This window comes from Bactrocera tryoni, unplaced genomic scaffold (assembly GCF_016617805.1).
Source record: "Bactrocera tryoni isolate S06 unplaced genomic scaffold, CSIRO_BtryS06_freeze2 scaffold_7, whole genome shotgun sequence".
NCBI classification, from domain to species: domain Eukaryota; kingdom Metazoa; phylum Arthropoda; class Insecta; order Diptera; family Tephritidae; genus Bactrocera; species Bactrocera tryoni.
In genome coordinates this window covers 1,358,569-1,430,657 of record NW_024396366.1, presented here as the reverse complement: position 1 = coordinate 1,430,657, position 72,089 = coordinate 1,358,569, and the positions used below count along the sequence as shown (strand labels likewise).

The window sequence follows — 72,089 nt, the reverse complement described above, 5'->3', positions numbered from 1 at the left end:
CTTATTTAGAAATAAGTTTAATAAAGTTAAGAATCAGTGTCACTGTTTTATATTTATTTTTTTTTACTATTGGGCGGACATATTTATATTTTGCCACTATGATGCAGTATTGTACTAAACATAATATAAACATAAGTATATACAAGAATTCTTGGAAAATAAATTAACAACTTTTTTCGAAATGCTTATAATTGTGATTTTAGTAAAATTTTGTAAAAAGTGAATTGTAATACTATACTTTTTTGAGGAACATATGTTTGAGTTTTATTCATCCTTGGTTAAATGCCTTGTAAGTTGCCAACAACGTTTCTTTGTCCTTTCCCCATGTTATGCCGGCTTGTGACGTAAGGATTTTGTTACGGCTCTGTACTTTGGCGATAATCGCGGTCGTATTACGAGTGAAGGAGCACAGACTCAAAAGTCACCTAAAATTATAGGATTGGCTATGTTCGTAAGTGCATCATGACTTGCAGCATAAGCAACAGTAGCAACACTGCAAGTTTGACGTTTGATACTTCTTATACAATTTTTGACAATTTGCAGATACATTTGTTTGCATTTTTGAACGCGTATAATACTAAAATGGAAATTTTGTTGAATCTAACACTAGACGAAATTTGTGAGCAAAGAAATTATAGATTTTCTTTAAATTTAAGAAAAAGAAGAGTATTGAAGTCAAAAAGAAAAATTTTTAGGTACAAATGTTTGCCTCTTAAAAGACAAAGTATTTATAGAACAAACTTTCGGGATTTTTAAGAAACAGTTTAAAATTTTAAATTATATTGAAGCTTCGAGCAGTAAAGCCATATCTAATATAATACTCGCTTGCGCTATCTTACACAAATTTATCATAAATAAGGGAGGTTATTCTGAACATATTAACGATACAATAACACAAGCCGATATGGAAACCAACAATCGAAGGAATTCAAGATGCTCCCATTCGCTGTGTTGATTCAGATGATATCAATGGAATCGATAGAAGAAACTATTTTACCACTCTGTTTTCATCATAAAAAATTTACTTTACCTCACCTTCCTTTATTTGAATAATTTTTTTATTACTTTTTTTATTGTTTTCATTTACACTTTTAACTTCGGTCACAACTTTCTTCCACAATACATTTTTTTTCCTTCTACCCGATTTAAAGTCGTCCTCCATATTCAACCGTACTCTCAGCAATAACTGTGTCTCCGCATTACTGAGATTTTCACTAAAAATTTAAAAATAATAATTTATACAATTTGTAACGTGGCTTTTACCACCTTACAATAATTTACGTCAACTTCGCTCCACAGTACATCATGTACCCTCACCATACCACCATACGTACTAAACTTCACCGCACTGACTACGCACACAATTTACCTCAGTACGATGATGAAAGCTGCTAGAGCTTTCCACCATACGTACTAACACACCATACGCATACAACTTACCTCGCTACGGTGACAAAAGCTGCGCGATGCTGCTATAAAAGCAAGCACTTTACACCAAATGCGATCATTTGCTCCAGTTCGCCGAACCGGACGGTCGCCCAGCATCGCGCAGGAAAATAGCAGTAAGCAGGGGTAAGTGCCTACCGTAGAAGTAGATATTTCGCAGGCATTGCGCAGAAAAGGCATCACACTTCGGTGTGATACCAGTGCTCGCAATGACTGCCATAGAATGGGGTACTTCGCAGGCATTGCGCAGAAAAGGCATCACGCTTTGGTGATGCCAGTGCTCGCAATGACTCTGCCGTAGAATGGGGTACTTCGCAGGCATTGCGTAGAAAAGGCATCACGCTTCGGTGATGCCAGTGCTCGCAATGACTGCCGTATACCATAGAATGAGGCACTTCGCAGGCATTGCGTAGAAAAGGCATCACGCTTTGGTGATGCCAGTGCTCTCAATGACTCTGCCGTTTTGTTAGGTCGGTATCGGTTCGCGCAAAGGCTCGACCGTTACTATGAGGGGCACAGCTGCTCTGCTTCGAACAGCGTCAGTACCACTGCTTACGTACCGTAGGGCACCGTTATTAAAAACTAACGTGACTAACAGGCGACACGTAAGTGGAGTACAGTGAGAGTTGATAGCTGGAGGCCAACGAAGACGGTTGGCTATTAATAAAATCTCTCCTACACAGAGGAGTCCGTCGTATACATCACCGTGCCAGCTTCAACAAGCGTCAACGCCTGGCTCATCAATTCCGTTCGTTTTCATCACCGTGCCAGCTTCAACAAGCGTCAACGCCTGGCTCATCAATTCCGTTCCGTATTGGCATTTCTGAACGTTCTGTTTGTTATGCAATCGTCATGATGCGCGCCATGATGCATTTACGAACATAGCCATTATTGACAGCAATCTTGACGCCATCGACTCCAATATTATGGTCAAGTCTCAAATACCCGATGTGTGGAAATGCGGAAGAGTGGTCTCACTACTGAAACCTGGGAAACCCGCTAACAAAGGGGAGTCCTATCGTCCGATAACTCTCACCAGGAGCCCTATTCTGTATCTCGATTCGTAAATGTTATCGTATGTCATAATTATGCGAAAGTTGTAGCCCCTGTGCCAGAATAAATACGTACAATTTTCGGCAGTTCCTGCAGTCACCTGTTTGGAGCGGAATTGCCTCCTAGGAACAACAAGAGATCATTAAAGACAATACACCGACCTGACTTCGGACGCAACTCGCTCCTATATAGACCTCGACATATCCAATATACACAAGAATGATAGAAACAAGATTGCGCAATGCGCATGTTTGCTTTCAGTCAGCTGTTCTTGCTGACTTCAAGGTTGACTTATTATTCGCCCGTGCTTTTGTAAGTGAATTCGAATTGTGTTTTCAAGTGTTGTACTAATTGATAAATTTTATATTTTTTAAAATGTGTTGCGCAGTGTTGGGTGCAAAAATAATAATGGTAAAAATTGTGCTACGAAATGGAGATTTTTTCATTTCCCTAAAGATAAAACAGTGGTAAAACAATGGATAATTTTTGTCGTCGTACAGACAAAATTAATGCAACTTGCAGTTTGAAATGGGTAATTATAGCATTTTGATTACAATAATTTTACTTTTATAACCAAACACTCTTGCAGGTTTAAGTTCGCGGAATCCAACTAAGTTACTGCCTAGCGCTTTTCCCACGTTAACCACTGCTCCTGCAGAGGCTACTGAACAGCAGAAAAGGATGGAGTCTCGTTCCAAAAAAGAGATGTTAACAACAATGTTGAAGAATACTGCCCCTGTTGAAGTAATTCAAGAAGACGAGGGTGGAGAGGCACCTCAAACTACAGGAGAGGAGGTCATCGATGAGAAAGACGAGAAAATACTGCATTTGGAAACAGAAATGTTAGTCTTACATACATAAGTATGTGTATTTCTTATTCTTTTTAGACAAAGGCTGAATAGTGTTGTTAGAACTTTGAATAAGTGCAAAAACGAGCAATCAGCAGAAATTAAACGCCTTAGGATTTCCATTAAAACCTCGGAATTCCACAGAAATAATTTGGAGCAAAAACTTAGCTGCATTTTCATCAACGGCCAGGTAAGTGCCGCAATTCTAAAAAAGTATTATAAACATATTATAAACCTAAAACTACCGAAGACATTCTTATATACATAAAAATGTATTGATGTTAACAAATGCAAATATGTACTAACATACATACTAAGTTTTTGCACTGTTTCTTATTCTAATTATAATAATAATCTTAACTAACAATTTATTCCATTTATTTATACGCATGTATGTATCTTTATTATATTTTTACAGGTAATATTTTTCAACGTGTGTCAGTTGATCTAAATTCCACTGACCCAATTGAAAAAAATGATGACTTGGAGATTCTCAACAACGACGGACTTTAGAATTTGGCAGGGTACATCTGCCACAAACTCGGTAAAGACAACCTCGAAATTTGTGAAAATTCAGAAAATTGTTCGTCTTATACTTGGGTGGATCACCTTTCTGAAGGAGGACTCTCAAAACCAACAGATGTGTTAATGGAGCATATGAGAGCCTTGCAAGCAGTATTTGACGATGTAAATGGTACTGATTTACATATATGTACAAATTACGCCCAGAAGCACTTAGATTTACGTAATTTTGTAAATTGTAGCTCGAAAGTAAAATAATTGTTTTTCAGAGCTAGAATGTAGATTAGGATTCGTTCCTTAAGGGGCTATACCAGTGTGACACCTTCAAAAATTTTTTTTTTTTTTTTTTTGCTTTTTCTATAGTTTATATATATAAAAATATCCTGTGAAATCGGCAAGGTCGTATCTTGAATAGTTTTTGAATGGCAGCGTTTTAAACAGCGACCGCTCAGAGGAGCAAGCATATACTTACATATAAGTGAAACTTTAAACGCGTTATTCTCGAAACAAAATTTTTCAAAATTGCTGACATCATAACTCAACGAGAAATTGGCCGATTAACTTCAAATTAAAACTGGGTATAGTTGAATACATTTGCCATACAACGGACTACGATCTTTTTGATTGGTTGAAAATTGTCAATTTGGCATTAAAAAACCGACCATTGTTTTCGTAAAAAAAACGATTTTTTTTTTCAAAATTACGACATTTTCTTGCCAACAGTCTTTGAATCATGCCAACAGTTGAGGCATCTTTTTTTCGGCACTTCCGCAGACAGCACATAATTCCGTTATTTTTCAATATATTTGTAAAAAAAAAATTTTAATATAGCTCAAAAATATTTTTTTTCGTTCATAGAACGTCGAAACATTCAATCTAGTACTTTCTTTTAAAAAAATTCACGAAAATCGCCTAATTTTTCATGCGTCACACTGGTATGGCCCCTTAAATAAAAACTTAATTGAACATATGTATAGCAAAAAAAGAAAATTAAATAAGACAATAAATTGATACTTGGTCGCAAAATATTCAATCTTTTTATTTGCATAAATGTATATGGTTGAAACAAACACAGCAAAGAGACAAAATTAAATAATAGAATGGAAATACAATTAAATGAATATGTAGGTAAATGTTCACTATAAAATATTCACTTATATTGATATCTTTTATTAATATTCACTTATATTGATGTTAACTTTTATTTATATTCATGTTTTTGTATGCCCTCAATACAAAATTGCTTCTTATTGCAAAGGAAAACAAACAACTGAAAATCAGCTGATTGTACGTTGGTCAACCGTGACGTAGATGCGCAGAACGAAACAAAATTTGAACTTGTCTTATTTCTATCATTCTTGCAATATACATATGTTCTGAGCGCGATGAGTTTCCGCATTACAAAATTGCTCAGCTGTCAGAATTCCAAACCAATTCTGATTTTCTTTGGTGTCACGGAATCTTTTTGAATTTTCGTCTTTCCGCTCATACGTAAAACCAATACTCGAATCAGCTGTTGACTGATATAACAAAACTTGTAAATGAATACATTTGGAAACAATTCTGAATTAAAAGAGGATTTTAAGAGAAAACATTTATCGAATGAATAAAGACGCATTTGAGAGCCTGCTTTAGAAGCTTCAAAAAATCTATTTTTTTTCGCTTAAATCTCTTTACAAATTATCTAAGAATATGTCCCCAAAGTTATAGATGGGAATTCGAAATATTGTCGAAGCTAGAAGGGAAATAGTGACTGAGCGTCTAGCATATATGTATATGAGCGCTTGGGCAGAAAGCGAAAAGTTTGACGCGCAATTTCTTGGTTTTTAATTTTAACGATTTTTCTTAATTGGCGTGCGGGATAGAAAAAAAGAATAAACGTCGTATGGAATTGGGGCATAGTTGATTACATTTGGCATTAAATTATCTTCTATTTAAACTAAAAAAAACTATGTTTGAACATATGCTAAAACCACTTTTTTTTAATTTTAAAATTTTTTGGAATTTTACACTTCTTTTTAAATTTTCTTAGTTTTACTAGAACATAAGTTGTAAAATATGTATCTCTTTGAATTTTTTTGTTTCCGATAGAATTTGCGACAAGTTTTGCGAATCGTTACATCCGTGCACGGATCGGGAGACATACGAAAGAAAATTACGTGATACGTCAATCGTATGCGGTGATTGTCATTATGACATACGACAGCAAACGGATCGTAATGTATTTTCAGTTCACAATAGTTTTTAAATTGCACTTTGCTTTGGATCGTAGACTTACTGTAGCAGCGATTTCTCCCTACCTTAATGTCGTATGGTTAATTTACCAGGAAGAAAATAAAGCCTTGGCTAGATGCCGCCTGTACGCATCGCCGAGACCTGTTCTAAGAACTAGCTCAGTTGAAAAGCCGAGACAGTGCTGACAGCGACGTCCATTGCCCAGATATACATACTATATATGTACATATATCTAAAATATACTTAATTTTACTAAAACATCAGCACATTTCGTTGCGACGATAGATTGATGTTGGTATTATCACTGGCGAAGCGAATGCATTTGGCGAGTCGAACGTTTTGGCGAAAATTCGACATGACTGGCGAATGAACACATTCGCTTAACTTTTTTGCTGCCATACTAAAATAATTAAGAAATGTCACACGAATTCATCCGAAATTGACATTTTTAACGTCTTAAACTGAATATTTGGGATAAAAAAATTTTTTTTGAATTACATACAAAAACGAGTTTACACATTTACAATTGTCAATGCTATGTTTTCGAATCGTTATAACTTATAACTTTATGAGACTATGTAAAGCCCCTAATTGTTTGTTTTCAAATTATACGGTGTTATTTTAAAAAATTCAATTAAAATGTTTAGAAACGTGGATTTATATTTTGAAGATGGCTATGTTGAAAGGACACAAATTACTTAAGCAGCGACGGTTCATCAGGGATCACTTCAATCCCATGGAACTTTCTTCTATATTGTAAGTATTTATTGGTATAAAAGTGTATACGCACATATCACATAAGTTTTTATAATTAGATTTAAGGAAAACTATCAGCAACAGTGGGAAATGATTTTCAAATAGGTATTACGCAGCCCACTGTTTCGTTGATTTTAAAGGAAATGATTGGTTGCGTTGATATAACGCATGTTTCGATCATTGCTTAGTGCGAAAACAAACATTTGTATCTAAATAGAAAAGGATTTTACAGCATAAATGCGATGATTGTAAGTAGCAACTAAACAAATAAATTATAACTTATTATTATTAACAGGCCTGCGGTCTTTAAAAACATATTTGGAGTAAACATACCAAAGAGGAGATCACAATTCGGTTTACTTAGGTAACTACAATACGAGTAATAAATTTTTGTTATAATTGAGTATTGATCCGTTACTCTGTCTGATTCTGTCAGTTCGATACATGCACACGAATCGAACCGTTTGTCTTCAAATCAGCGATAGAGAACAACTTTGTACCACTAGCGATCAGCTTATACCTGATTTTTTATGAACGTTCGTATCAGCAGAAAATACCCGAAATGATGTAAACTTATGTTTCAATGATTGAAATGATCAACAGCGTTTGGTTTGTATAAATTAATCCTTACCGCTGTTGTTCAGGAAATTAAAGTTGTCATTCCTCCAGTCCTTACGGCTGTTTTACGTTGAATAAAATATGTTTCTCCAGTTTTATAATTCAATAATCTTTATTAACTAAATTGCTTCTTCACTTTAAACTTTAATATTTTTCAATTTCATTTTATAAAGCACTATGTGCTTCTCTTAAAGTCTGGCTTAAGACTAAAACTTAAAAAACGTGAGCCCTGCCTGATTCCCAAAGCTTTGGCACTATTTCGGCAATTCTGCTATTACTGCACCTGATACTGTTGCTGTTGTTGTCGTTTAGACAACAGTTGAATCGCTGCTACCGCGCTGATATTGGAGTAGCGAAGAATTTGCCAGTTGATGTGAAAATGCTGACGCGGACTATTCCAACGCTTACTGGCTGGTGTTGAGTAGCTCTAAGAACGCTACAGTGGGCAAACTAGCAGACTAATGTGTTAACTGCCCCCCTTCTAAATCGAGGCCGTCCGCGGCCGCTTGCATGATCTTGGCTACCGCTTCCTTCTTGTCATTTGCGTCCTTTATGCGTTTACTCGTCCTGCGTATCCAAAATACTAATGTTCCACCTATAATGATAGCAACGGCCAGTATGACTAACATGCAGAGAGTAGTGCGGTTATGGACCATTTCATTTAGCTTTTAAATGTGTCCAAGGTTCTTCAAATTAATTTTGCGCAAATAAGGTACGCTTAAAATTTCCAAATGGTCGGTCAAGTTAACAAACTGTGTTGAAGGAATCCCAGGTCGGAGCGTTGCCTTCACTTTTTCATTGAAAAACGTTGTATCATTTATGCAGACTTCTTCTTCGAATGTCACCAAATAAGTGCCGGATATCGTAACCGATGATGTTTCTCTTTCCCGAACTTCGACTGTTTGATCGTTTATGATGATTAAGCCACTGTCAACCTCGATGATCTGATCAAGGTTATTGTAGGTAGTTTTGCATGTCGCCTTGTTATTATTAAATAGTTGCCTCACACATGTACAGGGGTGTTGTGGAATCCAAGACAGAATTGCTTAGCTGTCAGAATTGCAAACCAATTCTGATTTTCATTGGTGTCACAGAATGGCAAATGAATACATTTGGTAGCAATCCTATTAAAGTTTTTAATGAGTTCTGAATTAAAGAAAGAGTTTAAGAGATAACATTTATCGAATGAATAAGGACGCATTTGGGTGTTAAATTACATTTATTACGTTTTGTAAATCTAATATCTTTAAATATCCGGATTTTTTTCCAAAAACTCAATAATTAAGACATTTCGTGTTTTATACTTATGTTTCCCCTATAAAAATAAAGATAAATCAATTCGAAATAATAAAATGACTTGATTTCTTAGCTTACATTTCAAATCTGTGAGCGACTATCTTCTTGCTTTGTTTCTGATAGCAAAACCGATAAAATTGGTTTCCGTGACACCCAAATCTGATACAAATTCTGTTTCGAATATCAAACCAATGATATCTGAATTCATGACACCTACTACGTTTTTTGATCGGTTTCAATTCTGATTCCGACAACTATCAGATTCCACAACACCCCTGGTAGAATCCGTTTTTATTTTACAGAAACTTGCAGATAGTGCTGTCGTGCAGTTTTTAACTGGAATTGTGGAATTGCCGCAATCTGCAACAGTATCGGTCTCCAAAAGAATTATTTTGTCGTCGTGTGCCACCGGAAAAACCCTAACTAAGCTGCATACTTTTTGTATTCTAGGAAACTTAACAATAAAGTATATTACATTATCATTTTGAAAAATTTTTAACTTAGAATTACTTACAATATCGCTTATGCTTACATTTAAAGTGTACTCAGTGATCAATATTTTCGAAATTTCATTTGTATCCAAAATTATGGGACTTACAACATTTAATTTACCTAAAACTATGGAATAAATTATATTGACCAAATCTGTTATAACTGCCCTATTTCTGGCCATTAGTAATTCGAAAATATGACCAGTGTCAATATCGGCTTTTTTTGTATTAGAAATAATTTTGTTCACAGTCTCAGTCAATTTGTCGATCTGCTGTTGTATCTGAGTGTTTATGAAGAAATGACGGTCATTGGAATCTATAAGTTCTTGTGTTTTAAATTTTAGTTCGTTAAAATCGTCGAAATCGAGTTCCCGCTATGTATTTTAGCGCAGTGCCAATCATTTTTATGCTTCGCGCTTGTCTATGGTGAATTTTCACCGTGTCAATCAATCGATAAATTTGGTTAATGTCCTCTTGAAGAACTTTAGTCATATGTGATTGGGGAAAACATGAAATATGTTTTCTGTTTCCCGCAAGACGGTGAGGTAATTTGTCAAATTCGTTCGATGCGTTAAGTAGTCGTATTTATCCCAAACTGCTATATTTCCGTCAATAACTGGTATGTAGTTAGATTTTGTAAAATTAATAATTTTGCTGTCGGATTACTAAATACGCAAAAGTGGTAAAATAACTCTGTAAAGGTGAAAGAAATAAAAAAAAATGTATTACCTAAGGTTACTCTTATGAACCTTCCTCTTATCTATTAAAACTGTGGATCCTAGATCCTTTTTAATCGTTTTTTCCGTAAAAACTTTTGTAAATTTATTGCCAATTCTTTTATTGGTCCTAACGTAAACTTTATCCCTTGGTAAACTCGTAAGTTTACCGCTATTGTTCCTTGCCAACTCATTTTCCTGGGCTTTAATTAATTTGCCTTTTATTTCGGTTTCAAGGTCCAAAGGCATGGAAAAATTCAGCTCGATAGGTTTCCATCCAGTTACTGAATGAATTGATCTATTGTATTTTGCAGTAGCAAGAAGTATTAGTTCATTGGTATCATTTATAGCTTGTTCTAGCTTAGTGCATCTAGAGATTTCAGTTAAGGTGCTATGAAATCTCTCTATTTGCCCATTTGTTGTACTATGGAAAGGAGGGGTTGTAAAAATGTCTGCTCCAAAATGATCCTTAAGAAGGGACTTTATTGTTTGTGAGTTCAGTGACTTTTCGTTATCAACCGTCACATTCCTCGTATTTTCAAAAGAATTAAGGATTTGTAATAAAGCTTGTTTTACGTCAACAATTGGCCTTGATGCAATTGGGATAACTGTGGCAAAATAAATATTTATATGTGACATTTCCACAGGACGGGATGGTATCGGAGTTTTTCCTAACTCTGGTTTAGGCGGATGCCGTTCGTACTTGGCTTCTTTATAAATTTTGCAGTTGACAGTAATTTCCTTTAATTTCTTCCGCATATTTGGAAAATAGTAGTCGTTCAATATCTGTTTAATGTTCTCTCGGACAGAGCGATGTGCCCTACTATGTTCCATTGCCAGTATTTCATTCTGATCGTCTTCATTAAAAATATCATTAACTAGTCTCATTGTATAACGAAATTTTATTGAGGGGAATTTCTTTACAATCTCGTCCTGAATTTCGCCCAAAATAAGAAAACTGCATAGAATAGCGTTAACTACATCAGGATTAACGCAATAACCAATCAATTCTAGTAGATCCTGAAGATTTTTAAATGTAATTTGATGCCTTATCCTTGACTTGATAATAATTCTTGTTTTCTTGGTTGTGACATTTCCTTCTTCCAGAATTATCTGATTTCGAAATGAATTAACCGGGTTTTCCTCTTTTGGAATAACTTCTGTTAGAGATTCTTCACTATGCATAGTAACAGATGAGGATTCCTGCTCTATTGCACTAATGTGTTGTCGTGACAAAGCATCGGCAACATGATTATCCTTACCAGGTTTATAATGAAATTGAGGTGAAAACTCCTCCACAAATGCTCGCCAGCGTTTTATTTTCGTGTTTGGATTCTTATCCGAGACAGCGAAGGTCAAAGGCTGATGATCGGTAAAAATATTCAGCTGGTTTACTCCGTACAAATAGTTTCGCAGCTTCTGAAGTGCCCACACTATCGCTAGAAGCTCTCTTTCATTGGTAGCATAATTCTCTACTGCTGTCGATAACGTTCTAGAAATCATGGTTATAGGCTTATTGCCTTGAGATAATACCGCCCCAATAGCGTGTGCTGAAGCATCAGTTGTTAAGTGAAATGGTTTATTGTGATCAGGATATAGTAGAAGTACGTCCTCAGAAGATAAAATTCTCTTAACTTTTTCGAAATCCATCAACGGGCGTTGTCCAACTCAATTTTAACATTTTTTCATTGATTCGTTCGCATTTTCACCCCTTAAGTATCTTGTCAGAGGCTTTACTATGGAGGCATAGTCTTTAATAAACTTTCTATAGTAACCAGATAGCCCCAAAAATGCTCGTAAACCACGAAGAGTGTTAGGCGTTTTATAATTCAGAATGTCGTTGACTTTATCAGGGCATGTTTTTATCCCTTCCTTCGAAACAATAAATCCAAGGAATTCCACTTGTTCCCTAAGAAATTTCGATTTCTCCATTGAAACTCGCATGTTGGCTTGGTAAAGTTTCGTTAAAATTCTTTCGATGTCTCTGTAATGATCCTCTTCATTGCTTGAGAAGATGATTACATCATCGATGTAAACATGACAGCATTTCCCTATTACATCTCTGAGAACGTCATCAATTGCCCTTTGGAAAATTGCGGGCGCATTTTTCAGCCCGAAAGGAAGTCTAGAGAATTCATATTTTCCATTATTTAATTTGGTGGAACCCTGACTTTAAGTCAAGTGTCGTGAAAAATGCTGATTTTCCCATATTTGTTAAAATGACTGAAGTATCTGGAATGGGATACCTGTCCGAAACTGTTTTGACGTTCAGTTTCCTAAAATTAACTATCATCCTCATCTTCTTCCTCCCGTTCTCATCTATCCCTTGTTTTTTATCGACAACCCATATAGGATTATTATATGGAGATCGAGAAGAACGAATTATTCCGTCTTGTAGTAAATTTTTAATTTCTTGATTAATAAATTCTGAAGCGGCCATCGGGTAAGGGAATGATTTTGAATAAATCAGTTCGTTATCGACTGTTCTAATGGTGGCTACCACATTAGTGTTAAACGGCAAAGCCTCATCTGGATTTGCGAAGACTTTTGCATGTTTTTCCAATATAAAAGATATCTTTCCCGTATTTCCTTAGTGGAATTCCCGTTTCCGACTATTTTGTTGACACTTTTACAATCATTATAAGATAATTTTTGCTCACCACCTTTATAGTGAATGGTCCCCTTTTGTAAGTCTATTTTTGCGCCAACCTCTTTTAAGAAGTTGAACCCAATAATACCGTCAAAGGTTTTAAGTTCGGAAAGAAGGTAAAATTGGGCCGTCTTTCCGAGCACGTTAATTAAGCACCTTTCCTTAATCACGGCAGTACCGTGGATGGACCTAAGTTTAAATGAGTTTTCCACGTTCTTTACCCCTTTTAAATTTTCATTCGGTTTAACAAAATTTTTTCCCGCTTCGGTATCGATCAACAATTTCATTGGTCACCCTGCCAGTGTCGTATCTACATAGGGCAGGATCGACCTACGTTTAAAAAATTTATTTCTTCCAAAAATTCACATTGTGACTCCTTTTCATTAAAATCTTCGACTGAATCTTGGGTTAAGTGATTAACCCTTTGTATTTTCGAAATATTTTGCCTATCGCTCTCGCGAGGCCTTTTCATAGTTTCCCTTTCTTGAGAGTGTAGGTTATTATTATAGGCTGTCGGCCTTTGATTAAAGTTTTGGGATGCCATTCGGGTTCTCTGAGAATCCCGCTCAGCTCTCCAATTTGGATTATAATTCCCTCCTTGCCTGTAGTGCGATAGAGTCAGATCAACCTCCATAGGGGTTGCCGCATCTACATGTTTTTTTCCACTTGTTTGTAATGAGGAGAGTGGTGTGGAGCAAATGTCCTTCCACCATTGTTTCCTCCCTGAGCTGAATTCATTTTACTGTACTGTATTTGCAAACGAATATCGGGCAAAACATGATGTCGTTCATTGGTTTCCGCAAGCTAGAAACAAAAACCCTCAAGGCATCTTGCCTACATATATTTTTTGACAAAGTGACTCTATCAGTTCTTTTTTGCCCTCATTTAACATAATAGTTTTATTTATTATCAAGGTCAATTTCTTTTCGACCTCGTCGTAAAACTCAGCAATTGAAAGTTTCCCTGCCTAAGAGTTGACATTTCCTGTTCAATCCAATACACTGGTCACTTTTCAGCATAAGTAAAGTCTAACCGCGTGATGATCGCCTTAAAATTAAGCATGGTATTGAATGACGATAACACTTGGTCGGCCGAACCGACAATTTTATTTCTCATTATTGCTACCGCTTGGTAGTGTTTTGAACTGTTTTCGTAATTTTCAAATAACTTATAGGCAGCAAATGCAGCTTGCCGCCAACTAACATATCGTGACCTTTCGCCACTGAATTCCGGCAGAGATTTAATAATCTCTAAAGATTCTTCACACCGAAAAGTCGGGTCTATCGTCACCGCTTCATATTCCTCCACTTCCAATGGAGTTTCTAAAGCCTTTAGCCTGTCCGTCAGCTGTCCCATTGTTCTCTCGAAGGAGGCCCTAGTCCTTTCTGTAGCTGCTGTGACGGCAGCTGTCACTATTACCCTCAAAGTCTCTTCATTCATTCTGATATCCTTTTTTTAAACTGACAACTTTTTTAATCCTTTACTATTTATTTTATTTTACTTAATTCTTTAGCGCACTTTTCCTTTATGGTTACTTAAACACACTAAAACAATTTAGCCTTATGGGCCACTTTAAAAATTTTGTTTACACTTTAGAAAATTTAATTTATTATTTATTTTAAATTGTGGAGTAGCTCTAAGAACGCTACAGTGGGCAAACTAGCAGACTAATGTGTTAACTTATATCATCCCTTAAACACTGATTTACTAGTGCACTTTTGTTCTATTTCAAATACATTTGTTTGTATGTTCATATGTATGTTCTATGTATAATGGACATTCCATAGAGTACATACAGACAACAAATGTATGTATATAAAAGGTTGTCAAAAAAGTCTTGCGGTATTTTTATTGATTTTTTTTTTTATTGAAATTGAAATGAATTTTTGACTTGATTTGGCTGCTACTATGCCGGTCTCTTTCGACCAATTCAGCGATTTTATCGCAATTTTCGATGACATGTACGTTCTCGATGTGGTTTCCATTTTTTACTCATCGAAAATTTGTAACATGCGCAATTGTTCAAAGCTGATACATTTTTTCCACACATGATTCAAATCAATCCAGCAGAAAATTTGCTGTACTCGTACTGTACTCGTCGCAACGCTATGATTTGACATGAAACGATTTGATCCGAAGTTAGCCATACCGTTTACCCGATCGTGATTACCGAAGAACAGATTGTTTATGTGGCATCAAATCATTTGACCTGGCGGGTACTCGAATTGATCAACAATGTTGTCTATGATGGACTGAATTGATTTGAATGTGTTTTTGGCATGAGTGTTTGTTCTGATTTAATCATACTCGTTGCAGCTCTCTGGTATGTACATACATAATTATCTACTACACGAGTATCTACAGCATCAGCGGAATCAAATTGTAATAAAATACATACAAAGGCAAGGAGCGCAGTTGAAAGGACAATTGGAGTGCTAAAATGTCGTTATCATTGTATAATAGTTGAACGTAAACTACAATATCCTCCTAGTAAAGCAACTGTGATTATTAATGTACGTTGTGCTTTACACAATTGAGGTACTCACAACGTGTCATAAAGCATCGAAATTTCATAAAATCATAAATTTTTATACTAGTTTAAAAGATTTGTTGCTGGATTGCATACTAAAATAAGTTAACGCAAATACAATTCTGAACGCTATGGTTTCGGATCGTTATAACTTATAACTTTAAATGAATAATGTTTTCTTGATATAGTGGTACCACTGGAACCAGTTGAAGGAAACTTCAGTGGAACAGCAGCAGATCGTCGCCGAGGACCACTTGCGAATGCATTGTCATAGTGTAGTTTTCCTTCTTTCTTTACTGGCGTAGAAACCATTTGCGCGGTTATTGCCGAGTTAACAACAGCGTACCAGCCGTTTCTTCCTTTCGCAAGGTGGCGCCAATTGAAGATTCCAAGCGAAGCCAGGTTCTTGTCCACCTGAGGTATTCCTATTCCTCTGCTTCCCCCGGCGGGTACTGCGTCGAATACTTTCAGAGCTGGAGTGTTTTCGTCCATTTGGACGTCATGATCTAGCCAGCGTTACCGCTGTGTTTTTATTTGCTGAACTATGTCAATGTTGTTGCATATTTCATACAGCTCATCGTTCCATTGAATGCGATATTCGAAGTGGCCAACGCGCAAAGGACCATAAATATTTCGCAGAACCTTTCTCTCGAAAACTTGTAACGTCGACTCAAGATGTTGTCATCGTCCATACCTCTGCAGCATATAGCAGGACGGGAATGATGAGTTTGGTTTTTGTTCGTCGAGAGGGGAGTTTACTTTTCAATTGCCTACTTAGTCCGAAGTAGCACCTGTTGGCAAGAGTCATTCTGCGATGGATTTCCAGTCTGACATTGTTGTTGGTGTTTACGCTGGTTCCAAGACAGACGAAGTTATCTATGACTTCAAAGTTATGACCGTCAACAGTGACGAATGAGCCTAGTCGCGAGTGCGACGACTGTTTGTTTGATGACAAGTAGCCCAACTGATAAAATTATAGACCTCATAGAGCAGGCAATTGAAAAAAGATCGGAAAGAATTCGATCTACAATTGCAGAGGCAAAAAAAAATATAAATACTGGAGACGAAACTGAAATCGAATTTTACGAAGACCGTCTGAAGAATTTATGGAGCAACATGGAAAGAAATATCCATAAATTGACAATCTATTACAACAATACATATTTTAATGTTGAGATAGCAGATCTATCTTAGGATGTAACTCACACTTTGAAAATATTAAAAAAGAAAGAAAAAAGCATTTTAAAAAATAGAAAAGATGAGCTACGTGTAGAAGACATTACCTTTGGTAAGATGCGCGTAGAAGATATATGTGCGTTTCGAAAAGCATTTCATTGATGACATATTAGAAGATATACTTTTGGAAAAGCATTGCGTTGAAGACATATTGAAGGAATGCAAGCTGCTCGTAGAAGGTATACGTTTTGAGAAGCATTGCGTTGAAGACACAACGGAAGAGCACGACCCAATGGTAGCTGATGATAAGTCAACAACTAAATGCGATCAAAAACCATGCATCCTGGCAGAAACGAAGAAAACTAAAGAGGAGGTTCAAGCAAGCACCTCTTTAATGAACGAAAATAAAATCAATGTAGAAGCAGTTAAATTTTTGGATAATGACTTTAAATAAGGGATTTTATCACCTACGGGAAGAGAAGACTTTAAGAAGTTTTTTATTCCCCGGGAGAGTCCTCACTTCGGAGGAAGTAGGAAGGCTGGTTATATTGTTACAGATGCAATAATGGATTTTGACCCGCATGATGAAGAGACAAATGAAGACATGACAATTAAAGTCGCTGACGATGGAGGTAGGACAGCGGAAGATGCAGTACTGAAACCAAAAGCCAAGAAGAAGAAACGGATGAGATGTCTACCAACCAAACACATATAACAATTACCGAAAGACGAAAGAAGTGAAGTGGAGAATATTAAAGTGCAAAAAAAGAAACGTCACATCAAAGGTACACCGTCGTCCGATATGAAAGAAGGAAAGTCCACAAGATACCTTTGTAACGAATTTGAAGAAATAGTTATGACCAAACTATCATTAATTCAACACAGAAAGACACATAGTCATCGTGAACGTCACTTAGTTGACGAACATGACACGGCCACAAACTGTAGTCACTTTTGCCGCACAGGAGAATGTTCAAAATTGAACATGTTCAATGCTTCAAAAAGGCGGAATGTATTAATATACTTACATATATTTAGACATTTTTATATTCTTTACAAATGATAAATAAGATAAGAAATAGTCCAGCTATTGTAATAAGTTATACAGTCCACATAAATTAGATAAGGCAGAGGCAAACACATAAAAATATATGCATTTATATGCAACATACATGCATATATGAGGCACGTATGCATTAATATGTAATACTCATGCACTCAAGAAATATAATATTTATAATTTCCTTAGGTTTGGGCAATTGATTACAAATGCACATGTGCACTTGAAAAAACCCAAACCATGCAACATAAATTATATGACAACACACACCCATACATGTATTGCATTGTATAGTTGAAAACAACCATTAGATAATTAGATTACTAAGACTGAAAAATAATAATAATAAATAATCGTATACATATATGTTTTAACGTTTGATCTTACAATTCAAACAGTTTGATATTAAAAGTCAAACACAGGAGATCAGGATTTTTTTCCATCAACCTCACCATCACCTAAATTTCTTCTGGCTAGTTCTTTTTATTCTGAAAATAAGTAACTTTTTAATAAATTAAATACAATAAATAACTTTCTAAAACGATACTAACGTTTTTTCCATTTGCAATTTCAATTGTGAATCAAATAAGGGTGCGCCAAATTTTGATAGTTGTGCAAGTTGATGCAAAAGGCAATACCAAATATTCATTTTCGCTAGTTCTTTCGTTACTTCACAGCTAATTTGCTATGCCCTCGCTACTCGCAATTCGAAATAGCGAAATTTGCCTAAAACTTCATTCGCATCGCTAGTGACAATACTAGTATGAGTTGAACCAACCAGCAGGGATAATGGGATGCCCAACTTATTCCAGTGTGAGAGCGCCTCAAAATAAGCTTTTTTATATAATTTTCCATTGTAGCTAGATCGCACAAAATAAGAATTTTGGGCATTTAAATTAAAATATTTATTACAATTAAAAATTATTTTATATTGGACGACTTCTAATATACAGCGAAACTATTTAAATATATTTTTATGATTTTACGGTATATTGAAACAACTAACTTTTGAACTTTGAATATTTAATAAAGTGAATTAAGCCTGTTAGTTCTCAATTAATAAATGTTTTTAATCACTGGTAATTGAAAATTAATACTATTATACAAAACGTTTCATGAAATATATTTAAATTCGCACTTTCTGTAATTTTAATTGTTTTACATGTTTTATTAGCGATCTTGAATGACGGCACATATATTTTTGGTATAATTGCGATCTGCCGCTCCAGTCATTCCGATTGCAAAACATCAAAACCTACCAGATCCAGTCAAAGTTCGGTAAGTGAGCGGTTCTCACATTTCCAGTGACAGGAGATTTGGGCGTCTCTTTATCTCTAGAACCAAAGTAATATACGAGTATGTATGATTGATTCAAATCATGTGAGGCATACTCCAGTAAAAATGTACGAACATTGGGTATAAGCACTAATAAGTTTGGATGCATAAAAAACATAAAATGTGAAATTGACAAAAAACTGTAACAAATCTTTATAATTTAAGCAGAAATTATAAAATCTATTTAAAACTAACCTTCCTCAACAATTTAACGGCGAATTATGTCTTTATGAAAATGACAGGTGACATAGGGTTGCAATTATATTTTTACGAGCCATTGCATGAATATAAACATGGGTTTTGGTCTGACATATTTTACAGCCATTGTAAATAATTTTCTGCGTGTGTTTGTTGTTGTGTCGTTGCACCAAGAGGAAAATTCTGCAATTCGTGCACCGTGCAAGGGTTTTGCAAGAGCAAGATAATCAAAGATAATACTCTTGTTTTGAATTTGAATTGTAATTACATACGTACATTAGTACTTATGTGCTTGTTAATGTTTAATAGCGTTCGCGGAAGATAAATTATATAAACGCGGATTGAAATGAAAAGCCGGCTATGCGGTCGAATTCCTTTATTGAAGAGAGAGATAAAACGGAAGCTGGTTTGACAGCAAGCACATAAGTGCTGCCCATGAAGCTTCAAACATATGTTTAGAAAGATGATGCCAGATAGACGCGAACATACCGGCCGCCTTGAACAACAGTACAAAAAAGTACAATTTTAGTTAAAATCTAAGAATATCATATAGAAAATGTGTGGACAGTATGTCTTCAAATTTACAACCCGTACTTGACATCCGTTCCTGGGGAAGTGCCAATAACACGGCCAAGCTTCCATTTAGTTGGGGGCGCGTTGCCTTCATGTATGATAACGATATCATCTTTCTGCAAATTCGGCGTTGAACGTGTCCATTTCGAACGACGTTGAAGACTGACAAGATACTCGTCTCGCCATCGATTCCAGAAGTGCTGTCTAATTGACACAATGATTTGCCAACGTTGAAATATAGTTCCCTTGAAGACCTCAACGTCAGGGTCGGGAAGTCCCTTTAGCGGTTCGTCAATCATGAAGTGTCCAGGAGTGAGGACATCAAAGTCATTTACATTTGTAGGAATAATAGGACGATAGTTTACACAGGCTTCAACTTCAGTCAGTACTTTTGCAAATTCTTCGTAAGTTAGGAGCGAAGTACCTAAGGCCCGCTTAAGATGATATTAGATACTTTTTATACCAGCCTCCCAGAAGCCACCCATGTGAGGGGCATTTGGAGGATTGAAATGCCAAAATATTTGGGCGTTTGCAAAATATGCTGACACTCTTTCATCGCGAATGCAGCGTTCATAGGCTAATCGTAATTTCTTTTCAGCACCCACGAAGTTAGTGCCGTTGTCAGAGTAAATGTGCTGACAGTGCCCTCTCCGGTTAATAAAACATTTGTAAGCAGCGATGAAAGCGATTGAAGAAAGGTCTCCAGCAAGCTCATGATGCATACCACCAGTACTCATGCAAATAAATGAGCATATATATGCCTTTGTAGATTTTGCACCTCTTCCATGCGTAAACTCCACGGCGTAAGGGCCAGCGTAATCCACTGCACTATGTAAGAAACATCTGGTTGAAGTAACGTGACTTGGAGGCAGATCACCCATGAGTTGTTGTAATGCCTGACAACTCAGTCGTCTACAATGAATGCATTTTCGATATATACCACGGACGAGGTTAGAAATGCCTGGCACCCAAAATATTCGTTGAAGCGCGGCTTGCATTATCTGAGGTCCACCATGTAATGTTAAAAGATGTACTTCTGCGATTAACTTAGCGAGCAGTGATTTTTTCGGCACTATTATAGGATGTTAACTATAGTCCGAAAGAGGCGCGTTTTTTATGCGGCCTCCTTCTCGTAAGATACCATTTGCGTCTAGAAAAGGTTGTAGTCTTGCTAGACTGCTTCGTGTATGTATTGGCTTATTTTTCCTTTTTAAAAACAATAAATTGAGTGTACTTTACGAATGCTATTTCAGCGTTTTGTATTTCAGAGCAAGACAAGCTGCCGAATTTTCGTATCCCGGCGCAAGCCCTTGCGTTATTGATGAAGCGTAATAAATAAGCGGTGATGCGTTTAAGTTTGTTGAATGAATGATACTTCGTCAAAAAATCCCAATCGTCGGTAGTTTGCGTCAGCAATGTTACTGCCTTGCTAGATTTTAGCTCGAGATCTGTAGTGTGTGATTCTGCAGAAATCGGTCAGCTACTGTTGTTCTCATGTAGCCATTGCGGATCATGCCACCAAAGTTGATTTGTGAGAAGCTGCGATGGTAATATGCCCCTTGAAGCGCAATCAGCGGGATTGTGCTCTGACGCAACGTGCCTCCAGTGCGTTGCTGGTAGAACATCTTGTACTGCAGCGACGCGATTAGCTACGAATACTGACCAACGGCTAGGGTTGCCTTGTAACCACGCTAAAGTAATCATTGAGTCCGTCCATGCGTATAATTTTGAGAAGGTGTGGTTTAGATTTGATTGAACTTGCTTCACTAGCTTTGCTCCCAAATGAGCTGCACAAAGCTCGAGTCGTGGTAACGAAATAGTTTTCAGAAGTGCTACTCTTGTTTTCGCTGCTACTAGTACGACCTTAATCATACCGTCCGAAAAATGTGTGCGACAATAAAGTGCGGCTGCGCTGTTGAGGTAATTCACGACGATGTGCCAACCAGTCCCTCGCAATTTCTGAGGGAACTGGTTCATCCCAATACACATTTGAGCGCAAAAGTTTCTGTAACCAAATCTTAGAGTACAGGGCGCGATCAAACCCAGTGGATCGAATACCTTACTTGAGTCGGAGAAAAACGTTCGTTTTGTAAATTTAAGAGGCAGGTCGTTAAAACTCACTGCTATAGAAAGCCAATCGTTGTTTTTGTGCCATATGGTACCAAGAGTGCGGATTTGGTCTCCATCGGCTAAAAGATGCGAAATTTGTTTAGATGCGTGTGGTATCATATCTCTAAGCATTCGAGAATTAGTTCCCCATTTGCGTAGTTCGAACCGACTTTCAGAGAGCGCGTGGGAGACGTTTTTTTGAAGTAAAGCGAGTTCATCAAATGTATCAGCACCAGATAGTAAGTCATCCAAATAAAAGTCTGATCTTATAGTAGAGTTTATCTGTTGTCGTCTCAGCTGGTTTCATGTGTCCCATAGAGGTGAGTATACATAGTATACTCTTTACGAAGGTGTTCGTTAGCTGCAAATCTTCTTTCCATGCGAAGTAATGCTCGAATAGCTGCTTCTCGCGATTCACCTATCAATACGTTTTTCTTCAAAGGTAAACGCACGATGAAGCGACCATCCGATGCACGCTCGGTCGTATCGTCGTATAGTTTCTCATACATAGATTCTTCAGGTGAAAAGAATTTGCAGGCGGGTAGTTCTTCGAGTTCCCAAAACTTATGGATGAGTTGAGTTAAATGAAGGTCGGAATGTAAAATCGAAATGTTCACCGTGGGGCTTTGTAAATTGGCAGCGTTGCCAAACAGTACCTATCCGAATACAGTATTTTGTGCCATTGTTAGTGGCAAATCCGTAAGATGCGGCCAAGAAGTCGTCGGTAAAGCGGAGGTTGGAAGATTGTTAGTAATTTTCGGTAAGATGAGCGTACTTACTTGAAATTTAGTATCCAGCGTTCGCGTTGATATGGAGAATGTAACTTCTCCCTTTGCACGGCCTCCTTGTAGTGACCCAATCGCAGTGACGTGAACGGATGATAGCGTTCTGGGAAGGCGAAGATGTGCGCGAGCAGGTTGCCAACGACCGGTATAATCTTGTACCATAATTTCGGCGGTTGCTAGTAGTATGACGCGATCAGCGTCGGCGCAGTTTGCGGTTACATTTAAACGTTGTTCATTTGAAAGAGTATTGAGCTTTGCCGGTTGATTGGTAAAGTTTTCGTGAATAAGGTATGATGACGTCGTTGGCATATGCGACACGACGATGTCCTATGACAGTTAGCGAGGATATGCCCTTTGCTAAGACAATTTATACACGGACCTAACCTCTTAATAGCAGTTAGTTTACCCTTGGAGTCGAGTTGGCTGAACTGTGAGCAAACGTAGATTTTATGATCACCATTGCAATAAGAACAATGCGGCCCCTTCGTAGTGGTTGATGTAGCGATATTTACTTCTGGCTCTGTGAATGTGAGCGTGCGCGGTTTTCAAGAAATTCTCGAAGAACGGAGAAAGATGGTAGATCATCCATGACGAGCGATAACTCCCATTGCTTGCGGGTTTCGTGTGCTAACTTTGAAACGGTTAGGTGAACGAGCCAGTCGTCCCAGAATTCGACTGGTCGTTCGAGTGCACGTAGAGCACCAACGTGTTGAAATATATAATTTAGCACTTGCTTTATTCCCTTAGCAGTATCCTTGGCTGCACTCTCAATTGCCATGAGTGCTTTGATGTGGCTGTCCACCATGACACGTATGACCTTGTACCTCGCGGTCAATAAGTCCCAAGCTTCAGCGTAATTGCTATCACATACTACTACTCACCAAATCGAATGCTTCCCCATTCAAACAGTTTCGTAAATAGTGTAATTTTTGTCGAAGGACGAAAATATGTTAATGTTTAATAGCGTTCGCGGAAGATGAATTATATAAACGCGGATTGAAATGAAAAAAGTGCTATGCGGTCGAATTCCTTTATTGAAGAGAGAGATAAAACGGAAGCTGGTTTGACAGCAAGCACATAAGTGCTGCCCATGAAGCTTCAAACATAAGTATGTTTGGAAAGATGATGCCAGATAGGCGCGAACAGTGCTGATATAATATCTAATACCATGTTCAGGCCGAAAATTTAAAAGATTAGATTACATTTAAGCATTTCATAACCCAACAGTGTTCTTACTGCCGTTGAAAAGATTAAAAACAGTTGTTTTTGCCATTCAAGAATTTACATCGCTCAATATTTATCAAAAGAAAACATTGTCATATAGTCTTTTGTAATAAAAGCCGTATTCTTTTAAATATTTTCCATATAATGGAAATAATGGACGCGTTTTTTCATTTGCGAATACGATTTTCAGCCGAAATTAGATTCATTGCTCTAATAAAAATTTGTTAGTTTAAATTTTTTCCTTTTTGTAGTGTCAAAATCGGCTGTGATAATGGAATAGATTTCTAATGCTGCCAAGTAGATAGCGCTAAATCAGAGTCGCACAGAGAGATTTAGCGTGCGATTTTGAACTGTCATTTTTGTATGCCGAAATCTTGATAAATTTATAAGATTAGTGGGATAAACCACTCAACAGCCGAAATCGTGTGATTAAGTGTCGGTCTGAACATATAATATAAAAAATTCCATGTCACATTGTTAGTTACCGTACTCCTCCGATTTTTACCAAATCTTATATGCGCATTCAGTAGGTCTGAGAATCGGCCACTATCTCCATACCCCTAAGCGATAAGGGTTGATCACACTTAACATTTTTTTTTAATTTTTGGACGACATTTTTTGTTATTATTTTTTTTATAATTTGGCATTATAAAAATACATACCATCCTAAAGTTTTACTTGTTTATCACCAACCCTTCTTTTTTATAGCTATTTTAGTAATTTAATAAGTTTTCATCCCGCTCGATAACTGATCAATTATAGTGTTTTTAACTGTACTTCGATTAAAAATATAAAAAAAAAAATTTAAGAAAATAAACATTTGTTTTTATTTTTAAAGCTTAATCCTGATATATGCTTAGCGTTATCAATCTTAGATTCTTAAAATTTGCCGCGCCTTTATTGGTGAGTGAAATGCCACACTATACCTTAGACTGAAGCCAGTCTCCTGTTTCACCCACACAATAAAACTTCTCTCACTCCCTACACAGTTTCGGCCATCATTATTGTTTATGTATCAAGTGTAGTAGTAACGTTTACAATTATCATATTGCTATCTCAGTGTAACTCTCATATTAATTATTGTACTACTTTATTCATAATAATAAAATTATTAATTATTAAGTGTGTTTGGCACGATTAGTTCAGTTAATCAAATTTTAGTTAAATAAGTGATTTACATAACCTTAAAAGTACTCAATACGTGTCATGAGCTCCAACCAACAACGGATTTTGTGTTGAAAGTACATATAATTATAAAATTATTTTTGACAATATTGTTTCCAATTTTTTTGTGATTTTTTTTTCATAAAACTAATATTTTCGCTATATCCTGGCCGTAATTATAACTATTACGTTTTCTATCATTAAGTAATTTCATTAATTCTCTTTGTATGTTTTTGGTACAGTGAACAATGCCAAGAAAACGCAAAGGGGCTGATTTGAGCCGTAATACAAGTAGGTCCAGAAGTATGAGAGATAAAGGATCCCAAAGAACCGAAGAACAAATCCAGCAACAAAATGCTGATGCACGTTTCGTTTAAGGCAACGACAATCACGCGATTCGCGATTAATAGACGCAGAACAAATGACCAACAACGCCAACAGGTACATCGTGCATTTACATCAGATTAATTTTTGCGTCTAGCATTCCAGTATGAGCCCGATATTGAATATTATGCTAATTTAAAAGTGGTAATTGGTGCTATGGACAAGGAATGTCCGCATTGTCATGCTCTCAAATTCAAAAATGAGGTGGGTTCTTCTTTTTGGATACACCGGGTGGAACTGGCAAAATATTCCTTATTTCACTAATTATTGCTGAAATACGATCAAATAATGGCATCGCATTAGCCGTTGCAAAATCGGGCAATGCGGTAACTTTATTGGATGGAGGCAGAACACCTGATTCAGTAGTGTTGGTGCTTTCAGGTGATTTCAGACAAACGCTTCCCGTCATTCCACGTTCAACATACGCTGATGAAATCAACGCTTGCTTGAAATCATCTCCATTGTGGGGTAATGTTGAAAAAGTACAGCTGAATGCAAATTTGCGCGTTCAAATGTTTCAAGATCCATCCGCTGAAATGTTCTCAAAACAACTTTTAGATATCGGATAAGTTGCTACAGATGAAACTGGATACGTAAAATTACCGACCGATTTCTGCACAATTGCTGATTCGCAAGATACTCTCATCGAACAAATATTTCCCGTTTTACACATACAGTACATAAATCATGAGTGGCTTGCAGAAAGAGTTACTTTAGCAGCAAAAAATGCAGACGTTGACAATTTAAATTTGAAGATTCAATAGTTGCTGCTAGGCAACTTGGTATCATAAAAATTTATTGATACAGTTTGTGATGCCAGCAAAGGTGTCAATTTTCCCACAGAATTTTTGAATTCACTGGATTTTCCATGCATGTCACCGCATAATTTACAATTGAAGGTTGTATCTCCAATTATCTTGCTTCGTAATTTAAACTAGCCACAGTTGTGCAACGGTACACGATTAGTCATTCGAAAATTGATGAAAAACGTTATCGAAGCCAGCATTTTAAGTGGCTAGTTCAAAGGTGAAAACATATTAATACCTCGGATTCCTATCATACCTACAGATATGCCAATTGAATTCAAACGAATTTAGTTTCCGATTAGATGGGCATTTGCAACGACAATCAACAAATCCCTAGGCCAAACGATGTCTATTTGTGGCTTAGATTTGAGTACACCATAGGGGTATTCGCTTGCTCTTGCAAGATTGCAGTTTGCAAAAATACTATACCGAAATATACAAGGGCACGAGAGCACCCATTGCAGAATCTAGTGATATATGAACGGCTGATTCGGTCAATTTATTGTGAATGACTATTATGCGTGGCTATTGTGAATTGGCGCACCTTCTGAATAAATTTTTAACAAAAAAAAACTGTAACAAATCTTTATAACTTAAATAGAAATCATAAAATCTATTTAAAACTTACCTCCTCAACAATTTAACGACGTAATATGTCTTTATGTAAAATGACAGCTAAAACAGGGTTGCAATTATATTTTTGGGTGACATTGCACGCAAATATACATGGGTTTTGGTTTGACCTATTTTACAGCCATTGTAAATAATTTTCTGCGTGTGTTTGTTGTTGTGCCGGTGCACCAAGAGGAAATATATGCAATTCTTGCACCGTGCAAGGGTTTTGCAAGAGCAAGCGAATACCCCCCATGTTTTTCACACGGGCATTTGTACGTAGCATGCTCTCGAGTGGGTAAACCATCCAGTTTGTTTGTGCTCGCTAAAGATGGGCTAACAAAAAATATTGTTCACGCTATAGCATTAAAAGATTGAAGTTGTTTGTTAGTGTTACTGCCGTAATTAATATGTGATATGTAATTTTAAGAAATAAACTATGTTTAGGATTGCACTAAACACTCAAATTAACCCGTATGACGTATATGTCTGCACTGTAATAAAACCACGATTCAACTTTAATATACATTTATTTCACCTGTATTTGGTACTCTCCAAGTACTATCCAATTCATTTGACTGACAACTGAGACCAATTCTATGCTTAACTCAAGCTTATATAGAAAAATAATATGAAAGCGAACTGGTGAAAATAACAATTTTGTTATTGCATACGGAACCATGGTCTGACCAAAAGAACAGTATAATCGTATGATGTGCCAAGCTAAAACGCATCACCTGACAATCGTGCGTCTAGTTGTTTTTGTATACTGCACAATGGTCTGACCCAAACAACGGTAGAAATGCCTTAACAAAAATGCGTCACCTTATCATGGTGATGCCAGATAGGGCATCGTGTACCTGGATAATGGTGATGCCAAATTGCACAGTATGAATCATATAAATTTAGTGAGCTCATTATTAATCGTTAACATTCCTGCCCGGCTGAACCGTCAGGGTTCAGGAATTCTCGATTTGGATCAATAAGACGGCAAATCTTTTGCACTGGACGTTGACAATGGTGCTTAACAAAAAGTCCTTCAGGTGTACGTTTCTCACTGTTATATTCAACAGTAACTATTCGTACCAATCCGTCGCTGCCAGGGTGAACTTCAGTGATGCGACCCATGCGCCAATGCGTGGGTGGTAGATTCTTGTTCTGAATCAGTACTACATCTCCTGGCTGGAGATTCTCACGTCGACCTTCCCACTTGCGACACGCCTGTAAGCTGGATAAATATTCACGGTTCCACCGCTTCCAAAAGTGCTCGAACATTTTCTATAATTGTTGAGAATATATAAGACGATTTTGTGGAATATCATCAATAGGTGGTTCTGGTCGCGAATTGAGCGGTCGACCAATGAGGAAGTCGCCAGGTGTGAGTGCGTAGCTACCATTGGGGTCATCGTGAAGAGGAACCAGTGGCCTGGAATTCAAACAAGCCTCAATCCGAACAAGTAGTGTACTCAGTTGATTGAAGCGTAAGATTTGTCGACCAATTGTGCGATAGAGATGCTTTTTTGCTGAACGCACAGCTGCCTCCCAAAGACCTCCATGATGGGGTGCGGCTGGAGTGATGAATTTCCACTGCGTGCCGGAAGCTGCAAAATGCTGAGTTGCATATATATCTCCAACTTTGAAGGTCTTGATATAGAACTCGACTGGAACCTACAAATTGCGTTCCGTTGTCGCTATAAAGGATCGAACATATTCCACGGCGGCTTATGAAGCGATCAAACACATCGATAAATGCCTGAGTCGACAAATTTTCCGCAAATTCGATATGTACGGCCTTTGTAGCCATACAAATGAAAATCGCTCCGTAAGTTTTACTCATTGTAGTGGCTCGCTTTGTTAACCGACCACCAACACGCAGTATGCCTTCTTCGTCCAAAATCGGGTTCAGTGGAAGCATTTTACTTGACAAAGCGACGCTGGAACGAGATTTAAGTGCTCTAATTTCAGAATGATATATTTTACCTTGGCTTTGACGAATATGTGTGATTAGTGCCCATTCTTTCTCTTCAGCAGTAATCAACTGCTATGATCTCTGACTTCTGAACGTCGGCATTATACGACGAATTCGAGCAGTTGTATTTACTAAGGCACTCAAACGGCTAAACCTTGCTACCAAAGGTATTCGTTGTGATCGAAAAGATGTCATCAGTAAACCGTCCCCGCTGGTAACGCCAAGATGCACAGTTAACGGACGGCTTTCCCCATTAAAAATTTGATTTTTCTCAGCTGTGAGACTTGGTAAAGCTGGTAATTATTTATTAACCGCATGAATAAGAGGAGGTCCCTTCCACCAAAGTTCGTTCCCCATGAGTGGTATCGGTGTAATTCCACGGCTGGCGCAGTCAGCGGGATTGTTTTCTGAACGAATGTGTCGCCACGCGTTTATATTTGATTGTATAAAAGCTATCCTATTTGCCACATATTGTTTCAATGAAGAGGGTTGCCGCCGAATCAATGGAGAACAATTGTTGAGTCACTCCATAAAGTGTAAGCCGTATCTTCCATTTGCAAGGCGCGACGTATATTGTTCATAGTTGTAACCAATAGCTGAGCTGCCGAAAGCTTGAGGCGGGGGATAGTCATTTCCTTCAATGGAGCAACTCTTGTTTTTGCGACAATCAGAGATGTATGGGATCCTCCGTTAGCGATGGTGTTTCGTAGGTAAATAACTGCGGCGTAAGCTTTGGTACTTGCATCGCAGAACCCATGTAGTGTCGATACAGAATGTTCTCTGATCCCCAGCCATCGTGGAATTTTGATCCTTTCGAGAGTCTGTAGACTGTTCCGGTATTTCATCCAAGTCTCTCGAAGATTAGATGGTAGAGGCGTATCCCAACTCAGTTTCGCCAACCATAGATTTTGAACAAACATCTTGGCCGTCACGACAACTGGTGCCAGCAGACCCAGTGGATCATACAACCTTGCAATATTACTCAAAACAATCCGTTTAGTAGGAATTGTGTCAAAGTTACATACCTTTACCTTGAAAAATAACGTATCAGTAATAGGATTCCAGTGAAGGCGCAATACCGTTGTGCTGGAATCACTAAAATTCCTTCCAGGGTCTGGACGCAGTTGGAGTTCCATTTATCTAACTCAAATTTACCTTGTTGAAGAATGGCATCAACGTCCCGTGCACGGTTGATGGCCAGTTCTGTCGTGTGGACACTTTCCAAATAATCATCAACATAAAAGCTATGAAGGACGCTGTCACATGCGGCGGCTTCCCGGCTGACGTCAGCGATCACTTTCGAATTATCATATGCACACTGTCTCAATGACCTAATAGCATTGAAAGGACTGCTTGCCGATCCGTATGTCACTGTCTTAAGTTGATAGGTACGCAAGAGTTCATTAGGGCACTCCCTCCAAAGGATCTGTTGCCATTTTCGATGCCTAGAATCCACCATTACCTGTCGGAACATCTTTTTGAAATCGGCTGTGAGAGCTACCGAATACCGCCGAAATCGATGAAGTATGTCAACCAGGTTATCCTGTAGCTGTGGTCCACTTAATGTATTCCCTCATGAATTCCACGTATTTCTCCCTCAGTACATAGTCGTTTGCCAATGTCCGTTCTAGTTTCAAAAATTGCCGAAGTGCCGCCGAATGTAAATTTCCAAGTGGAGAGGCATCAGATCGAAATGGTATCTGTACTATATATTGACCACTCGGATGTCGCGTAACCGTGCTTGCGAAAATCTCTTCACATTCGTCCACCTCTGCCTTGATGTTATCAGGAGGCTCCTCTACTTCCCAAAATTTCCTTAGAAGTTTATTGGTGGTAGAATCATCGGAAACGTCAATGAGTGATGAAAAAAGGGATGACTTCGACTCGTTCGATGCTACTGGACCTAGCACTACCCATCCCAGACGGGTGTGTAATGCACATGGTTCGTTATGAGAACCGACAACAACGTCGTTTAATACAAGAGCAGGCCAAATATCTGCGCCAATCAATAGTTCTACGGGACCTGGTATACCGAATGCCGGATCAGCTAAACAAAGATCCCTTAAATGATGACTGGTCCTGATGTCTATATTAGTAGAAGGAGTCATAGACGTGATTGAATCAATGATGTACGCATCGAAGCTAATCTGGAACTTCTCGTCCACCTGAGACTGCATACTAACTCTGACAACACCTTTGGTACGTGTTGAAAGGCTTTGATCAATACCCTCGACCTTAAACTCACAGGGACTTCTAGGAAGATTCAAAATAGTTACTAATGATTCGCAAACGAAGCTCACCTGGGAACCAATATCGCAAAGTGCTCGACATTCCTTTAAGTAACCCTTACAGTCAGCAAGAAGAACGTTTGCCGTTGCTAAGAGAATAGTCCGGTCACTCTGTAAGGGAAATGACTGGACGTCGCTACATGGTCATTGTAGTCGAGGAAGTACCTTTGGAGCCACCATTGGCGCAGTAGCCGACGCTCCAGGAGTAAATCTGGCGGAAGTAGCTTCAACGCTCTTCTGCTGGGGCCTTCTACATAGAAGAGTATTGTGCTTCTGTTGGCAGTTGAAACATAAACCAGATGGACAGTCGCGATTACGATGGCCGGCCTTGAGGCAATTGAACCATAGTGATGCCTGCTTCACCAAGTCCCAGCGTCCGTCAAGTTGAAGGTTACGAAACTTTTGACATTTCGTAATGCGATGAAACTCATTACAAGAGGGGCAATTCGTTGCCTTGTCAAATGCTACCAACGGATTAAGAATTTTTCCGGAGTTCATAGTCAGATGCGCCTTCACGACACGACTCGACGTCCGTCCGCTTGAAATATGTGAAGCAATTGGCGACGATGTCGGCAGGTTAGCTGCACGCCGTTCCACGAACACTATCACTTCTTCCATTTTCGGGATTGCATTGGATTTTAGGCTCATTCCCCACTCGGTTCGAGTAACAATCGGTAGTTTCGGTAGTAGCAGAGTTTCGGCTATAGCATCCCACTGTTTTACTGGCACATTCATCAATTCAAGCGCTCTGAAGGAGTTACGTATACTATCCACAAAATTAAGTAGAGTAGCTCGAGATTCTGATGGGTGGGTTGGTAAGTCTAGAAGATGCTGAACATGATGTTCCGAAAGAGTACGGGGATTGTCGTAACGTTGTTTCAGTTCAGCCCAGACTTCTTCATACCCACCTGTGTACAAGCCACCGAATAATGGAACATTTTCCGCCTTCACATATTGTCTCAATTTTCCCAGTTTATAGGTGGGCTGCAAGTCGTTCCTGTTGTGAACCAGCGTCTCAAGCATATCCTTAAACGCTAACCAATTAGACGGCTCTCCGTCAAAGCTTGGAATCGAGACGGGATCCAAACGCATGTCTGATGCATGGCTGCATTCCTGGTTGGGAAGTTCACTAAACGCGGATATTTTACGTTTTAATTTGATGCAAATGTTGTTGAAAATCTCCTCCGTCGAAGCGAGCAAATCATCATGCTTTGCCATCTCGCCTCCATGTGCGCTGGACACGAGGGCAAAATCGTTGTCCATAAAATGAGAGAAATGTTGTCTGGCACTACCCAAGAGCTGTTCACTTTCAACACAGTCTGGATGGTAGTTCTCTGCTTGAACTTGCGTCCAGATGCGCAAAATAGATGTGCGTGCTGATGTACGCAAGTTTAATGCTGACATATTATCCGCAATTTATACGATACACTCGTCCTCACAGGAGACACCAAAAATCTTTAGGATTGCACTAAACACTCAAATTAACCAGTATGACGTATATGTCTGCACTGTAATAAAACCACGATGCAACTTTAATATAAATTTATTTCACCTGTATTTGGTACTCTTCAAGTACCTTCCAATTCATTTGACTGACAACTGAGACCAATTCTATGCTTAACTCAAGCTTATATAGAAAAATAATATGTAAGCGAACTGGTGAAAATAACAATTTTGTTATTGCATACGGAACCATGGTCTGACCAAAAGAACAGTATAATCGTATGATGTGCCAAGCTAAAACGCATCACCTGACAATCGTGCGTCTAGTTGTTTTTGTATACTGCACAATGGTCTGACCCAAACAACGGAAGAAATGCCTTACCGAAAATGCGTCACCTGATCATGGTGATGCCAGATAGGGCATCGTGTACCTGGATAATGGTGATGCCAAATTGCACAGTATGAATCATATAAATTTAGTGAGCTCATTATTAATCGTTAACAAACTATAATAACTTAAAAGTAAGTTACTATTTGTCTACACTAAAATTTATGTAGAAACCAGAAATAATTAAAAAAAAAAAGTTTGCCGGGTCAAGTAGTATGTGTATAAAAGTTTAAATTATGAAATGTGATTTCCATATAATATTATTGTAACATCTTAAGTTTTTTAGGATATTATGATAGTATGTCATATATATGGCATATAGTATATACATATGTACATACTACTGTGATCAAATTGAAAGTTGAATTTTGTTCATTTAATCTCCTTCAAAGTAATCCCCTCCTGCTGCAATACACTTATGCCAACGAATTTTCCAGTCATCACATCACTTGGAAAAATCCTACGTCGTGATGGCCATCAGAGCCTTATTCGATTCAGCTCTTATATCCTCAATTGAGTCAAAACGGTGTCCTCGGAGTGGTCATGTGAATTTCCTGAATAGCCAGAAGTTACACGAAGGTAAATTAGGTTAATGCGTTGGTAGCGGTACGATATTAGTTGAAAATGTGGCGAAATGATCACGAATAACCAATGCATTATCGGTATAAATGGGGTATTTACGGATAGGGGAGCTCTCTAGAGGAGGAATATGCAAATGTTGCTAACACTTATATTTTTTAAAATATTCGCACGGTGCACGAATTGCAGAATTTTCCTCTTGGTGCAACGACGCAACAACACACACACGCAGAAAATTATTTACAATGGCTGTAAAATATGTCAGACCAAAACCCATGTTTATTTTCGTGCAATGACTCGTAAAAATATAATTGGAACCCTGTGTCACCTGTCATTTTACATAAAGACATATTTCGCCGTTAAATTGTTGAGGAAGGTAAGTTTTAAATAGATTTTTAATAATTTAATTTTAGTTTTGGTGTTTTGAATTATGACAATTATTAATTAGTTATAACTGAAAAGCTAGATGTAAATTATGTTTTGCGCAAACGCGGGGTGGTTTTTAAAAATATTACGAAAGACGTGAATCTTGTGAGTTTATATTCCAAACTAAACTGAATTATCTTTATACAATTGATATCTTAAGTTAAATACAAAGTTTCATCTTACATTCTAAGAAGTGCAGAGCTTAGGTGTTAGATGATGTGCTGTCTAGTTCTACTTAAAGCGTGCCATAAGTTATAGCTCATGACCGGCTTCCTAATTGGCGATGTGTCAATAACATATTTGACACATTCGTTTAATAATGAATTTATATTTTAGGCATAAGTGCTGTTAGCTACTCGTCTCGTCTTCGAATATAAATTCTGTAAGTTATTAATTTGTGTCGATAGTTTTATTAACATTTTTTTTTTGTTAGAATTTTGAATTTTAATATTTAATATGATATCTGATATTACTTTTGTAATAAAATAACCTAATATGATTATCAATAATAGAGTATTAAATCCACCAAATAGGATTTCTTTTGAAAGTTTTCCAATCTTAAATCAATATTTGTTGTTTTAGTACATTCCACACATTTTCCAAGTTCAGTAATTATTAGTTTGTTTATTTGTCTTAAAATAGTCTTTTCGTTGGAATTGCCTTATAATTTATTATTTGTGTTAATTCCCCCATATATTTTTTTCATATATTATTTCTCCTTCATAATAGCTTTTTTGTAACCCTTTCTTATTATGATACGTGGGTTTCTTTATTAAATAAAATATTAAAAGGTTTTTTACCTGTTACTGAGTGTATTGTATTATTATATTGTTTAGCCGCTCTAATAATAGCTTCAAAGTTACTAATTAACCCATTAACCGCCAAAGTAAAATGAACAGCGTAATTTTTGCAAAATATGCAAAAATGGCAAACCTGGGACCAATGAAGAGGAAGGCCGAGTCTTATGTTGGGTTTTTTGGCGTAAGTAGTACCTCGCAATAGAACGTCGAAACAGGAGCTGATCCATGCTATCACTGTGACTCATTAAATGACAAACGCCAAGCATTTGCAACTGTCATATCTAGCATATATGTGAATAAAACCCACCACCACTTTTTCCCGTGAATTGCAATCCTATAAAGAGAAATTGATTGGTCCAATTCATCCACTCCACCCATGTGTTTGTTATAAGTTTGAAACACCTTTTGTATGTTAACATCTGTTTTATTACGTTGCAGAGACGACCATCGCTTGACAACTCCCAAAGGTTCAATAGTGTCATAATTTGTCGCCATAGTGCAAACACTATTATCCTTCCATCTCCCTAATAGAATTTCGTTTTGCTTATCAAACCTGAAATCATACGAGGCACGGTCTTCTTTCTTCATCTCTTTAGTACTTCTCATGGGACATTTCTTTGTTCTATTTTCTCTTATCGTTCCAGTTGCACGATATCCTTTTTTTTTTGAGGTCTACCAAGAGATTATAATTAGTAAAAAAGTTATCAAAAAAAACCTGGTGCCTTAATGGATCAGTCTGCAACCTTTGAAGTAACGTTTTAACAACTCTTGATCTTAAGGGTTCAGTAGAAGCTTCGACGGCTTTTCCACAATAAAAATCAAAAGCATAGCAGTATCCTGTGGAAGTTGCAGCTACCCAATTTTTATAACCAAAACGCACTGGTTTTCCACGGATAAACTGTTTAGCAGAATGATGACCAAAATACTTCACCATGGACTCATCTATTGAAATATGGTCGTGCACTACACCCCACTGTTGAAATTTCCTCATAAGAATATTAGCTAAAGAACGAACTTTAAACATTTTATCCCTCGATGAACTAGCTTCGTCGTTATTCACAAAATGAATGTTTTTTTTTTATATCTCGAAATCTTTGCCTTGGCATACACTTCGATATTATTTCAAGACCTACGTCCTCATCATAAGACCAATACAAATCTTCTCTTGGTAGTTTATGATATCCTGATAGTATCAATATGCCCATAAACTTTTTCAACTCGACAGAATCTAATTGAAATGTGTGTCTGTTATTTTGATTAGCGTATAATATTGTATTATTTACGATCAAGTTTATGACGTCTTCATCAAATATTTTCTCAAATATTTCAACTGGTGTGAGATTTTCAAACACCTTTTTTACCTCTTCTTGTCTTTCGGTGACATAACTTGCCTCTTGAGTTATAGAAGAATATATTGGTGAACACTTTCGCCATATTGGTTGATCTGGCAGCTGACGACGACTTCTCTTTGCCTTTTCGGATAACGGCTCATCATTGCTGCTGTCATTGTCACTACTGGAAACTGACGCCTCGTCACATCCAAATACTTCTATATTCCCAGAAATGTCTTGTGGTAAAGAGGCTTTGACCATATCCTCATCGGCACCTTCTTCTTCACCGTCACCACGCTAGGTTCTGGTGGTATGATCGCGAAGTCGAAATCACCGTCATTGTCACTGTCTTCTACAACGGCATTAACGGCCTCTGCTAAGCCGTTATAGTAGTTAGAAGAGTTAAAACATTTTGAATTCATTGTCACGAAACCCTAAAAGAAAAGTGAAAATCTTATATGGATTCTGCCGCTGTACATAACCAGGTACAATAAAGTTTAAACTACGATTTTTTTGTAACTATGAGCTGTAATATTCTAATTCATTATTTATATTACAAGTATAGGTACATACAACAAAATAACATACATAAATTAACAATTATAAATGTAGATCAACAAAAAAATAATTAAATTAAATGCTTACCTTTATAAGCGTTCAGACTGATAAATAAAAACCCACTTTGTGACAGATGTTGTAGATATTCTCACCTAAATTCCTTGTATTTTAGCGCACCATGTATGTCGTATTAAAATAAAAGGAACCAAACAACAATAGTTTTAAAAGTTTTATAAATACCCTTAATATTTTTACTGTACCTGATCAGGTACAGAGGCGCCAAATGGGTTAAATTATATTCCTGTTTTAAACATCTTGAAATTTCTATTAATGTTGAATGAACCCTTTCTATTTTTCCATTACTAGTGCTCTGACGTGGTGTAAAGTATTAAATTTGTATATTGAATCGTTCCATTAAGGATTTGCATTGAATTGTACTTAAACCTGGTTCATTGTCGATAACTATACTTTTTATACTCTCGCAACAATGTTGCTAACGAGAGTATTATAGTTTTGTTCACATAACGGTTGTTTGTAAGTCCTTAAACTAAAAGAGTCAGATATAGGGTTATATATACCAAAGTGATCAGGGCGACGAGTAGAGTCGAAATCCGGATGTCTGTCTGTCCGTCCGTCTGTCCGTCCGTCTGTCCGTCCGTCCGTGCAAGCTGTAACTTGAGTAAAAATTGAGATATCATGATGAAACTACAAGGTACACGTATTCCTTGGCTCCATAAGAAGGTTAAGTTCGAAGATGGGCAAAATCGGCCCACTGCCACGCCCACAAAATGGCGGAAACCGAAAACCTATAAAGTGTCATAACTAAGCCAGAAATAAAGATATTAAAGTGAAATTTGGCACAAAGGATCGCATTAGGGAGGGACATATTTGGAAGTAATTTTTTTGGAAAAGTGGGCGTGGCCCCGCCCCCTACTAAGTTTTTTGTACATATCTCGGAAACTATTATAGCTATGTCAACCAAACTCTACAGAGTCGTTTTCTTCAGGTATTTCCATATACAGTTCAAAAATGGAAGAAATCGGATAATAACCACGCCCACCTCCCATACAAAGGTTACGTTCAAAATCACTAAAAGTGCGTTAACCGACTAACAAAAAACGTCAGAAACACTAAATTTTACGGAAGAAGTGGCAGAAGGAAGCTGCCCTCAGGCTTTTTTTAAAAATTGAAAATGGGCGTGGCGCCGCCCACTTATGGACCAAGAAGCATATCTCAGGAGCTACTAGACCGATTTCAATGAAATTCGGTATATAATGTTTTCTTAACACCCTGATGACATGTACGAAATATGGCTGAAATCGGTTCACAACCACGCCTTCTTCCAATATAAAGCTATTTTGAATTCCATCTGATGCCTTCTTTGTATAATACGAGTATAAACATTAGGAACCAATGATGATAGCGGAATAAAACTTTACACAAATACGGTATTTGAAAAATATGTAAATGACGGATAATGAAATCTCGATTATCACTTTACCATGCGAGAGTATAAAATGTTCGGTGACACCCGAACTTAGCCCTTCCTTACTTGTTATATCTCAGAATGGTTGTAAAAGTTCTAGAATTTTTTCCTCTAAATTCGATTTGTCTTTAATATATTTTATTGTCAAAATTTTGGAATAAGAATCAATGCACGCAAAAATTTTAATTTCTGTGCGAAAAAAATGTCGATGTGAAATTGTTCTCCCTCTTTTTGTGGTATAGGAGCTTCCCCTTTTGGAATTTATTTTGGATGTCTTTCATATTTATTTGTGTTGCACATTTTGCAATTTTTTGCATATTGTTTAAATTGCTTTATCATTAAAGGCCAATAATATTGTTGTCTTATTTGTGCCAAATTTTTCCTATAATTTCTATGCGCTCTATTATGGTTTTGTTCAATTATTGCCCCTTGATCTTCTCTATTAATAATATCATTCGGGAATAGTTTGGTATATAAAAATTTGATTGTCGGAAATGTTTCTTTCAAAATGTTTTTTATTGCGTACAGTACTTCAGATGTGCAGAATATTCCAGTAACTATTTTTGGATTTATATATTCTTTTAAAAAACCAACTATATTTTCTGGTAGGTCGTATTTAATTAGAAATCTTTGGTTATTAAAACAGGAAATTGTCTCCAAGACTGATGTTTTTGCCCCATTATTGATTACTATTTGTTACTTGAAATGATTTAAAGGCTTTTTTGTTTTGTGACTTTGGTATTCATCACTGCTTCCTGCAGAATGTTGGGTTTCTATTATAGAATTGTCTGAGTGACTTAATTCGCTTGAATTTGTTAAATTATTTAAAAATTGCCTTGACAATGCGTCTTCAACCACATTGGTTGCTCCCGGTTTATAAATTTTTTTTGGTGAAAATTCTTTAATGAAAGCTCTCCATCTTTTAGTTTTTACTTTTGGATTTTTTTCAGACATTGCAAATGCCAATGGCTGATGATCTGTATGGATTTCCAAATCCTTTACTGCATAAAGATAATGTCGCAATGTTTTCAATGCCCATGCTATGGCGAATAATTCCTTTTCGTTTGTTGCATAATTTTGCTCGGTAGAATTTAAGGTTTTAGAAATGAATGTAATTGGTCTTCCTTCTTGGGATAAGACTGCACCTACAGCTACATTTGACGCATCTGTGGTTAGAACTAATTTTTTTTCCAAATCTGGTTGAACAAGTTCAATTTGTTCTTGTAATGCTTTCTTTAAAGTTTCGCAAGCGGCTATTCCTTCCTGATCAAGTTTAATAACTCTTTTCTTTGACATATAATGTGATATTTTTCCATTTTCTTCTTTCAAATGTGTGGTTAATGGTTTAGCCATTGTTGCGTAGTTTTCAATAAATTTCCTGTAATATCCTGTTATTCCTAGAAATCCTCTAAGTTGCCTTAGCGTTTTGGGATTTGGATAATTCTTTATTGTTTCTATCTTTTTGGGATCTGTTTTTATTACTTTGTGGGATACAACGTATCCTAAAAATTCAACATCGGCTGCTATAAACGTTAACTTTTCCATGGAAATTTTCGTGCGAGCTCTTTTTCAAATTTTAAATGAAATATATGTTCCTTTAATGTTTTTGAGTATACTATAATATCGTCAATAGACGTGGCAAAATTTTCCGATAGATTCGTGTAGAATATTATTCATTGCTCTTTGAAATATATGTACTTGGAGCATTTTTTAGCCCAAATGTCTTTTTGGGATCTGTTTTTATTACTTTGTGGGATATATGTATATACGTATCCTAAAAATTCAACCTCGCCTACTATAAACGTTGACTTTTCCATGGAAATTTCATTCATTTCATTTTCATATTAGTTTTTTCAAGTGTTTGTACTATCTATATTAATTGAAATATATGTACGTTCTTTTAATGTGTTTGACTATACTATAATATCGTCAATATAGACGTTGTTTATTGCTCTTTGAAATATACTTGGATTCTTAAATATTCATATTTTCCATTATTCACGGAAAATGCAGTTTTTTCAATATCGTTGTCTTCCATCAATATTTGATGAAATCCAGACTCAAGGTCTATTGTAGAGAAATATTTAAATTCTCCCACATTAAAGAGTATTACCTCTGGATTAGCCATTGGATATCTATCCGTTATTGTTTTTTCGTTCAATTTTTTAAAATCGATGACCATTCTTTTTGGACTACCGTCCGCATTTATACCTTTTTTCGGAACAATCCAAACAGGAGAAATATATGGGCTTTTGCTATGCCTTATAATTCTTTAGATTTCCTGATTGACAAAATTATTCGCGGATAATGAATATGGATATCGTTTCGACCATATAGCCTTTTCATCTTCTGTTCTTATTTCTGCTTTGATATCTGTTCTGAATAGTAAATCCATGTTTATGTTTTCATGCGTTTTATATATAATTGTTACCTTTGTTTTTATATTTTTCTGCAAATTCTTCGAAATTATTTTCATGGGTAATATTAAAATAATTTATTCTTAAAATATTAGTAGGGTAGAAGGGGGAGCATTCGCCACTGGGGCACATTCGCCACCCACGGTTATCACTAAACTCAGTATAGCAATCGAACTTGAATTATCGATAATGTTTGCTTCATCTGACCACCTCTTGTTTAACTTACTTCGGAAGTTGAAGCTCAGTATATACAGTAATAAACCTTTTCTTTGTTCACATACATATACTCACCACTAGAAAATCTTAGGGTGTTGTGTTACACTTTTTTTGCTACTTTTATGGTAATCAGGGTGTTGTGTTAGCATTTAAACTACATATAAATTTTAAATTTTGATGACCGAGACTTTAAAAGATATTAAATAATGCAAGTGTTTACGTTATTTAAGTGATTATATTGAATTACTTTGCATATCTGTTCAATTTTATTGGGATATTAGTTGTTGTTTAATGTTAAATCAGTTGTTTTTTTTGTGCAATTTTTAAACACGCTTCAAGTATTTCCAAATTTTTGCATGCAGTAGGATACAATCCTGGGTGGTAATTTGTCGTTTGACATATACAAATTGACAACTCGTCAGCCGTTATAGGAAAACATCAATTGGAAATTGAGTTTGAAATGAAAGATATGTCGAAGTTTTTAATAAGAATACATATTAGTGTTAATATAAAGTTTATATTAAAAATGGTAGAGCCTTTTTATTGCTGCAAAAATTCACAAACCGACGTTTTAAAATACTTTTTATAAGAATTAGAACATTTTCGGCACATCAAATTTTTGAGCATTTCACATAGGTAACTACCTCCCCATTCTAAAAGTTAGCTTCTGTATTTTAATATATTTAATATAGTTGTAGGATTTTGGATGCATCTATTGTGAGAGCTTAGAAATCTTTATTAATTATTAAATTATTTTGTGCAATATTTTTATTTAAATTTTTATGTAAATTATTAATTATGTTTATTTTAAGTTGAAAAGGTGAAAATAGGCCTACCGGAGAACCGAACACCTAAAAAAAGTCTGTAACGCGCTTTATTGCAAACCACTGGGGTGGTGTGGAAAATGCAAAACTTAAATATTCAAAAATAAATTATCAAAAATAGTATACGGATGAGAATTAGAACGATGTATTAAAAATTCAGCTTCAAATGCCTAAATATCTTCTTTCCAAATTAAAATTATTGGTAATAATATTTCAAAAACTTACGAATACAAACCGTTTTATGTTTTCTGTCTGTCAATTGAAAACAAATACATTCAGAAGAAAACTCACCACCGAGAAATCTAAGAACAGGGCTGCTTTTTATTAATAAGAACTCACTACATAAAGAATATCTGACTATCAGTAAATGATATTTTTATGGGCGAAACATGACACACTATGGCGTTTAAATCAAGTATTAGTAAATATATTTCATTAATAAATAATTTCCTTTTATATTAAGCAACAATATTTATAGTTTTTGTTATTTAATAGAATAAATTTGCTAAGTATTTACTGCCTCAATATATACAGCACTGCGTTGCTACCTCTGAAAATCCAAGATGGCCGCTATTCACCCCTCAGAAAGCTACCACGAAAAGGTGATCGTAAACAGTCGCGTTTATTCCGTTTTTTGTGTTGCAGTGGAAAGTTTTTAAAGTTCGTATATTTTATAATAACCTTGTATATAAGCAATGAAAATGTCAATACCAGTATAAAATTAGTATGAAATAAATTCTCATTCAGTGAAAGTCTTTCATTGCCCCCCACCAGCGACTTCAGAACTACTACCAAAAATCTTCTGCCATGTTGCTTTAATCCACGGACGTTTCAAATACTTCCGTTTTGCTCTCCGCTAGGGTGAGTCCTTTAGTTTTGAGCCAGTCACTAATTAATAATATTGTTGTAGTGATTATCGAAAAAATATCTTCAATGTGCTTAGCTTTCACCTGAACAGCAATATCATATTCAAATCCAATGATGTGGACATTTTTAGGTACTTCGAGTGGCATTACTCAATCGTACATTGTGCTCTAGAGCAACGGTCTGACTATAGATCTCTGGTATACCACTGGTTACTTTATATTCCTTGTAGCCTTTGCTTGTATTTTAGCTCAGAACTCTTTTTATAAAATATCTTACTTATCTTATTTTGTACGGGTACGGGCACGGTGCAGATTAGAGCCGTGAATATGCTATGCCAAGAAGCTGAATTGAAAGCATATTTGACATTGAGGGTTGCAACCACATAGTATTGTATTGTTCCGCCTTCCGTCGTTACCCACTAATAGTCTCTTGGGCCTGTATATTTACTAGGTTCACCACTTCTATTGTGGATCTTGCCTTCGTGAATCCAAATTAATTCAGGAATAAGCCACCAGCGTCATAGATGGCTTTATTTAGAAGTTGGTATATAATTTGCTCAAGGATTTTTCCAGCGGATGTAATATATAGTAATATAAGATGCTGCTTTTTCCATAGCTTAGGGAAAAGCATTCCTTAATTTTTGTGTATTACATTATTCGAAAAGGTATATGTTATTAATAATCGTTGTTTTCAGGTAAGAAAGGTTTTGTCCCTACTACTTGTTCGTTCTTTTGAAACACCTTTCAGAAGGCAACCCAGGCGTTGAAGTCGTAGATTATTACTAGATTAGTTTTACTTCGGCACAAAACCATTTTAATAGTAAAGGTTTTCCAGTTGTAGAGTGTTAGGGTTACATTTCCATATAGCCGCTGTATTCCTTGTATCGCTCCACCAGTTTGCATCTTCGTCGAACCTTTGTCGATTTTATATGGTTCACTAAGGCCAAATCGAATTGCTTCTCAAGGACTGGCTGTTTAGTAGGTCTTGTGCTGCTTGGCAGTGGTTTGGGTTAAGTTGCATATTTATTTTAGGGCTTGTATGCCAACAGTGTCTGATGAAAGAGATAAGTTTCACTAGCACCTGCTTTCAAGCAAAGCAAGCATTTTGGATTATTTAAGATTCTTAATAGCTGAGATAATCAGGTCGTTATTACTCAACTTTCCCTGCAACGCATAAAGAACTTCTTCCTTAGTTATAATATCATCCAGGTATTTACACTCTATATCAAGGGATTTCCTCATTGTTTCCTGCGAGTCGGCTGACATTGCTGAACTGCTTAGTTGTAGCAGCATTTCACCGCCTTACGTTTTACGTATTCGGGTAACTTTTCGAATTTTCTAAGTGTAGAATCGGACATAACTTTCATTAGAATCTCAACTTCTGTAAGATTTCCATTTTTACAAATCAATGTCGCTTGAGGTTTTGTTTTTATGGTTTTTGCGGTTTGTGGTTTAGCTTTCCTAACTATAACATCCCTCGGCTCTTTTATTGGAGTTTGAGGGTTATTAGTGTTACCAGTGTTTAAAAAACTGCCGACAGCTTCATTTCATTTGCTTTAGCTTCGTCTTCTGCTTCGGAAAAAAATTAAGTCGCAGAAGCACCAATAATCAAACAGTTGCAAAAATCAAATACCAGCTACCGTCGACCTTTTTCTTGTTTTTCTGTTGCTTTCGATCACAATCATGGGTGGTAGCTGCAGCAAGTGTCTACTTTCGGCTGTTGAAGTCGCTAAAATTGTTGTAATCGACTGTTTGCCGACTTTGATCTCGGTTTCTATTGCTGTTTGCTTCATGTGATTTTACGATAAATTTTTTGCCTGATGCCTCGTATATTATATTTGTATATTAACTTTGTTCTAACGAGATATACATACATCAACAGCCATGGTCACGAAAATAGCACACTTAGCTACAACGCTTATAGTTACAATTCATAAAGACCTTTAAAAGAGTAAAACGGTGTAAAAATATGATTACTTGTTTAATAATTTATTCATTTAAGTAAAAATCACAAATATTAATTCAGGAATCTATACATATTTACGAAAATTGTTAAATTTAAATTTATAAGCAAAATTAACTTTCAAAAAGTTCCATTTAACCGATAGCTTTGCCCAAAAGGCTGGGATTGAATTTTACAAGCAAAATATTTTAAAAGACATCCTGGCTCAAGCGATTGCGGTAGCCAGTAAGCACAATTCTTACTGTAGAGAATTCTCGTTCAATCGAAACCTGTTATAAAATAATTTAATGACTTAGTAAACTTTAATTAAGTGAAGCAATTAAATTAACCTGATGTTCAAATATCATTGAACATGCTTACTTATCAGAAAAGCCGAAATACTGTTAAAAATTTATGTCTATTTTCAAACATACATAGATACATACATATGTACATAAAGAGCCACATGTATTTACATGCAATGCACATCCAATAAAAATAAAAATGCATGGGGACACAAGTCAAAAATTTACTGATGAGATAACATTAGCCACACACATGTATTAAATTGTACACTTGGAAACAACCCCATATCAAGCAGCATAAACAAACATACACATATACACATATATTTAGTTATTTAAGATAGTTTCTAAAATACTATATAAGTAATGAATCAAAAAAACTAAAATGAACGATTTCTCACTCAAGAAAAGTCTTTTCATTTCCCCGCACCAGTGGTAAGGTTTGACAAAATCTTTATTGAGTTATAACACCTGATTTGACGGTACATCATAACAAACATTACTTATGTATTACTGTGTCAATTCTTTGAAAAGGAAGTTGCAGGTTTTGAATTTTTGAATGAATGTCGATAATGCTGTCGACTTGTGTTGAAACTCCTTGTGTTAAATATTCATCCAACAGTGCATCTTCGTTTTCATTAAAGCAGTAGGGTTAAGACAATATAATTTATCCCAAATTGATTTTAAATGATTTATCATCTCAATTTTTGGTTGGGGAGATAATATGTACATATATGTTGGAAACGAGGATCTAAAAATAAACATGAAACGACGAATTTATTGTTTAGTAAAGTCTTTATTCATTTACATTTCAGCACATCAGCATATTTAGCTTCGCTCAATCCTGTGCCCTTCACTTCGATCATATCCAAAATATTTTATTTGAGCACGGGTTGGGGTGAAAATTCTGATTTTTTGGAAATTCTGCATTCATAATTTCGGAAGTCGGAACACCGGGAATCAAAGTTATAAAAGTCAATATTCTGGAATCCAAAATTCTGGATAAAGAAATTCTAAGTTGCAAAATTCTGAATGGCAAAATTCTGTAATCATATGTTTTATTGCCTAGTAAGTAGTTTTTTACAATTGCATGATTGTATTTGTTATTGTTATTGCTTTTTTTGTTGTTGTTCATTTACTTTTTTGTACTGCGATAATGATTTAGTTTACTATGTACCTACATAGTATATACATATGTACTGACTAAGCAATGTGTTACTGCAATTTCATTAATAAACACGTGCTAAATATTTTTGTGAAATGATGGAAAATACATATAACTGTGGTGCAGTCCAATAAAGGAAAAGACATATTAAACGTCGACGGCTGCTTCTTCTATTTGGAACGAAAAAATAAGAAACCATTTAACTGGGCTTGTTCTGAACGAATTAAAAACAAATGTACCGTGCGTATTGTCACACAATTTGATGGCTGTGAATATGTTATACGAAAAAAAAGAAATGAACATTCTCATGATCCATGTGCGCATAAAAAATCGGTAGCAGAAACAAATAATCTGGTTAAAAATATGGCTCGCTCCAGTTTTCTGCAGCCTAGCCAAATAATTCAGCGTTCGGTATCTATGACAGAAAAACATATTAGAGATTATCTGCCATCAAGAAATGCCCCTAAGTTAAAAATTAGAAGACAACGGAACAGTTTGAAATGTTTTAAAGACCCAACTTGTGTTGAAGAAATAGACATTCCTTTATCACTTTATGTTTTGGAAGGTCAACTATTTATTTTAAGTGAGAAAGTTATTGATGGCGAATGCATTCTTATATTTGGAACAAAATCTTCGCTGCAGTCGTTAAATGAGAGCGACTGCTGGATTATGGACGGTACATTTGACGTTGTTCCAGCGATGATAAGGCAGCTATTTTCCATACACGGAAGAGTAGAAGGGCAAATTGTTCCGCTGGTATTCTGTCTTATGACCAAAAAATCGAAGTCAATGTATATTTCTTTTTTTGTTGAGTTGGAGAACTTCGCATTGAACTATGGTATCCAACTGAATCCGACGCGTATAATTAGTGATTTCGAAATGGCTATTATTTCTGCAGCAAGGGAGTGTTTCCCATTTGCACGGCAGAGTGGTTGCCTCTTCCCCTTCGGGAAAATTATTTGGCGAAAAGTTCAAAAAGAAGGGTAAATTTATTGCATAACCGCAACTTCTTGCATTTAAGATAAAATGACTATTAAATATTTTCAGACAAATATGGCAGCAGCGAGCAGTTTTCAATCCAAGTACGAATGCTTAAAAGCTTAGCACTGGTTCCTCATAGCGAAATCTCAGAGTATTACACAAGTTTGCGTAATTCATTTGACGACAGCGATTTGCAAAAACTTTCAAAATGGTTTGAAAAAAATTATGTGTTTGGTGAAAAGTCACAGCCTAAATATTTAACACAATTTTGGTCCGTGTTCGATGACCCTAGATCGAAAGTTTTTCCAAGAACGCAAAACAATCGCCGCCTTAAAGTCATACTTGGAAAAAGTCGTGCGACGCTGTACAAATTGATATCTGACTCACAAAGGGAGCTTATTTATGCTGAAACACAAGTACAAAAATTAAAAAACGGCGAAAAAATAAAAGTAAACAGAACATTTATGGAAAAAACCAACAAATTACAAGAGTAATGAAAAAAAGATTAGATTTAAGTCACTTAGCGTATTTAAAGCGTATTGCTTCAAACATGACATTAATGTAGTACATATGTATCTATTTGATCTTTATTTGTTAATAATGTTGTATTTTGTCTTTCCGATAAACATTTTTGAATTTTGGAATTATTTTGGAGGTTATGTTTTGTTTATGTTATATTATTATGTATGTATGTATAAGCAAATTTATATAAAATACACGATTTGGCTCAAATTTTGTGGAAAAAAATTCCAGAATTAATTCTGGAAAACGTAAATTCCGGAATTATGAAAAATCAGGATTTTGGAATACAGCCAAAAAAAGCGAAGGAATTGCGGAATTTCGATTTCCAGAATTTTGTCGACCCAGAATTTTGATTCCGGAATTTTGGCTTCAGAATTTTAATTTTAGAGTTTTGACCGTTTCCCATTGTGAACTTATTCCAAAAATTTTTCGAGACATACGCGTTGCACTGTATATTTTCAAAGATAATCATTTATTTTTAACCTCACTTGTTATATGCGTATTGAAGTTCGATGCATTCAATGTTATTTTTTTCTTATCTGCAACTTTAAGGCCTTCACAAATTGGATCCACGATACTCCTCATGTTTGGCGAATTTAAAACAATCACACGTTATCAAAGTTCTCAATAGTCAATAAATTAATTTTAGACCGTAATGAGACTTTAAATTAAATAATATAGTCTTGTTCATGAAAATTTCGAAAAATCTCCGATTTTGAAAATTAGCAGTTCATTAGGAAGGGGACGCATACCCCGCAGTAAATACTTGTCAAAATTCTTTTTTTTTGTTAAAGCTATTGAAGATTGAAATTTAGAGCACGATAAATTCTAAAATTATTTTCTCATAAACTACTGGAGATAAATCGATGAAATTTTGTGAATTAAGAGAAAAATGTTCGTGCTATATTGTAAATATTTTTTCATGGTCCTCTTGTTTAAATAATAATATTTTACATAATTTTTTGTTAAACAATTTAAATTTTTTAAGTGTTCTTCAAGCTAAACAAAATGTAAAAGTATGTGACACAACGCGAAAAATATTCACTTTTAATAATCTGCAAAAAAAAAATTTTATTCATTCATACCATTCCAAAGATATTGAATTTTTTCTACCCCTACCGCTCTCAAAACGTATGGCACAACTATCGTTCGATAGAGTAGCCTATGGCCGTCCCGATGTTCCAAGCATCCTCCTCACCAATTTTCAGCCAAATCGGTTCTGTCGTTCTTGAGTTATAAATATAGACATAAATTGCGAAAGCGAGGGTGATTTTACAAAAAAGGCCGCCGTTAGGACCTTCTCCAGGATTCAAGAAATACCCGTGCAAATTTTCACGTTTTTAAGTGCGGTGATTCGGGCGTAATGCGCGGATATACATACAAAAAAGGCGTTTCATTTTTATATATAAGATAAGTTTAATAAAATACGTTATACCCTAAAACCTTCATTTGATTGTCTTCAAACACCAAATTTAATTCATAACACCACGAAGTATTCATAATGATTAAGAATTTCGCACAGGGAACATTTCCTTTAGCTGCACGCCCATACGCGATGTTGTTTCATCGCTGTCTCGATAAGCAAAAGCTTCAATTTTGCATACTTGACTCAGCATGGCTTAGAAAAACTTGACTTCTGAAACAAAGCTGCAATTATACTAAACATAGCGCGTAGAAATCAGCAATTTTTGCACCATGAGAGAGCACACGAGTGTGACGTATTACTTTAAAAGACAAAGAGTTAAGTTGCTTCAATATTAACACGAATTGTTTTAAGGAATTTATTTTAATGTATTTACATTAAAAAAGGATATTTAAATATTAGAGGATGGAGTCATGTGTAGAAGTTCACGCAAGTGAGGAAAGTTCTCCGATCGCCATTCACTTGGGAGTGGCCAGAAACGATTATTTTAAATATGGCTCAAGCAGCTGACCGAGTATCCTCTGGGTAGCCTAAAAACATCCGTTTGAACACAAGCTAAAGTGAGAAGGCAAAATAACAACTCCAAAGCGTTGTGCGCTGGGTTTGGGACCCGCCACTTCAAAAACAGTATCAATGACAAAGACAAAATAGCCTCGGATGAGAGACGCCCCTTTTGATGACGCCCATGGCAAACGAATTAAGGACTACGATTTTAGGGCATGCACCTGGAATGTCCTGTCTCTTAATTGGGAAGGTGCCGCTGCTCAGCTGGCTGATGTCCTCGTTAGAGTGAGTCTGGCCACAATCCGTATCAAAGCGAAGTTCTTGAACATATCGCTGATCTGCGCCCACGCCTCGCCGGAAGAGAAGGACGATGTGACCAAAGATGCCTTCTATATGTTTGGCGACTTTAACGCCAGGGTGGGTAAAGAAGATATCTTTGGCACTACGGTCGGTAAATTCAGCCTCCACGAGGAAACATCCCCAAGTGGGTTGAGGCTGATCTACTTCGCCGGGGCCCGAAATATGGTTATCTGTAGTACTAGATTCCAGCATAAGAAAATTCAGCAAGCCACCTGGCTGTCTCCGCATCGAAAAACCACCAACCAAATCGATCATGAACTCGGACCACTATCTCGTTGCAGCCAAGATTCGCACCCGCCTCTGTGTAGCAAAAAACGCACGCCAACAAACACAAGGAAGGTTCGACGTCGAGAAGCTGCAATCACAACGGATAGCCGAACGATTTTCTACTCGACTTGCACTCCTGCTCTCTGAGAGCACTCGTCAACAACTCGGTATAAGGGAACTGTGGGACGGCTTTTCAAACTCCTTACGTACAGCTGCAACCGAAACCATTGGTTTTCGAAAAATGCAAAAGAACTGGTACGACGAAGAGTGCCTACCTGGCAAAGTTACAATTGATCACAATACGTGCGAGATGGGATAGATACCGAGAGTTGAAGAGGCCGAAATGCGTGAGTACGAAAAGCTTGATAAGCTGGCCGACAGGGGTAATGCTCGAAAATTCTACGAAAAGATGTGGCGGCTAACTGAAGGTTTCAAGACCGGAGCATACTCTTGTAGAATCTCCAAAAGTGATCTAGTCACCTGCGGTGCCCAGAGCATACTTAAATTATGGAGGGAACACTTTCCAGCCTGCTGAATGTCAGTGAACGCACAACGCCAGGAGAAGGCGAACCCGACTCCCCAATCGATGACGATGGAGCAGACGTTCCATTGCCCGACCATGAGAAGTTCGAATAATTACCCGTCTGAAGAACAACAATGCAGCGCGGGCCGATGGATTACTGGCCGAGCTATTTAAACACGGCGGCGAAGAACCCCCGTGAAAGGGGAATCGACACACACCACCTCTTCGTCGATTTCAAAGCTGCTTTCGACAGCACGAAAAGGAGCTGCCTTTATGCCGCGATGTCTGAATTTGGTATCCTGCAAAACTAATACGTCTGTGTAAACTGACGTTGAGCAACACCAAAAGCTCCGTCAGGATCGGGAAGGACCTCTCCGAGCCGTTCGATACCAAACGAGGTTTCAGATAGGGCGACTCCCTATCGTGCGACTTCTTCAACCTGCTGCTGGAGAAAATAATACGCGCTCCAGAACTTAATCGAGCAGGTACAATCTTTTATAAGAGTGTACAGCTGCTGGCGTATGCCGATGATATTGATATTGATATCATCGGCTTCAACACCCGCGCCGTTGGTTCTGCTTTCTCCAGACTGGACAAGGAAGCAAAGCAAATGGGTCTGGCAGTGAACGAGGGCAAGACGAAATATCTCCTGTCATCAAACAAACAGCCGTCGCACTCGCGACTTGGCACCCACGCCAACAGGTGCTACTTCGGACTGAGTAAGCAATTGAGAAGCAAAGTCCTCTCTCGACGAACAAAAACCAAACTCTATAAGTCACTCATAATTCCCGTCCTGCTAAATGGTGCAGAGGCCTGGACGATGACAACAACTGATGAGTCGACGTTGCGAGTTTTCGAGAGAAAAGTTCTGCGAAAGATTTATGATGAGCTGTACGAGATATACGACGACATTGACATAGTCCAGCGAATTAAAAGACAGCGGCTACGCTGGCTAGGTCATGTTGTCCGGATGGACGAAAACACTCCAGCTCTGAAAGTATTCGACGCAGTACCCGCCGGGGGAAGCAGAGAAAGAGGAAGACCTCCACTCCGTTGGAAGGACCAGGTAGAGAAGGAACTGGCCACGCTTGGAATATCCAATTGGCACCACGTAGTGAAAAGAAGCAACGAGAAATTTTTCCAAACTAATGTCCAATGTCAGCAATGAAGCAGAACGAAATAAGATGCAAAAACTTCTGGCAAGCTATGTCGATGTTTTCTCCAGTGGGCTGAAAGATATTGGCAAAACTGACGTAGTTCAAGCTAACATCGAACTTCAGAGCAATCGCATCGTATTTCATGCGCCTTATCGTATCCCAGAACCGAAGCGTGATATCGATTACCGACGAATTAAAAAGATGACAAAGAAAAAAAATTTTCCAGTCCCGAATATTGAAGAACGGCTACATGAAGCACAACGTTTCCGATACTTTTCATCACTCGATTTGAATAGTGGGTACTATCAGATCGAAATGATACCCGATAGTCGGAAATACACTACTTTTATCACAACGGACGGCCTATATGAGTTCAAATGCATGCCGTTTGGTCTAAAGAATTCACCAGCTGTGTTTAATAGACTCATGGCAGAAATAACAATAACATTTTTGGGACATCAGTTAACTCCCGAAGGCATCAGTCCGGGCAACGTCAAAACGAACGCTATCGTGAATTTCCCACAGCCGAGAAATGTCACTGAAATATGCAAGTTCTTAGGTCTGAGTGGCTACTTCCGAAAATTCGTAGCTGGTTATTTCATTATTTTTGAGCCGTTACGCAAATTGCTACGCAACGACTCCGCATTCGTATGGGGGCAACAGCATGAGTCAGTATTCAACGAACTCAAAACCGCTTTATCATCGAAACCAACCATGGTCAGCTACCGCATCAAAGCCGAACACGAACTACATACACACGCAAGCTCTATCGGCCTTGAAAGCGTTTTGTTGCAAGTCGAGAATGGTCAACTGCACCCGATCTCATACTTTAGTCGCTCCACTACGGACAACGCAAAACGTTTCCACAGCTATGAACTCAAAGCATTAGCGATTGTGAAATCATTTGGAAAGATTCAAATACTATGTATACGGAAAGAAGATCAATGTTATCACCGATTGCAACGCTCTACTAACAACCATGGAGAAACGGGAGCTCATACCACGCATTGCCCGATGTTGGTTGAGAATTCAAGAATTCGACATTGAAATTCAACATCGACCAGGTGCTCGTATGGCCCATGTCGATGCGATGAGCTGTGCTCCTTATGAAGAGGCACACGAAGTAGATACCGCTGATCTCAAAATTTCCAAGATGATTATCGAAAGGCAGATTGGTTGTTTAGTGTTCAGCAACAAGACGAGAAAATAAGGAACATCGTTAAGGGAGTACAGAATGAGGTGAAACCAGAACATCCCGACTATGCTGTTGAACTGAGACGCTATCGAAAATACGACAACAAACTACTATGGGTTGTTCCGAAGCAGTTAAGGTTCCAAATACTCTACGAATGCCATGATAAGGCAAGTCATATGAGCGTTGACAAAACAATAAAACGAATTCTCAATCTCTTCTGGTTTCCTCGAATGCGCAATTACGGAAAGAGCTACATCAACTCATGTGTAGGTTGTGCTTTAAGTAAAACCCCTGGCGGACGACGTGTCGATATCACTACGACAACGTTAAAACAATACCGTTTACGACAATACACATTGATCATTTGGGTCCGTTCCCAAAAAGTTCAAAACGCAACGAGTATGGGTTGATAATTGTAGTCTCATTTACCAAATTCACAATTCTATGAGCAGTCAAGAGTATCGCCACAAGCCATGTAATCCCGCTATTGCTGGAGATCACGAGCTATCTGGGAATGCCTGAACGTATTATATTCGACCGGGGAACGGCTTTTACTTCAAAAGCGTTCCAAAAGATTTGCAACGAAAACACCGTCAAACATATTCTCAACGCAGTGCGCGGACGCCACGCGCTAATGGACACGCTCAACGAGTTAACCGCGTCATCTTATCCATGCTATTGCCGTCTACTGATGACGAAAGACGATGGGATGACAAATTACGCCAAATACAATGGAGCAATAATACCATTCCGAATAAAACCACAGGTTGTACGCCATTCCGACTACTTTATGGGTATGTGCCACGAGACATCCTGGAGAATCAACTTATCCAGGCACTGCAAGACGATGATGGTGACCTGATAAACTACCTACAGCAACTACGAGTCGACACCGCTCAACGATTAAACGACGTAAGAGCACAAGACGCTATATACGACGCAGACTATACGACGCAAAGCATAATCAACCGAAAACTTGCAACGAAGGTGATCTCGTATTGACTACAAACTAACCAAAAAGCTCCGGTACATCACGTAAATTAGAACCACGATTCAGAGGACCGTTCATCATCACCAAAGTCCTGCCAAATTATCGTTATATAATTGAAGACTTACCTCATGCCGAACGAAGACAACGTCATTACAAAGCCGTATTTGCATCAGATCAACTTAAAACTTGGTGCATGTTACCACCAGATGATCCAGACGACATGGACGACGAAGGTGAGAGCACCATGGGCGCGGGCGCCACATTGGGTCAGGAAAGCCGACTATAAGCAATGGCAACTCTGTTGCCCAACAAGTGTCAGATAAAATAAAGCAAGTGGCAGCAACAAAAGGACACAGTCAGAAAGCAATCATCAGCGGGTGAAAAAATAGCGAGTACGCAGTGGTTTGAGAACGTTTCATAAAGTGTCATAAAGTTTCATGGAGTTTAATAAAGTTTTATATTTAAATTGTTTGACTGTCATTTATAACGAGTTTACACGAATACGGTGTTTTACAGTTTTTATTAAATTGTTGTTTTCGGGAATCAATTTCTTGATGCTTTTTAGAGAAATGTAATGCGAATTGTGATTTCATTCGGTTTGACTGAAGTTCTTGCGCTTTAGCAAGAGCATAAGGCGTTAAAGTCGGCGTTAAAGTAAAAAGTATTTGGTTTAAAGAATAATTTAAATCTCTTATGAATATTCTACGCGCGGTTTCCCGATTTTTAATATTTAATTGCTTTGTTATTTCGGAATTTGTTCCGTGCGTCATTATTGTTTTATTAATTAACTATGTCAATTTCTTATCGACATCATTGTAATAATCTAGTAAAGGTTGCGATCCTTGTCTAAGTATGCGCATTTGTTGGTCAATTACGTGTATTTACCTTCTATCCACATACCCAAAATCTAATCTCGAAAATATGGCCTCTAAAATTAAAACTGTGCCATGGCTTGTCAAAATGTCGTTAGCATTGCCAACAATCTTATTTCTCAGTATGGTTAGGGCTTCAAAATATCTCCTACTCCCTTCTATCTACAGACTCATTGAAGTTTTCACACCTTCCCTCCAGCTGACGTATGACTTTCCCAAGAATTCCGGTAAAGATTTCACAATTTCTAAATTTTCATTGCATATAATTGAGTCGTTTATTGTCTGTGTTTCGTATTCTGTCACCTGTGTAGCAGTTGTTATGATTTTTATTTGGTTATTTAGCTGAGCTAATTCAGGTATTAAGTTCGTCGTTTGAGTCGCTATCAGTCGAGCTACATATGTTTCTAAAGTAAAAACACTAACCGCCATTTTTGAAAATTATAAAACTATGTTGTCCACTTTAAAAAAATCTTTATTTCTCTTTTTTTATACGTATATATTTAATACAATACTAATATAATTTACCTCGTTTTCTTTTTTATTTATATATATTTAATATAAAAGAATATATCATGTTTCTTTTTTTCTTAAAAAAGGGCACTTGTGAGCGTCATGATTATTGTTTTTGCAATAGTCACAGTGAACAAATTTTTCATTTCCATTTATTTAATAAATATAGGATTTGCTTACAACTAACTTAATGTTGTTGTTGCTACTGTTGCTGTTTTGATTTTGCCTTTGCTGCAACTGTTGTGTTGGAAATTTGTTGCTTTTTTCCTCTACGCTTGACCGTTGCTTTATCGCTTTTCATGGGGAGTTTTCACTGCACACTGTTTTTTTTTGTTTTTAAAGAACTCTTCGTTTTGAATATTTTTGACATTGTATTTATTTTTGTTTTTCATTTATTTTTTGTTATTATATTTCTTTAGTCAAACTATAGATTTAGTTTGATTGAGTAGCTTTATCGCTTTGTTTACACTTTTAGTTTTTTCTTTGTGATTTGATTTGTATGCTCTTGCTGATCTTGCCGCTTACGCTTTTGTCTTTGTGGATCGCTCACCGTTTTCCTTTTGATTTCGTTGCACTTTCTTTAGTTTGCCTTCGCAAATCTTCACGTTGCGTGGTATATGCAAGGGATTGTTGCTTTACAATAACAATGTTGCTGTTGTAATTGATATGTCGTTACTTTAACGCTTGCGTTTTTTAAACTTTTATAGCCCTGACAGACGAGCAAAATTAATGCGCCTTAAGCAACGCTAATGCGCAGTGCAATTTTAAGGTGACAGACGACAGCCTTGTGCGTTTAGACAGCTGATAGTGAAATTTGTTTATTTATTAAAAAAAAGAGAAAAAAAAAATATAAGATAAATTATTGATAAAAATTTTGGTATTTTTGGAAAATCAATATAAGTTTTACGAAAAAATTCGTTTATTATTAACTACGTTAAAAAATAATAGAGTGAAATGAAAAGTAATAATTGATTGTAATGCGGAAAAAGTGTGCGAAAAAGTTAAGAATAATGGAAAAATGGATAGCAAACTGTGTGTTGTTTATTTTCTGTCATCTAAATATTTTCAAATTCTTTTTTGTTGATTTACTTGCACATAATTTAATTAGCAATGTAATAGCCCTGACAGACGACAGCGCTAATATGCATTAGCGGGCTTAATTTACATTTACTTGCGCATTTGACCCATGTTAATACAAGTTAGGAATGCACAAAAATTTCGTGCATTTAGCCGAATTTACTGAATTTAACTACCAAAAAAAGGCTAGTTTCTGCTATTGTTTGACAGATGTCACTTGAAATCTGCCGCCTTGTTTGTGTTTACAGCTTTTATATTGCTAATTAAATTATTTGCAAGTATATTAGCAAAAACAAATTTTAATATTTTTGGATGGCAGAAAATAAACAACGCACAATTTGCTATCCATTTTTCCAATATTTTTAACTTTTTCGCACACTTTCATTTCACTTTTTTTTAATAAATAAACAAATTTCACTATCAGCTGTCTAAATGCACAAGTCTGTCGTCTGTCACTATAAAATTGCAATGCGCATTAGCGTTGCTTAAGGTGTGCCATAAGTCATAATTGATGGCCGCTTCCTAATTGGTGATATTTCAATGACATATTTGACCCATTCATTTAATAAAGAAATTAATAGAATACTTATTGTTTATTTTATACATAAGCGCTGTTAGCTATTGGTGGCGTTAACTTCCGTGTAAACAAATATGACAGAACCATACTTATTATGTGTGTAAATTTGTCTACATGCAACATATGTATGTAAATATGTACACTCAAAGCTTCATGCGAAATCTCCGTTGACACGGATAACCAATGGCGAAGCTTACTTTTTTTGCTTTCATGTCAAGAAGTCAATGTGTCGAAAGACCGAGCTGTGTCGAAAAATAAGCTCTAACCGCTTCGCCTAAAAACCAGCGTAAATATGTATGTATTTTTATGTATGAGCTTGCATGCATACATATCGACGCTGATTTTTGTGAGCCACGATATATTTTAAAAATAGCAAATATTTTAAATCAACAAGAACTAATTATGTTGCCACTTTTGTCACTTCTTTCTGTTTTTTGCGGGGTTGTCAGTTTTCTTTTCTCATTATTAGTAAGTTGTTCAATTTATGACGTTTAGCGTGTGCCATCGTCGCGAAAAACGCTTTGGACAGAGGTATGCTCGGGGGAATGTGACAGTGGCTGCTTTTATGAATGAAGCGAGTTTGTTTGTTGACAGTGCGTTTGCGTTCATGAATGAAATTTTTGGTGTATAATTTACTACATTTGAGCTTTGTCCATTTGGCTGCCATATTGACTTGTGACACCGCAGATGCTTTTTGAGGCAATTGTTTTGTTTTTTTCGTTTTGGTAAAACAATGTTTGTAGATTTTGTTGGTGACACATTTACATATGTACGCATGTGTGTCAGAGTCCGCCACCTCTTTGCACATTGGTCTTCTGCAAAATACACACAATATAAACAATTAATTATTTAACAAAAAAAGAATATAGCAAAGCTTCAAATTAAGCTATAAAATTTGGAACACTTGATCACGGTACGCAATGCATTCGTGGTTAATTGCTAGGTAAATTGGCTAATCAAATAAATAATAATGACAATAATTACTCTCCTGTAGCACTTAGCTCCTTTGCCACGCTTACCCAGGCAGCCGGTAGCCCTACAAGACGGGTAAAAGTTAGGTAGGTTATCAGTAATTAATGCATTCATTATCCGACAGTTACTTTTGTTCTAGCTTCGGGAAAAAAGTAACTATTTCTCCTATTTCACAACACATCGGTGTGATTAGCTCACTCGCTCTCTCTTATTGATTTGGCGTAAATGCTACATATCGTCCCCTCAATATAACAATAGCGTATAATTTTTTTTGGGTTTTGAGAAAATCGTGTTTAAAGTTTTTGTCAAATTAGATGTCTATTAAAACCTCAAAATCGCGGTAAATAAAAATTCTTCATAGTGGATTTTTCGATGAGTACTTTATACCGTTTCTTGTCTTTAAATTTAGGCCATATAGGCCATTTTATTTTTTAAGGAATTCGTATGATGTATCTGATACACTATTTTATTTTGTATGGTATACGCTGTTTTATTCAATAATTTTACGGTATTTTTATTAAAATATTTGATCTCAAAAATATCATTTTGTAACATTATAAAACAATAATTAATTCATAGTTTTGTTAATTCTGTGGCATTTATTCATTACTTTCCAATTTGGGTTATTATAAACCAAAAATTGTGACAAATGAAGGTAGACATTGCGTGAATCAAAAATAACTAGAAATTCATTCGTCTTCATTCTCTTCCTCTGCTACATCTGGCTCATCTAAACAATTTCGCTTGTTTCCACCTCGTAAGTTAAAAAAAAAATGACTGCGAGCCACGAGGAATTACACTCTTTTTGCACAAATTTTGAAGATCATGCAGCTTTCGATTACAAATTGGCAGCTCTTTATTGTATTCGCCAGTAAACGAAAAGTTGAACACCTCTTTTTGAGGTATCTCTATGTCCGGCAATCCCACAGCGAAATCAAACTCATCAGTCTTTGAGCAATTTCCACAACGACTGGTAGGTTTCGTGTCACAGCCTGTTGATATTTACCTTACTTACTTCACTTACATTATATAAAAGACGATACTCACTCAGATGTTTAAAATCCATATTTTTAATGAACAAACTTTCTCTGCGAAATGAATTTGCAAGCTGAAATTTCAAATGACTACAATATTTCCTTGGCCTTCATGTAGTCAAAACTACGTAAATATCGCATAGGCTACTACTCCTGTAAATTTCTGATAAAACTTTCGAATTTGTATTGAAAATAAAACAGCTTATGTGGAGTATAGAAATGGTCGGAATAAAACTATTTCTCAAACAATAGTGTATATTATTATAAGCTATTTTATGAGTTAAAGTTTTGATAAATTGTATTTATTTCTACAGGCAAAAATGGAGTATAATGCGCATACACTATTATTCTTTTAACAACTTTGCAGTAGCAATTTTAATCAAAATAGCGCATATGAGCTTATACACTTATTGAAGGAAATTTTTGAACATGAAATTATACACCATTTTATTCAATGACATTTTGACCCACTTTGTGGAAGTAGAATTTGACGAAATTTTGACCAGACATAGAATCAATGATGGAGATTCTATATATGCAATAAAAAAATAATGGCGTATGAGCACATACGCTATTGTTATATTGAGGGGACGATATATTTTTTTGTTCTAATTTGCAAACTACTTTGGATAAATATCGTTTACTATTAGGTTAACAGCGTCCGTTTCATTGGCTATTTGTTTGGTTAGCCATCTTTTATTGAAAATAGCTTCTTTCGTTATTGTTATGGTCACCTACGGGTAAAAAAAAAACATTCGATAGGTTATTTGTTATTCATTGGTCACAGGAAACTGGTGCAATGGTCATCGCGCCTCCTGCTGAGAATTATTTGCTTTGTTATTCATTGGTTATCACTGCATATCGCATTAGCCATTTTCTTTTAAATAAAACAATCGACAATTTTATTTTATTTCTTTTTATTTAATTTTTTTTTTGAGTTTACATGTTTGTACATAACAATTATATTTTTATACTCTCGCAACAAAGTTGCTAAGGAGAGTATTATAGTTTTATTCACATAACGGTTGTTTGTAAGTCCTAAAACTAAAAGAGTCAGATATAGGGTTATATATACCAAAGTGATCAGGGTGACGAGTAGAGTTGAAATCCGGATGTCTGCCTGTCCGTCCGTCTGTCCGTCCGTGCAAGCTGTAACTTGAATAAAAATTGAGATATTTTGATGAAACTAGGTACACGTATTTCATGGCTCCATAAGAAGGTTAAGTTCGAAGATGGGCAAAATCGGCCCACTGCCACGCCCACAAAATGTCGAAAACCTAAAACGTATAAAGTGTCATAACTAAGCCATAAATAAAGATATTAAAGTGAAATTTGGCACAAAGGATCGCATTAGGGGGGGGCATATTTGGACATAATTTTTTTGGAAAAGTGGGTGTGGCCCCGCTTCCTACTACTAAGTTTTTTGTACATATCTCGGAAACTACTATAGTTATGTCAACCAAACTCTATAGAATCATTTCCTACAGGCAATTCCATATACAGTTCAAAAATGGAAGAAATCGGACAATAGCCACGCCCACCTCCCATACAAAGGTTATGTTGAAAATCACTAAAAGTGCGTTAACCGACTAACAAAAAACGTCAGACACACTAAATTTTACGGAAGAAATGGCAAAAGAAAGCTGCACACAGGCTTTTTTTAAAAATTGAAAATGGGAGTGGCGTCGCCCAAAAACCTTATCTCAGGAACTACTAGACCGATTTCAATGAAATTCGGTATGTATATTTTCTTAACACCCTGATGACATGTACGAAATATGGGTGAAATCGGTTCACAACCACGCCTTCTTCCAATATAACGCTATTTTGAATTCCATCTGATGCCTTCTCTGTATAATATATACATTAGGAACCAATGATGATAGCGGAATAAAACCTTACACAAATACGGTATTTGAAAAATATGTAAATGACGGATAATGAAATCTCGATTATCACTTTATTATGCGAGAGTATAAAATGTTCGGTGACACCCGAACTTAGCCCTTCCTTACTTGTTCGTTTTTAATTTTTTACAAATTTTTAGTAATAGTTTTAAATAAGCCTTCAATTATTAAAATTTATATATATGTAAGTTTCACCTACCCTATGATTTCATCACCGGTCACAAACACGTAAAACTGAATTATTTGTATTGCATTCAAACAGCATTTAAACGTTTCGATATGGCTGCTTGAGTGATTCTGTGAGAGTTTTGTAACAATCTTTATTGAGTAAGGCATCCCAGGACGTTCTTTGTCTATTAAGTCAAAATCACCACTTTTAAATTGTACACACCACTATTAATCCGCAAGCTCAGATGTTGCATATGCACCATAAACTTCCACCAAAATATATGACTTTCGGCGATATGTTATCCAAGTTTTGAAACATTCGAAATAACGGTAAAAAGCCGAAATGAGAAAATGAATTTGTTGAACTATAGTCTTAAATAGCTAGATGCTTTTTATGCGATATTGAGTAACTAATAACTAATAGTAAATAGTTATGTATATTCAAATATATTGAACATGAATATATACGTATACATATGTACATTTGCAAGACGCATTTGTTTATACTTGTATAAGGCACGTATGCATTTTATATGCTGTATTCATGCACTCAACGAATGAATTGTTTCTCAGCTCGTTAAAGTCTTTACTTGTACACCACCAGCGAAGAGAATTCAGAGAATCTTTTTCGATCTTACAAATCAAACAAATAACGATTGAATCCGGCTTGAGATTTTTTCTCCGAAATTTGCAAATATCTGAAATTAATAGAGAGAACATATTATTATTTTTTTGTAATTGTTGAGGCATCTACATTAAATTTAAAAAATAAATACTATAAGTAATAATACTATACTATTTATGTTTGTACCTTATTCTTATAAAAAGTTTAGGGCTACAATATTTAACATGATATGATAATGTAGACCCTACGACTATGTTATGTACGGTGGTTACTATGGATTTCATGTTAAGAAACGTCAAAAACTGTTACTAAAATCTTTTTGATTTACCTCCCACAAAATTTTGTTTAGTTACCTTAAGGTGGGTGACCTATGTAAGTCAAACAAAATGTTAGAATTTCAATTGCTTACATTTCCTGACCAAACAAAAGATTTCAGGTTAAAACAAAACAAAAGTTGTGGTTCACAACACACAAAAAAGTTGTGATTTCATGGATATTCCAAGCGAAGCCAGGTCCTTCTCCACTTGGTCATTCCAACCGAGTGGAGGTCTTCCTCTTCCTCTGCTTCCCCCGGCGGGCAGAACCTTTCTCTCGAAAATTCGTAACGTCGACTCATCGGTTGCTCTCATGGTCCAAGCCTCTGCACCATATAGCAGGACGGGAATTGTGAACGACTTATAGAGTTTGGCTTTTGTTCGACGAGAGAGGACTTTACTTTTCAATTGCCTACTCAGTCCGAAGTAGTACCTGTTGGCAAGAGCAATCCTGCTTTGGATTTCCAGGCTGACATCCAATCCAATACTGGTTCCTAAATCCAATACTGGTTCCTAAATAGACGAAATTATCTACAACTTCAAAGTTATGACTGTCAACAGTGACGTGAGAGCCAAGTCGCGAGTGCGACGACTGTTTGTTTGATGACAGGAGATATTTCGTCTTGCCCTCGTTCACTGCCAGACCCATTTTCTGTGGTTCCTTGTCCAGCTTGGATAAATCAGAACTAACGGCGCGGGTGTTGAGGCCGATGATATCAATATCACCCACAGTAGTTGGCGCAGATTGTGGGGTCTCCTTTTTGATAGATTGGGCAGAGCACACTTAAATTGCAATCGTTGGGCATGCTTTCGTCTGACCATATTTTACAAAGAAGCTGATGCATGTTCCTTATCAGTTCTTCGCCGCCGTGTTTGAATAGCTCGGCCAGTAATCCATCGGCCCCCGCCGCTTTTTTATTCTTCAGGCGGGTAATTGCTATTCGAACTTCTTCATGGTCGGGCAATGGAACGTCTGCTCCATCGTCATCGATTGGGGAATCGGGTTCGCCTTTTTCTGGCGTTGTGCGTTCACAGCCATTCAGAAGGCTAGAGAAGTGTTCCCTCCATAATTTAAGTATACTCTGGGCATCGGTGACTAGATCACCTTTGGGGTTTTACAAGAGTATGCTCCGGCTTTGAAACCTTCTGTAAGCCGCCGCATTTGTTCGTAGAATTTTCGAGCATTACCCCTGTCGGCCAGCTTATCAAGCTTTTCGTACTCACGCATTTCGGCCTCTTTCGTTTTCTTTCTGCAAATGCGTCTCGCTTCCCTCTTCAACTCTCGGTATCTGTTGTGGTCGATTGTAACTTTGCGAGGTAGGCAATCTGTTTTCTTTCCACTGCGACACGGCATTCCTCGTCGTACCAGCTGTTCTTTTGCACTTTCCGAAAACCAATGGTTTCGGTTGCAGTTGTACGTAAGGAGTTTGAAATGCCGTCCCACAGTTTCCTTATACCGAGTTGTTGACGAGTGCTCTCAGAGAGCAGGAGTGCAAGCCGAGTAGCAAAACGTTCGGCTGTCTGTTGTGATTGCAACTTCTCGACGTCGAACCTTCCTTGTGTTTGTTGACGTGCGTTTTTTGCTGCACAGAGGCGGGTGCGAATCTTGGCTGCAACAAGATAGTGGTCCGAGTCGATGTTAGGACCTCGGAGCGTACGCACGTCTAGAACACTGGAGACGTGTCTTCCGTCTATCACAACATGATCGATCTGGTTGGTGGCTTTTCGATCCGGAGACAGCCAGGTAGCTTGCTGAATTTTCTTATGCTGAAATCCAGTACCACATATAACCATATTTCGGACCCCGGCGAAGTCGATCAGCCTCAACCCATTCGGTGATGTTTCGTCGTGGAGGCTGAATTTACCGACCGTAGTGCCAAATATACCTTCTTTGCCCACCCTGGCGTTAAAGTGGCCAAGCACGATTTTCACATCCTGGCGGGGGTGGCTTTCATAAGCGCGCTCCAAGCGCTCATAGAAGGCATCTTTGGTCACATCGTCCTTCTCTTCCGTCGGGGCGTGGGCGCAAATCAGCGATATGTTGAAGAACCTCGCTTTGATGCGGATTGTGGCTAGACGTTCATTCACCGGAGTGAATGATAGTACTCGGCGACGGAGTCTCTCTCCCTCTCATCCGAGGCTTGTTGTTCCTTTTCATTGGGGGTGTTTTTTTCGTGGCGGGTCCCAAACCCAGCGCACAACCCTATGTAGAGGATGTTTCGCCTTCTCACTTTAGCTCGCCTTCGAACGAATGTTCTTAGGCTACCCAGAGGAAACTTGGTCAAAGACCAGAAGTTGTGAGCTGCTTGAGCCATGTGTAAAAGAATCGTTTCTGGCCACTCCCAAGTGAATGGCGATCAGAGAACTTTCCTCACTTGCGTGAACTTCTAAACATGACTCCATCATCTGGCACTCACCCAAGTAATAAATACAAATTTATTCACCAACTTGTACAAGGGCTACCGCTTTCAACACGACAATGTCGTTTGAATAAGGAAATGTCTAATGAAGGTTTGGAACACAACAGTGGTTAATCTGGCTTTGAAGTAGATAAATCCAGCTCCCTCAGTGAGGAGAAATTTGCTCTCGACTTTAATGAATACATGTGTATGAATACATGTGAAATAATAAAATTAAGTTAACTATTAAGTAATTGTTGTTAACTCACATTCTCCCAATTTATTTTAAATGGCATCAATATATTCCTGAAGTTTTGTCCTATCACCTTCAGGCATTAGTAAATAGCTTTTATTTCACTCATTCAGTCGACGGACTCGTAACCATGCGCTGACTATTTGTGCCAATCATACCCTTTAATAACTTAAAAGCCTCCACGTTGGTAAACTAAAGGCAAACCCTTGAAAATATGTTCAGCAATTTTCGGAAACCATTTGTTGTTTAAAGACTTCACCCAACACATTTTTATTTGTGTATTCACTAGTAACGATTGGAAATATTGAAGTGACTGGAGAAACTGTTATTTGTTGCTACTTTGTTTATATGTACATGTCCGTTAAACGAACAATAAACATAATTGTACCAGTTCCCGGCGGATCATGAATTTTTTTTTTTTGAAAGTAACGAAAACGTTGAATGAAGTAATTTGCAAGTTTTATATTTCCACCTACTTCCTAATTTCATTCAATGCATTTATTGGCTGTGTGTCGTCTGTGTGGAAAGCACACATACATATGTAAAGCCTCTTTTCAACTCGGAACAGTATTACACTTTACGATTGTCTTTTCATATTTGTAATCAAACTTCAACTTATTTTTTTATATTTATACTAATAAATAAATAAAGAAATATGTACCATTTTGATCGACTACTTTGACAAGTTGAGACATTATTCCAAAGTATAATCAAGTATTTAGATACATATTTTTCGTATTTTGTCAATAGATGTCGTTGCAGTCGTATATTCCCAGTACTACCAATCACATTTTGTCATACCATATAGTAAGGTGAGATTTTAAGCTTCATTTTACCCAGGGGTGGGCATATTAGCCTTCAGTGGCATCTTGCCCGTTCGGGCACGAGTGCACGTTTTGAGGGCTAAATGAGGGGATCATCGCGGGCAAACATGAAGAGGGAAGTGAGAGCAACGTATTTTACCACTCCATATTTACAAATGAGAGCAACGTATTTTACCACACCATGCTTACAAATGAGAGCGCGCGCATATGTGGGAAGTTGAACTGTGGGTAATAACTGTAAAATTACCTGAAAATTTTAAGTTTCTTTGTAACTACTATAAATTTAAAAAATGTAAGACAAATAACAAAGAGTATACTAAATATTTTATTTTATTAATCATTTTTTTAATACGTCTTTAAGCGTAATTTGCTGTTTCTGCCATTATCGTTTGTGGCTAAATGAGCTTCAGTCCCCTGCCCCACCTGACACATAACCAACACCGAACACCTAACCACAACAATAATCCCGTATCCAGAACACTCTACACTCACCGCATCAAAATATACGTCACTAGCACTCTTCATTCACCACACTCATCTCTACACTACCTACAATCCACATCACACATAACTACTTTGCCACTGCATTTTTCACCTCAACCAAAAGGGAACAAAAGGGGCGGAGAAACAAGTTGAACTCCACTTCTTCGTTTTCTTGCGATCCGAACGAAAGCCGTGCGATTCCCGATAACCTTTTGCGAATATCTAGTTTTAAAAGGAAAAAATATTCGTATTAAAATTTGTATAAAGCTCTAACTTTAAAAATTGTAATTTTTAAACTCCCGTGTAATAAAACAAAATTGTGAAATTCTTACATGTTCAGGTGCAAAAATATAAAAAGCGAAAAATAAGAAAAAAAATTACATAAAAAGTAAGAAATCTAAATCAAACGAGCGCGCCGCGGTATAAAAATCTAATTAATATAAATATACATAATTCGGGCGCGATCGGGCAAAAACAAAAAAAAACAAAAAAAGGAAAGCTGGAGCACACATGCGTGAGGCAACAAGGCAGGAATATCGAAGCACACAGGCATAACAGACCAAAACCTTACTTTCCCCCAAAAGACCCCCTTGAGGCGAGATAAAGTAAGTGTATCGTTTTCCATTTCTATTTATTATATGTATGTACATATGTATGATAGCAAACGGATTAATATTTGAGATAATAATAAACCCCAAAAACAATACAATCATTATATAAATATACTTAAATGTACTTGAATATATATGCACCATAGGCGAGTATTAAATATAAAATAATCACATTTTAAAATTTGCAATAATTATCCGACATTTATTAATACTTAAACGGTCCGGTACAACAACAAATATATACATATACTATTTACATTGGCAAACATTTCTTTTTGTCTTCGCTTCATACCTATTTACTATATTATAGCGCATTACATACGGACCAGGCACATATACAAAGGGTATTGACGCCTGTAATTGCGAAAGTGCATACGAGGGCATACGAATAAGTCCGCAAACAAAAAAAAAAAAAAAAATATATACATACATATATATATACATACAAATATATATACATACACACATATAAAATATTGTTATTATTTTATTACCTAAATATTTCAAACTGCGTAACACGACATACGCCTATTTCAATAAAATAATCGTTAATTCGGAAATAAAAACTCTTATTTACGTAAAAGAGTTTTCGGGTTTTTACATTCATCTGAATTTATACTGAAAAATATATTTCGCTTTATTAATTTATTGTTACTAAATGAGCACAGACTCTAAAGACTCTAAATCTACTCAATTTTTAAAAATTCCGAAAATGATTTCTGATGACAAAAGTCCAAGTACACCTGCAGAAGCTACACGCTCGAAACAAGGTGCTACAAAGCAAAAAAGGCGAAAAGATATTTCTTACGCTAAATTCATTTCTGAGAGTGACAGCTTAATAAGATACTGTACTCGATTCTCATCTTCACCGATTCAAGATAACTTTGAATCGGTGCTAGAAATCAAAAATCAAAATATTGACAATTTCTGGACACGTCTCCAATCTGCATATGACGCGATAGTAGAAACTGACGACTCAGATCTTCCCGAAAATTTAAAATCCTCGGCTTACGCCAAATATGAAAATTGCCTTGACCAATATGAAGAGACAAAAGCCATGATTTCCGATCAATTGAAATTAATTAAAGCAATTGCACCTACTCCACAACCGAGAGTAGAGCTGCCACAAGTTCAAAGCCAAGAGGCGAGTTCAGGCATTCACCTTAAAGTGCTAGCATGCGATACAGAAACATTTCACGGAGGTTATGAACAATGGCCGTCCTTCCGGGACATGTTTACGGCCGTGTACATAAACCATCCTAAATTATCACAAGCGCAAAAACTGTATCACCTCAGATACAAAACCAAAGGTCAAGCAGGCGTAATAGTCAAACAGTTCGCATTAAATGACTACAATTTCAATTTGGCTTGGGAAGCTCTAAAAGAACGATACGAGAATGAAAGAATATTGGTCGACCAACAAGTCACCATATTAATGAACTTACCAAAAATCCAGAGAGAAACAAGTGAGGAGTTCATAAAACTTCAATCCACTGTTTCAAATTGTTTGTCGGTTCTATCGACACAGAATATTCCCACAGACAATTGGGACCCCATACTGGTAAACATATGCTCCGCGGCATTACCGGAAAAATCTTTGCTTCTGTGGGAGCAATCGCTCTCATCACGAAGAAAATGCCCAACGTGGCAACAGATGAAAGATTTCTTAACTACCCAATACGAAATTGCGGAAAGGGTAGATAAAAAGACGGTCAGAACCAAAAACGTTCAACACGACCTAAATCGAAGTTTCATTAGACCCCAAGCTAGTAACAACAACAGTTTAAACAGAAGCTTTTTTAAAAATCAATCGTTCACATCTGAACAAAATAAATTAACGTCGTGCGAACTGTGTAAAGGAGGGCACAAGCTAAAATCTTGCGAAAAATTTAAAAAACTTAATATCAATGAAAGGAACAACTTTGTCAGATCAAAAAGACTCTGTACAAACTGCTTGTCCCACTCACACAATCTCAATAATTGCGAAAGCAAATTCAGCTGCGTATATTGCCACAAAAGGCATCATTCTATGTTGCACATAAATAACTTTCCCAACACACCTCAAAGTAGCGCTTTCTCAAAAAGAGCCGCGGGTTTAGTTGCAACCGCAACTCCCGAAACACAAAATCCCGAAGTTTGCCAAGAGGCACCATGCTGCTCCAAGGCATTAAAAACTCAAACGCTGCACAGCGAGATTCAAAGTATGGTACTACTACCAACAGCAGTCGTCTCCATCGAACACCGAGGAGAACTGTTTAAACTCAGGGCCTTAATAGACCAAGGATCACAAAGATCATTTATTGCGTCTAGGGCACAAAATAGGCTACAACTGCCTACAAAATTAGCCAATTTTGAAATTACGGGAATGGGCGGAAGAGTAGTTCAAAACTCCAATAAAATCTGCCCCATTACCCTAATTTCCCCCCAAGCGGATAAGCGCATTCAAGCAGATGCAATAGTCTTACCGCAACTCACGAACATGCTTCCAAGCTATCATATAAATAGCAAGCATTGGCAAAAGGTTACACACCTAAAGCTAGCAGATCCCAACTGCAACACCCCCGCTCAAATAGACCTTCTATTAGGCAGCGACCTTATATCTCAAATTATAATAGAAGGTGTTGAAAAAATTTCGAAAACACTTCTGGCGCAAAATACCATTTTCGGTTGGGTCCTAAGTGGACTAGTTGCGGAACCAGTCACAACAATGACAACTCAAGTTGAGGAAATCTCAAACGAGTACCTCAATTCACAATTGAGAAAATTTTGGGAGTTAGAAGAACTCCCCCCCATTTCAAGTACAACACCAGAAGATCAGTATTGTGAAGACTTTTACAAAGCCACAACTACTAGATCAGATAATGGTCGGTATGTCGTACGACTACCTCGAAAACAACAATTTCCAGACACACTCGCCTTAGGTCACTCTCGAACCTCTGCAATACAGCAGTTTCTAAGTATGGAAAAAAACCTACTTAGAAAAGGTGAGCTTAAAAAAGATTATGATGGTGTCTTAGAAGAATACCTCCATTTAGACCACATGGAGGAAGTAAGCCCATGCGAAAAAATCATAAAAGGCAAATATTACTCATTCTACTTGCCACATCATGCAGTAGTAAAGCCTGACAAAAAAACCACAAAGGTTAGAGTTGTCTTTAATGCCTCGAGATCCACTAGCTCGGGGAATTCCCTAAATGATATTCTATTTACGGGACCCACACTCCAACCAGATTTAATGCTCCTCATATTAAATTGGCGTATATACAAATACGTATTCAATGGGGATGTCGAAAAGATGTATCGACAAATACTGGTACATAAAGAGGATCAAGATTTTCAGCGGATTATTTTCCGAAAATCTGCCAATAGTCCACTACGCGACTTTAAATTGAAAACAGTTACCTTCGGCGTAAACTGTGCCCCATATCTAGCCATCCGTACATTCCACGAACTGGCAGAAGACACAAAGTCAGAATTTCCTCTGGCAACAAAAATCTTAAAAACACAAACGTATGTAGACGATATCTTGTCTGGGAGCCACAGCCTCCCACAAGCATACGAGTCCTTATCACAAGTGATAAAGGCCCTCAACACCGCAGGGTTTCCCCTAAAAAAGATCACAGCTAATCAACCAAATATCTTGAAAAATATACCAAACGACAATATGTTGGATACTAATTTCCTTATATTCGAAAAGGAAAGTACAACAAAAACACTCGGCATCCAATGGAATGCGATATCGGACCAGTTTTCATACACGACTGAGTCCATATCCGCATTATCCGCCATTACAAAACGCCAAATTCTCTCCTCTGTGGCAAAACTTTTCGACCCCGCGGGATGGCTTTCGCCAATTATGATGCAAGCGAAAATCCTGATTCAAGAATTATGGCTAGACGGAACTGACTGGGATGAACAAGTGAAACCTCTTCGCTTAGAAAAATAGTCCCAGTTCGCTAATAATCTGACCGACATTTCGCAGGTACAAATTCCACGGTGGGTAAACTATTCCCCCGAATACAAAGTGGAACTACACGGCTTCTGTGACGCCTCTAAAAGGCATATTGTGCCACTATATATGTGCGCACACAAAGCGATATTGCAACTACAAGCCACCTACTAGTGGCAAAAGCAAAAGTTGCGCCTCTAAAAACCATAAGTCTACCACGACTTGAACTCTGTGGCGCTCTGGTACTAGCAAAGCTAGTTTCCATGGTGCAGACCCACTTAAACATGGCAAAATACAAATTATATCTATGGTCTGATTCCGAAATAGTTTTAGCCTGGTTAGAAAAGCCACCACACGCGTGGAAAACCTATATTTCTAATCGAACGGCGCAAATACTTGACCTAGTAGGATCAGCCACTTGATGACACGTTGCCAGTGCTGACAATCCTGCTGATCTAGGTACAAGAGGGTCCAAACCCCTGCATCTCGCCACCACCACCCTATGGTGGAACAGAATCTCCCGATTCCTGGCCACAATCGCCAATGCGCATCATAATTGCCCAAGAAAGTCGAAAAATCGACACCTACCACACAATATTGGATGATAATGACATCCTTGAACGATTTTCATCGTTCCCCCGAGCACTCAGAGTAGTCGCCTATATTCTCAAATTCGCAGAGCGACTCAAACTTAAGGTAAAGGGAGCAACTTGCCCCCAATGCGATACATTGACGCACCAAGACTTACAAAAAGCAAAGGTCGCTCTTATCGCATCAACCCAAACGAGCTACTTCAGCCGCGAACTGGGGTTACTAAGAGAATCGAAGCCAATTGACAAAAAGAGCTCACTCTTAGTACTAAACTCATTTATAGACACGAAAGGTCTGCTTCGTTCAAACGGCCGGCTTGCTAATTCCAGCCTTACGTATAACGAACGCCACCCCATAATCATACCTGAGAAGTCTCCATTTGCCACATTATTTCTGAAATACATCCACATATTAATGCTACACGCCGAACATCGCCTCATGCAACATATGGTACGACAAGAGTATTACATCCCACGTCTGAAGCCCCAAATCAAGAAATGCATTTTCATGTGCAAGATCTGCATTATGCATAAGCAAAAAATGCGAACGCAGATTATGGCAGCACTTCCACCCGAACGCTCTAATTTCGTTATGCCTTTGACCACCACCGGTATCGCTTTTGCTTGGTCTTTTCAGATAAAGGCGTCCATGCTAAGATCTCCCACTCTCATGAAAGGCTATGTGGCTGTCTTTGTATGTTTCACGACAAAGGCAGTCGACCTTGAGCTATGCACTAATCTGACGACAGAGGGTCTCCTCGCGGCATTTGCTCGCTTCGCCGCTCGACGTGGCTTCCCATCTAAAATCATGAGCGATAATGGCAAAACATTCATTGGAGCTCAACGAGCCACAGAGAAACAGTTCGTGGATTTCTTTAAACAAGTATCACCTGACATCGTACAAAAGTACGCCCCCCAAGGTATCAATTGGCAATTTATACCCCCAAGCGCTCCTCATATGGATGGATTGTGGGAATCAGCTGTAAAGAGCTTCAAATCTCACTTCAAGAAGATAGCTGGCAGCTACAAATTTAATTATGAAGAATTCACTGCATTATTAACTAAAGTCGAAGCCGTTCTCAACTCACGGCCCCTAACGGTTCCCTCGCAAGATCCCTCCGATTTAACATCCCTAACTCCAGGGCATTTTCTAAAAGGAGCACCCATTCTGGCCCCACCTGAGCCAGGCGTGGAGTCGCTATCCTTACTAAATAGATGGGAAAGAATTACAATTCTCCATCATAATTTCAGTCGCTGATGGAAAGAAGACTATATCAAAGACCTCCACAAAAGGTACCGTTGGAAAATTACAGAAAATGCGCCAAAGATTGGAGATTGTGTCCTGATTCAGGACGAGTGTCTTCCCCCTACCGAATGTCGGCTCGGCCGCATAGAGAAGCTTTACCAATGC

The 72,089-nt window shown here is 37.1% G+C and overlaps 2 protein-coding genes and 1 pseudogene across 2 annotated transcripts in view; 2 read left to right on the top strand and 1 right to left on the bottom strand.

Annotated features, from left to right (window-relative positions):
• LOC120781428 (protein RCC2 homolog) overlaps window positions 1–149 on the top strand; it is a 4,771-nt gene extending 4,622 nt beyond the window's left edge. The window contains exon 5 of the mRNA XM_040113649.1: window positions 1–149. This exon is cut by the window's left edge and continues 617 nt beyond it. The gene's annotated coding sequence lies outside the window, so the exon portion shown is untranslated.
• A 45,527-nt stretch (window positions 150–45,676) lies between these two features.
• On the top strand, window positions 45,677–47,130 carry LOC120781649. The gene is made up of 2 exons (XM_040113875.1): window positions 45,677–46,573; window positions 46,638–47,130. Exons 1-2 carry the CDS (start codon window positions 45,954–45,956, stop codon window positions 46,684–46,686), a joined length of 669 nt encoding a protein of 222 aa, XP_039969809.1. The 5' UTR covers window positions 45,677–45,953; the 3' UTR covers window positions 46,687–47,130.
• A 12,045-nt stretch (window positions 47,131–59,175) lies between these two features.
• On the bottom strand, window positions 59,176–64,916 carry LOC120781497 (annotated as a pseudogene).
• Between the last annotated feature and the right edge of the window lie 7,173 nt (window positions 64,917–72,089).

What these genes read in the sequence shown, in the direction of transcription:
- LOC120781649 (XM_040113875.1), top strand. Translation starts at nt 45,954, where the DNA reads ATGGCTCGCTCCAGTTTTCTGCAGCCTAGCCAAATAATTCAGCGTTCG. An exon ending in CGAAAAGTTCAAAAAGAAGG is followed by an intron (nt 46,574 to 46,637) that starts GTAAATTTATTG and finishes AAATATTTTCAG; the next exon opens with ACAAATATGGCAGCAGCGAG.